Raw genomic sequence first — 72089 nt, 5'->3', positions numbered from 1 at the left:
AGACGTGATCCCGGATGAAACGCCTAGAGCGGAGTTCCGCCGGGGAGAACCTCCTTGTTGATCCCAGATGAAACGGCTAGTTGGCGGAAGTCGCAAAGGGCGCGCCTCCCGTTCCTTCGGTAGGGGTCTCTCAACCATGCGCCGGAGAGGAGGCCCACGATCCATGGCAACCTGAACAGCTCCGGCTTGGCAGGCTCCATCGCACCTGCACCTATATTTATAGCCAAACTGCGGCCCCCCGGTCGTTCCGATGCGGGTGGCTCCAATAAATGCGGGCGCATTGAATCCGGAGCCGATCCGGCTCTCGAGGCGTATCTTCCCGCGATTTCCTAAGCGTTATTCTCCTTAATCGCATTCTTTGTGCAGGACACTCCGGGTGGCCTGTACCCCTAGGTCCACATATCTCCGCTCGCGCCCAGGCCGCATCCACCTCGAAGAACGCGCGTATCGCGGCCGCTTAACTGACACTCCTCGCAAGCAGCAACTGGCGATCCGATTTCCCAGGTAACCCCTCAATTAGCATTTAATGCCCATCTGGTGTTCCCCAGGCGACGCTTGGAGAGGAGGAGAAACACGATCGCAGCTGGCCACGGAGAAATCCCGTCGGGCGGCAAGCGACAGGCGCACGACCAGCGAGCGGAATTTTCCGAGACTCGGCCCTCGGATGCCAGGCTAACCCGATGATCATCCCGGGAGCAGACTAGCCTGAAGCCCCGACCGGTCGCCTCGGCTTGCGCCAGCCTTGGCCGACCAACGAGCGGAATTTTCCCGAGGCTCGGCCCTCGGATGCCAGGCTAACCCGATGATCATCCCGGGAGCAGACTAGCCTGAAGCCCCGACCGGTCGCCTCGGCTTGCGCCAGCCTTGGCCGACCAACGAGCGGAATTTTCCGAGGCTCGGCCCTCGGATGCCAGGCTAACCCGATGATCATCCCGGGAGCAGACTAGCCTGAAGCCCCGACCGGTCGCCTCGGCTTGCGCCAGCCTTGGCCGACCAACGAGCGGAATTTTCCGAGGCTCGGCCCTCGGATGCCAGGCTAACCCGATGATCATCCCGGGAGCAGACTAGCCTGAAGCCCCGACCGGTCGCCTCGGCTTGCGCCAGCCTTGGCCGACCAACGAGCGGAATTTCCCGAGGCTCGGCCCTCGGATGCCAGGCTAACCCGATGATCATCCCGGGAGCAGACTAGCCTGAAGCCCCGACCGGTCGCCTCGGCTTGCGCCAGCCTTGGCCGACCAACGAGCGAATTTCCCGAGGCTCGGCCCTCGGATGCCAGGCTACCCGATGATCATCCCGGGAGCAGACTAGCCTGAAGCCCCGACCGGTCGCCTCGGCTTGCGCCAGCCTTGGCCGACCAACGAGCGGAATTTCCCGAGGCTCGGCCCTCGGATGCCAGGCTAACCCGATGATCATCCCGGGAGCAGACTAGCCTGAAGCCCCGACCGGTCGCCTCGGCTTGCGCCAGCCTTGGCCGACCAACGAGCGGAATTTCCCGAGGCTCGGCCCTCGGATGCCAGGCTAACCCGATGATCATCCCGGGAGCAGACTAGCCTGAAGCCCCGACCGGTCGCCTCGGCTTGCGCCAGCCTTGGCCGACCAACGAGCGGAATTTCCCGAGGCTCGGCCCTCGGATGCCAGGCTACCCGATGATCATCCCGGGAGCAGACTAGCCTGAAGCCCCGACCGGTCGCCTCGGCTTGCGCCAGCCTTGGCCGACCAACGAGCGGAATTTCCTGAGGCCTAACCCTCGGATGCCTGGCTTAGCGCCGGAAGAAGTTCCTGAGGCCTAACCCTCGGATGCCTGGCTTAGCGCCGGAAGAAGTTCCTGAGGCCTAACCCTCGGATGCCTGGCCTAGCGCCGGAAGAAGTTCCTGAGGCCTAACCCTCGGATGCCTGGCCTAGCGCCGGAAGAATTTCCTGAGGCCTAACCCTCGGATGCCTGGCCTAGCGCCGGAAGAATTTCCTGAGGCCTAACCCTCGGATGCCTGGCCTAGCGCCGGAAGAATTTCCTGAGGCCTAACCCTCGGATGCCTGGCCTAGTGCCGGAAGAATTTCCTGAGGCCTAACCCTCGGATGCCTGGCCTAGTGCCGGAAGAATTTCCTGAGGCCTAACCCTCGGATGCCTGGCCTAGTGCCGGAAGAATTTCCTGAGGCCTAACCCTCGGATGCCCGGCTTAGCGCCGGAAGAAGTTCCTGAGGCCTAACCCTCGGATGCCTGGCTTAGCGCCGGAAGAATTCCCTGAGGCCTAACCCTCAGATACCTGGCCTAGCGCCCGAAGAATTTCAAGAGTCGGGAGTCAGCGAGACGCTACCAAGAGTTAAAAAGAAGAAGGACGAAAGTGAAATGAAGAAACTCTATTTGCATTAACTTTCATTGTTTCAGGGCCGAGACCCATACAACTTGGCAAAACGCCAACACACAAAGAAAAGAACAAAAATACAGAAAGTCAGCTTGGAGGAACCCCCGGGTCGGGAACGCCGGGCACGTCCGCAGGGGGTAGGGAGACGGTTGGAGAATCAGCAGGCAATGGCGCCGGAGGGGAGTCGAGGAGGGAGATCCCACTCAGGTCAATTTCGGGGTACTTAGCCGACACCCTTACCAGGCCTTCCTCGAAGCCTAAGACAAAGGAGTCGGACCCCGCGTCCGACATGTCACGGACGAACTCGTCAGACTGACGATAGGCCTGTACCGCCTCCGACATATCACGGGTGAACTCGGCGGACTGACGATAAGCCTGTACCGCCTGACGCCCGATCTCCGCACTCTTCTCGGCCAGCGCCGCCTCTGCCCGCTCCATAATCTGAGCCTTCGCCTCCAAGACCTTCGCCACAATCCGGTCATCCGCCTCGGAGGAGACCCTCAGCAGATCAGCCTGAGCCTCCTTGTGCTTCGCCTCGGCAGCAATGCGAGCAGCCTCAGCCTCCTCCAGGCGCGAATGCAGCTCCTGGTCGCTCGCGCGGAACTTCTCCAAGGCCGACTCCAATTCGTCCAGCTTGGCTTCAAGAGACCGGGTTCGGTTGCGGGCGTTGTCGGCTGACCGCTGGGCCTTCTCCCACCTCTCCCGGTAGTCGGCAGCCTTCCGGGACTGCTTCTCGGCCCGCTCCTCCGCCTTCTTGATCTCGCCCTCGAGACCCGAGGCAACCTTGAGTTGCTCCTGAGCCTCCAACAGTTGCTTCTCAAGGGTGACGAAGCCGAGTGCCCGCTCTTCGGCCACCTGGAGCCTCGTCTCGAGGTCCCTGGTCGTCCTCCCCGCCGCAGCCTGACCTTCCTCCTCTACTGCCTTCAGTTGGCTCTCGGCCCTCGCCAGAAGCCTCGCCTGTTCCTCGTAGCACTCCTCCAGGTGGATCATGTACTGGGCGAGCTAAGAGATAAGAAAAACGAGGGCATCAGGCGGGGATCAACAGAGCCTATAAATGATGAAAGCGACCAAAAGAACACTCACCGACATGAGACAGACGCAGCTGGCAGCCCCAACGTCAGGGACCCTCATCTCCCGGACCCGCCTGCGGTCCTTCTCCAGCAGCACCATCTCGATGAGGTTTCGGGCGCCGGCGAAAGTGAAGGCCGATCCCGACTTCTCTCCGGAGTCGGACGGTGGTTCTGCAGCCTTACCCTTACCCATCGCTTGGGGAAGAGTCATGCTGACCATGCTCGGGGCGGGGACCGCCCCTGGAATTGACAGGGTCCCGCTCGGCCGGGGCCTCGGCGCGTCCCTCCTCGTATCATCTGGAGCCGACCGAGTCGAAGGCTGGGCTGGTGACCGATCACGTCCGACCCGTCCATCTCGGGCGCGCCCGGGTGATGCCTCCGGAGAAACGGTAGTCTCGGCATCGGAGGGCTGATACAGCGTCAACTGCCGGTCCGCACCCGCGGCGTCCCCCTGATCGGTGGGTCCGGACCCGTCTGTCGGCGTCGGAGTCACCTGCCGGCGGGACTTCTTCGCCGGTGGGGCCCCGCTCGGAGGAGCTCGTTTCTTCCTCCGGACTGCTTCCAGTAGGGACGTCCTACCAACAGCCGTTGCCTTGTCCGACCGCATGACGTCGTCGATCTCTGCAAAAAGGACGAGGTGGTCGGAGGTTGAGAAACTGAAGGAGAGAACGAGACGAAAGAGGAGAAAAGAGCTAAAAAAGAAATGGTGGCGGGCTCACGGTCAGCGGGGACCGAGCTCAGACCGACGTTCACCAAGGTATCCTCGGAAATAAGGCGAGCCACCGGGGGGAGCCGGCCCTCGGCAACCAACCCCTTCAAGACGGCGACGCCATCGGATTCCTCCCTCGACAACCTCGATAGGCCAATCGGGGACTTCATCGGCGTCTCCCAGGTTGCCCTGATTCCCCAAGAGGGATCTGCATCAACGAAAAAGAAGCGCCCCTTCCAGCCGTGAATGGAGGTAGGAGCCTCCTTGACGAGGCCGCACCCTCGCCGCGCCGCAAAGCACCACCACCCTTTGTCCTGGGGGTGGCCGCTCAGGCCGTAGCATTCCCAAAAGACATTCAGGGTGGCGGGAACCTCGTGCATGCGGCAGAGAACCTGAAAGGCCGTCAGGGCGCGCCATGAGTTCGGCACCAGTTGCGTCGGCGCCACTCTTAAACCCCGAAGCACCTGAACGACTAAGTCCGAGGGGGAAAAGCGGAACCCGGCCTGAAGAATGCCCTCATTGATGGCAACCTTCCCTGGAGGAGGATGGGACATCCTCTCCTCAGGCCCCGGGAGCGTAACATTGCAGGCCTCAGGAAGGTGGTATCGAGCCACGAACCTATCTAGGTCTTCGGCGACCAGCTCCGACTTAATGCGGTCTGCTCTCACTTCGCCCATCCCTAATGGCCAGTGAATCTACGGTCAGGACGGGGTCAAGAAGGGGGAAAGGACCGGAACGACTGGAGTACACTAATACAGAAGGAGAAAGTATGGAGAGCCTTAAATTGAAGAATGGGGCAACTCACCGGAAGAGAAGGAAGAACGGCTCCGAGAGCGTCAAAGGAGGAGCAAGCGAACAGTCCGACGGCAATGACGGCAGCGCAAAGGAGAAACTCGAAGATGTCTGTAAAGAGAAAGGCGGACGGAGGAGGGCCCCCGGTTAAATAGGCGGAAAGGTGGGTGACGCCTCGGTGACGCCAGAGGACGCCTGGCTGCCGAAGGGTCGCTCGCGCCCCAAAGGCGAATCGACGCCATTAAGGAAGGATGTCCGCCGAAATCCTCAGACTGCCAGGTCAGCAACAACCACCATACGCCATAAAGAAGGCGGGGAGCTCGAAGCGCGCGCGCCTCTCCGAGGGATGGCGGCAATCTCGAAGCATCACTCCCTTCACCCGTTCCCCTTCTGGTTCCGGGCTCGGAAGTGGGGGGCTACTGTTACGGGGGAACTTAGCCACCATGCCCCACGTGACCGGCACGCGCGCCCAGGAAGACTACGGCAGCCCCTTGATCCAGCAATCCGACCCCGAGTCGGACATTTTCGGCTCCGCAGCCCGACCCCGAGTCGGCAGCCCCTTGATCCAGCAATCCGACCCCGAGTCGGACATCTTCGGCTCCGCAGCCCGACCCCGAGTCGGCAGCCCCTTGATCCAGCAATCCGACCCCGAGTCGGACATCTTCGTCTCCGCAGCCCGACCCCGAGTCGGACATCTCTCGATAACGACAGGCTATTCCCCAGAGGCACGCCGCAGCCTCCTGCTCCACTACTCCCTGCAACGGTTGTATCTGGCGCTGCTCCACGATCCCCTGTAACAGCCGTACAAGGCGGAGCTCCACTACGCCCTGTCATGGCCGTACCCAGCGCTGCCCCACGACGCCCTGTAACGGCCGTGTCAGTGGCAGCTCCATCGTGCCCCACGATGACGAACCCCCCTGAAAGACCCCCCAGCCTGGTATATATGCGGCTGGGGGGAGGAGGGGGGGTAAGCAAGAACTTCCAGAGCATTCTCTTACTTGCTACTATTATCTCTCCTTCTCCTCCAATCTCCTCTGACTTGATCGTCGGAGGGCCCCCACTACCCCAGTGGTGGTGCGAGGCTTGCTTGCAGGTTTCCCGGTGGAAGGTGGAGCGCAATCAACACCAACCAAGGCAACTCAAACGGAACCCCGTTCACACCGCTGTGCCAATCGTTCTCGGTTTGGACCACCAGCAACAGTATCATTTATCACACATTCCCAAAGCTATGTTAGCAGTATGCCTGCTAAGTCATTCACCAGCTTACTTGACTGACCTCGTCAACTAATTTGGGGAACCAACCTAGTAAACTATGCGTTCTTAATTGCCGTAAACACTTACAAACAAAGCCAAGGAGGGCAAACTATGGGAGAAAAGGAGGAGTTTGCATGCAAGGAGGGAGGGAAGGAGGAGACTAAGGAGGGAGGGGGGAGAGAGAGAGTGACGCAATGGGAAAAGGAAAAAAGAGCGATTTGATCGACGAGGTTATGCTGTGAAGATAATACACAAATAGAAGAAAACTAGATTGAAGAATTCTTCACTTGGTGAAAGAAATTCTCTCAGAAAAAATTTTATTACTATCTCAAAGGTTGTCCCTTACAATGTATTACATGCGTATTTATTAGACATGATACCCTAACCCTAATCGAGCATTAAACCCGATATAGAATCATACTTGAAATAGGACTTGACAATAAGAAAATATGCTACAAGTATTCTATTACAAATATAGAAACATGACCAAAATTTAATATTGTCCCTAATGACAAATTTATAAAAAAAATCTGGCGAAAAACTCTGAATCCCATATAAGTGAGTGTGAAGAAAATCTGCCGAAAACCTCTGCATCCCATTCGCTTGCATACTCGCTTATGGGATGGAAATAAATCAAATTTTTTGCTTACTGCAGTTTTCACCCATAAATTCGTTGGCTTCTTCGACGCTTGAAATGGTCTAGTTGGTCATAGTACCTGTTGCCTACGCCTTGTGTTGCATTAGAGAGAGAGAGAGAGGAGGAGGAGGAGGAGACAAAGAAGATGAAAAATTGGTTGACAATCTTGTTCCTTTGATTTTGCAAGTGACTCTTCCAGGCTCCTAGAAGAATCTAAGATTTAAATTTTTGTATTTTACATCCGAGTCTCTTAATAATGCTCAAGCTCAATTGTGTAAAATTCAAAACTTATGGTCTTTTCTAAAACCTATGATCCCTTCACAAGTAGTTTTTCCATGCATCTTGAAATCAAGATTTGCTTATGTTTATAAAACTTTCATTCAAGCTCAAGCTTATATGTCACTTTGAAGTTCTAAACCTCAACATTATGGTTTCTGAAATTTTGGAATATATAATCAGCTCAATTTTGAAGTTTTTCTGTATATTGACTTACCTTCTTGGAAATCGAGACTTTAAGTTAGTTTTGAAATTATCTCTGATTTCCAAGAATCAGTCTTGAAATGGATTATTTTCTTTCAATTGGAGCCTTCTTGATAACCTTCCCACAATGGCATAGATTAGCTTCTATTTAATTTGAAAAAAATGTTCCAACTTGAAAATATGAGTGAAACTTGAAAAAAAATTGGATTCTATTTGGAAACTCTGAAATCAAATAAGTTATCAAAAATTGATATTTTTGAAATTCTATGTATTCGTTCTGATTTGATTCATCCTTTTTAGATCCTATTCTAATCTGTTTATTTTCATTTAGGTCTTCCAACAAATTTTCGTATGACATGTCAGTTTCTATCAAATCTGAAAATAACAGTATCATACTTGAAGTTAGATGTGGACAGCTAGCTAAGTGGAATATCAGTGGGCTCACTCAAATTATCAAAGAAGATATGAGTGGACCTCTGTTAGGTAACATAATGACCACATTATTGAGGATATAAATGACCTTACCTACTTGTAATGAGGATATAAGTGTCCAATCTAGAGTGATTAGTGAGGGATATAGTGTAGAGTGTAGACATTCTCAAAGAAAGGAGACTCAGTGTTTGAAGTTGCTTTTGGATCTAGTAATCGTTGAAGTGATCCAACAACATAGCATTCACATTTTATCTACATTTTTAGAGGGTGCGGTTTCTATGTGAAATAGGCTAGATCCAAAGTTTTGCAACCAGATTTTACTTAATTTTTTATAGTCTGTGATATCCAGCAATGTCTACTCGATCATATAGTATATTCATAATGACTCGCTACAAGCATTACTTTTTCACATCCTATTTAATTGAATATGATGGTCACACTTCAATAATAAATTATTTCAAGTCTCGGGCACAACAATTCAACAGTTAGGCATCCGCCACTGCAGGGTTTGGGAAGGGTCAGATATATACAACCTTACCACCATGTGTGCAAAGGTTGTTTCTGTATTTCGAACCCGTGCCTCGCAATGGAGCAACCTTACTATTGCAACAACCCTGCCCTATATAGATAAACCATTTCATGAAGGTAACTAAATCACAGATTTTCAATCGATTCCTTCATGGTTAATTATTCTTGTTTTCTTTTTAAATTTGGTGTCGTTATGAGGCTTGGAAATAAGGCAATATGGTCATGGATAGCAATACTATATGGTATTCTCATGCTTTCAACCAATATCTCAAACTCACTAATAATCTTCCATGTTGTTTTTAATGTCTTAACCTTGCAGAGGATCTGTGGACTTTGGATACTACCCATTTTAACTAGGAAAAGGTGCCTTAGAATATTTAAGACTAGAAGTATTTAAGCATAGATTTGGAAATTGTCTACAACTATACATGCATACATAGATACATATATACATGCGTACGTACACACACGTACATGCGTACGTACACACACATATATGTTCGTATGTATGTATGTTCGTTTATTGTTAACTAACCACTAGAACCCACTGCGAGGATCCATGTGGGCGTGTTAGTCCCACATCGGTTATTCGCCGAGGAGATTTTGAGTACTAATACAGGATCAAAGAACCCAAATAATACCTTCCAGCTAGCTATTTTGGATAAGATCCTGGGTTGTTACAAATGGTATTGTTGGGGGAAGAACCCCAGCCATACATTTACGGAGGCGCTCGGCCGAAGAGCGCCAGCCGGAAAGTTGCTCGGCCAAAGAGTGCCGAACGGAAAGTTGCTCGGCCAAAGAGTGCCGAACGGAGAGCTGCTCGGCCAAAGATCGCCGACCAGAAAGCTGCTCGGCCAAAGGATGCCGACCAGGAAGGCGCTCGACTAGAAGGCGCCGACCAGAGTGCGCGCCAAGAGGTGCCCAACCAAAATAAGCTGCTCGGTTAGAAAGTGCCGACCAAAGACAGCGCCGAGGCGCTCTGCTAGAAGGTGCTCGCCTAAAGGGCGCCGACCAGGAGTACTCAAAGCAGCCCCGCCACAGGGCGCCCCATTGGGCGATCAGCTCGGCTCGGCACCCTTGCCGAGCCGATGCCTTAACCAAATGTTCAACCTCCGCCTAAAGTCCAAGGGACTTGACAACTCCTACGGCTTGCGACCTGCCACTATCTCCAAGCCATCAAGGCATAAGATCTCCGCAGGCGTTCGGCACGACCTGCCATTAATGCATGAGACTCCCTCAAGTCTCCGATGCACTCAGGCATTTAATGAACACGGCCCAAGACGATCTCCGGATCACTGAACCATCAGAACGTATGGCTCTCCCTGACCGCCGGTTCATTCGGTACTAAATGCACTTACCATCCACGGACCCCAGGCCCACCACAGCCGGCGGTTCAACCACTCCAACAGGTCCGATCGACCGTGACAACTCCCTGATTCCGGTCTGATCCGGTCCCGTTCTCCATTACGCCATTAATGGGCCAAATCGTGCCCAATTATTACAAAACAGGACAAACCTCCTGTCACCTCCCAGGTAACAAAAATCCTCCTATAAAAGGAAACCTGGAGGGAAAAGGGAGGGAGGACCAAAAAACCAGAGAAAAAACCCGGAGCTGGAGAGAACCCTCCTAGACCGGGGGAAAAAGGAAGAAAACAGCACAGACACAATTGAACACAAGATTCTCTTTGTCTTCTCCACATACTCTCTCCCCTGCTCTCTCCACATACTTGCCCCCTCTGACTTAGGCATCGGAAGGCCGGCGCCGGGGAGCCCGGCCACCGGTTTTCTTTGCAGGACTTGCACACCCCCCCCGCAGCGGAGGACGCAGCCAGCCGGCGCACCGCCGTCCGCCCCCTGCAGCAGCGGAGCTCCTCCTTCCCCGGCTTCACGGCGGCCCCCGGGTCCAATTTCCAGCAACAGTTGGTGCTAGAGGAAGGGCCCGAGTTCGCTACCATGAAGCTAAGAAGCAAAGGGACTTCCAACGCCTCTCGACGTCCTCCACCAAGCCCAGAATGTTCCATTCGGAACTCATCACCCCCGGTTGAGCCAGCACCTCAAGTTCAACCGGAACAATTTGATGCCCTGGTGCAGCAAGTGCAGGCGTTGGCTACCGCCGTCCAAAGCTTGCAACCCAGGGGCATCCCAGCAGCACCGCCTCCCCCGGCTCCAGTTCAACCGGAGCCCCCTACAAGCGGGCTTCCTCTTCGAGGTCAGGACTCTCAAGTCCAGGCCTCCCTCTGGAGAGAGCACCCAGTCAGAGATCACGGAGGCTGGCCACAGCCTTCAGAAGCTGAGTCGGTTCCAGGGCAACCTGCACCCGGAGGAACCGCTGTAGCGATCCTCCAGAATGATGAACTCGACAAGAAGGTCGAAAAGCTGGAGCGCCAAATCCAGGCACTCCACGGGAGAAAATCGGGACGTAACGGCGACTTCGAGTTCAATACGAAGTCGCCCTTCTCCCAGGAGATTGAAGATGAACCGGTTCCCCGCCGGTTCAAGATGCCCCAGGTGGAGCCTTACAACGGCAAGGCAGATCCCTTTGACCACCTGGAGAGTTACCGGGTCTTAATGGCCCTACAAGGAGCCTCGGAAGCCATGATGTGCAAGGCTTTCCGGCGACACTCCGAGGACCAGCCCGGCTTTGGTTTACCGGGCTGAAGCCGAGTACTGTCTCTTCCTTTGAGCAGCTCGGCAGACAATTTGCTGGCAACTTTGCCGCCAGCCAGCCCCAGCGGCGGACATCTGACTCCCTCCTTGACATCAAACAAAAGGAGGGAGAATCCTTCAAGGAGTACTTGGACCGGTTCACCGCCGCAACATGGAAAGTCCGGGAGCTTGACCAGTCAATCGCCATGTCGGCGCTGAAGACTGGAGCCCGGTCCTACAGATTCCTCTTCTCGATTGAGAAGAATTTCCCAGCGGACCTTACAGAAATGTTCGCTCGAGCCCGGAAGTATGCCAAGGCTGAGGAAGCCGTGGCCGTCAGGCGGGGCGGGACCGAGCAGAACCCCAAGAAGAGGCGCCGTGAGGAACGCAGCCGACCCAGAAGCCCGTCTCCACGACGAGCTAAGAATCCGCCCCGTCCGAAGAGTCCACCCCGGTTGAGAGGACCGCCGCAGCAGAGGTCACTCCGCCCGAGGTTCCCACTGCAGGCCCGTGCACCTGAAGGGAGGTATGAAGAGTATACTCCCCTCAATGCTCCTCGGGCTGAAATCCTCATGGAGATTGAGAGTCGGGATTGCATCCGGCTCCCCCCTCCAAAGCCAGACACCAGAATCCGGCGTGATCTCCGGAAGTATTGCCGTTTTCACCGAGATCACGGCCATGATACCGAGGATTGTTATCAGCTCCGAAATGAGATCGAAGCACTCATTCGCCGAGGGGTGCTCGATCGGTTTGTACAAGGCCGGCGTGAAGGGAAGAAGCCAGCCGAAGGAGCAGCACAGCCTGAAGGTTCTAATGCCAACAGGCCCATCGCCGGCGTCATCAACACTATCCGAGGAGGGACCTCGGCTGGGGAAGCCTCAGGGGAAGGAGCCTCCTCGAAGCGCCCGCGCACCTCTGAAGCCATCTCCTTCTCAGATGACGATCTAGAGGGAGTCGAAACTCCCCATGATGATGCCATGGTCATCTCCATGATCATAAATAAATTTGATGTAAAACGAATCCTGGTTGATAATGGAAGCTCGGCGAATGTTTTGTATTTTGATGCTTATTGTAAAATGGGGATGACAAAAGAACAGCTACGGAGGATGAATGCTCCGCTAGTTGGATTCACTGGGGATTCAGTCCCAGTAGAGGGCGAGATCGACCTTCTGGTCACAGCCGGGCTCGCCCCTCGTGAAAGTACCGTGGGTATGAGCTTCCTTGTGATACGCCTGCCCTCGGTTTACAACGCCATCCTTGGAAGGCCAGGACTCAACGCCCTCCGAGCAGCGGTCTCAACTCACCACCTGCTGATGCGATTCCCCACCAGCCAGGGAGTCGGTGAAGTCCGAGGGGACCAAATGGTGGCAAGGCGATGCTACCTAGCGACCCACGAGGCAAGACAACCAGCCGAGGTGCCCGCCCCAACGACTGACCAGCCCTCAACTGAAGTTATGGAGGCACGGGTCAACCCCCAGAAAGAGCGGGTAGAGCCTGGTGAGTTGTTAATTCAAGTTCCCTTACGAGAGAACTTTCCCGAGCTAACCGTGCAGATCGGCTCTGGCCTTGGCGAAAACGAGAGGAGTCGACTTCCTACGGGACAATATGGATGTCTTCGCCTGGTCGCCTGTAGATATGCCGAGGATAGACCCGGAGGTCATGGTCCACCGGCTTCAGGTGAAGCCGACCTGCAAGCCCGTGCGGCAAAAGAAGCGAGGCGCCGCCCCTGAACGACAACGAGCAGCAGCCGAGGAGGTCGGCAAGCTCCTTGAAGCCGGCTTCATCCGGGAGATATCCTACCCGGAATGGCTCGCCAATGTGGTCCTCGTCAAAAAAGCTAGCGGAAAGTGGCGTATGTGCGTGGACTACACCGACCTGAATAAAGCCTGCCCGAAGGACAGCTTTCCACTTCCCAGCATTGACCAGCTCGTGGACTCCACCTCGGGTCACGAGCTGCTGGCATTCATGGACGCCTTTTCCGGATATAACCAGATCCGCATGGCGCCAGAAGACGAGGAAAAGACAGCCTTCATCACCGACGGGGGAACCTACTGCTACAAAGTGATGCCATTCGGTCTAAAAAATGCCGGGGCGACTTATCAAAGGCTGGTCAGCCGGATCTTCAAAGACCAAATAGGCCGAAACATAGAGGTCTACGTGGATGACATGCTGGTGAAAAGCAAGGCGGCGCAAGACCACATAGCCGACCTCAATGAAGCATTCTCCACACTCCGAAAGTACCAGATGAAGCTCAACCCAGCTAAATGTGCATTCGGGGTCACCTCCGGCAAATTCCTCGGCTTCATCATTACACAACGAGGAATCGAGGCCAATCCAGAGAAGATCCGAGCCCTCCAAAGGATGACGCCTCCCAGGACGGTCAAGGAGGTACAGCGGCTCACGGGCCGAGTGGCAGCCCTCGGGAGGTTTATCTCCCGCTCGGCCGAGCGCTGCCTTCCATTCTTTGCAGCCCTCAAGAAGCCGAAGAACTTTTTGTGGTCGGACGAGTGCCAGCAATCTTTTGAAGAGCTCAAGCACCTGCTGGCTTCCCCTCCCCTACTCACGAAGCCTCAACAAGGTGAGCTCCTCTACTTGTATTTAGCTGTCTCCCCTGTAGCAGTAAGCTCGGTCCTGGTCCGAGAGGAGGGGAAACTTCAGAAACCGGTGTATTACACCAGCCGGGTCTTAAGGGATGCTGAGACCCGATACTCCAAGCTTGAGAAGACCGCCTACGCTTTGGTCATCTCAGCTCGGAGGCTCCGACCCTACTTCCAAGCTCACACAGTGGCTGTGCTGACTGACCAGCCGATCAAGCAGATCCTGCAGAGATCAGATCGTGCGGGTCGGATCACTAAATGGGCCATTGAGCTCGGAGAATTCGACATTGAGTACCGGCCCAGACAGGCGATCAAAGCGCAAGCACTCGCAGACTTTATGGCCGAGTGCACCATACCAGATGAGGTCGAGCCTGAACCCGAGCCACCGCTGGAGCGGACCCCGAGTTTTACATGGGCTCTACATGTCGATGGCTCTTCAAACTCGGGGGGTAATGGAGCAGGATTTATTCTCACCAGCCCGGAGGGGGTGGTCGCCGAGCAGGCCCTGCGCCTCGAGTTTCCTGCTTCCAATAATATGGCGGAGTATGAAGCGCTCGTCGCCGGGCTTAAGCTAGCCAAAGAGCTAGGAGTGAAGGACTTGAAGGCCTTCAGTGATTCTCAGCTCGTCGTCAACCAAATTGTGGGCGACTTCGAAGCCAGAGACCCGACCATGCAGAAGTATCTCCAGAAGGTACGGGATCTCGCCTCGACCTTGGACTCTTTCCACATTCAACATATTGCCAGGTCGGAGAATCTCAGGGCCGACCAGCTATCAAAGCTGGCGTCCTCTCGCATGAGCGAGCTTCCCAAAGAGGCAGTCCTGGAATATCTCCAAAAACCCAGCACAGACGAGCCCGAGCAGACCCTCTGCACCGAGCTCGAGCCAAGCTGGATGGATGGACTCATCAGCTATCTGCAAGACGAAACCCTCCCTGCTGATGTACGAGAGGCTCGCCGAATCAAGCGCCTCGCCACCCGATACATACTATACGAGGAAAAGCTCTATCGGAAATCCTTCACCTCTCCCCTTCTCAGATGCCTTCGCCCAACGGAAGCTAATTATGCCCTGCGCGAAGTCCACGAAGGAATTTGTGGGAACCATCTGGGAGGACGAGCCTTGGCCCATAAAATTCTGCGCCAAGGATATTATTGGCCGACACTCCAGAAGGATGCTATGGATTTCGTCCAAAGATGCGACCGGTGCCAAAGGAACGCCAATGTTCAGCGCCGGCCCTCGGCTCCTTTGACTTCTATCAGCTCCCCTTGGCCTTTTGCCCAGTGGGGAATTGACATCCTCGGGCCATTTCCTCTGGCCACCGGGCAAAGGAAGTTCCTGGTCGTCTCCATCGACTACTTCACTAAGTGGGTGGAAGCTGAGCCCCTCGCCCGGATCACCGAGCAGAAGATGCGGGATTTCGTTTGGAAGTCCATCATTTGCAGATTTGGGCTCCCCCGCATCCTTATCTCTGACAACGGTCGCCAGTTCGACAACATCCATTTCAGAGAGTTCTGCTCCGAGCTTGGCATTGACCACCGCTTCACCTCGGTCGCGCATCCTCAGACAAACGGAGAAACCGAGGTAACAAATCGTACTATTTTGCAGGGTCTCAAAACCAGGCTCGACAAATCCAAAGGACAATGGGTCGAAGACCTATACAATGTCCTGTGGGCTTACCGGACTACGTTCCGCGTCCCCACCGGCGAGACTCCCTTCAACCTGACATATGGGACGGAGGCCGTCATTCCACTAGAGATTGGGCTCCCCTCTCCAAGAGTCGAGCACCACGATGCTAGCTCCAACTCTTCGCAGCTCAGAGGCAACCTCGACCTGATCGAGGAAACAAGGGAGGTCGCCCGAGTGCGTATGGCGAGGTACCAACAAAAGACAGCTCAGTACTACAACGCCAGGGTCAAAGTCAAATCTTTCAGACCAGGGGACCTTGTCCTAAGAAGAGCTGAAACCTCCCGACCAACTGAGCGAGGGAAGCTGGCCCCGAATTGGGAAGGACCATACCGAGTCACGCGCATTCGCCGACCCGGAGCTTATCAATTGGAGTCTCTAGATGGGACTCCCATTCCGCGGAGCTGGAGCTCTGAAAATCTCCGCGTGTACCACCAGTAGAACCCTAAGGGGTCCCTCATTATTCAACCATTAAAGTTCATTCTATGAATTTCACTCTATGAATTTCATTTCACGATAAACTGATGGTTTGCGAACTTATTCCAAGCTCACCAATTTTCTTGATTATCTCATGGCATCAGGTTTATTCTTCTTCCCTAACCACGGTTGGGATGCCCTGATACCTCGGGATGATGGAGTACCTGCGTGGACTCCCTGAAGATGTCCACGAGTTTATAGTGCGCTCTCCATCAACGAGCTCGGCTCGTTCTCCTACCCTGGCCACGGTCAGGATGCCCCGAGACGTCGGGATGCCCCGGTTACCGGGAAGCTCGAGGCGTCGAGACATGAGTAGCGGTCCTCTCTGACCGGACGAGCTCGGCTCGTGCTCCATCGACCATTGAGTAGCGGTCCTCTCTGACCGGACGAGCTCGGCTCGTGCTCCATCGACCATTGAGTAGCGGTCCTCTCTGACCGGACGAGCTCGGCTCGTGCTCCATTGACCATTGAGTAGCGGTCCTCTCTGACCGGACGAGCTCGGCTCGTGCTCCATCGACCATTGAGTAGCGGTCCTCTCTGACCGGACGAGCTCGGCTCGTGCTCCATTGACCATTGAGTAGCGGTCCTCTCTGACCGGACGAGCTCGGCTCGTGCTCCATCGATTATTGAGTAGCGGTCCTCTCTGACCGGACGAGCTCGGCTCGTGCTCCATCGACCATTGAGTAGCGGTCCTCTCTGACCGGACGAGCTCGGCTCGTGCTCCATCGATTATTGAGTAGCGGTCCTCTCTGACCGGACGAGCTCGGCTCGTGCTCCATCGATTATTGAGTAGCGGTCCTCTGACCGGACGAGCTCGGCTCGTGCTCCATCGATTATTGAGTAGCGGTCCTCTCTGACCGGACGAGCTCGGCTCGTGCTCCATCGACCATTGAGTAGCGGTCTCTCTGACCGGACGAGCTCGGCTCGTGCTCCATCGACCATTGAGTAGCGGTCCTCTCTGACCGGACGAGCTCGGCTCGTGCTCCATCGATTATTGAGTAGCGGTCCTCTGACCGGACGAGCTCGGCTCGTGCTCCATCGACTATTGAGTAGCGGTCCTCTCTGACCGGACGAGCTCGGCTCGTGCTCCATTTATTGAGTAGCGGTCCTCTCTGACCGGACGAGCTCGGCTCGTGCTCCATCGATTGTTGAATAGCGGTCCTCTGACCGGACGAGCTCGGCTCGTGCTCCTACCCCGACCTCGGCCGGGATGCCTCGAGACGTCGAGACCTCCCGGTTCATCGGGATGCCCCGATACGTTGGGATGTTGTCTTTATTGGCCAAACGAGCTCGGCTCATTCTTTACCAGCTTCAACCAACGAGCTCGGCTCGTTCCTTCATCGATGGATTTCTCTGCCGACGTCCTCGAAGAACGGAGTCCGAGCAGAGAAGCGTCTTCAGTCGCCTTGGCGCAAGGACGCATACGGTACAAGGTACCCATTTATTTAATGTTTTTACATTACCCATTATTGGATTTCTCTGCCGACGTCCTCGAAAAACGGAGTCCGAGCAGAGAAGCGTCTTCAGTCGCCTCGGCGCCAGGACGTACACGGTACAAGGTACCCATTTATTTAATGTTTTTACATTACCCATTATTGGATTTCTCTGCCGACGTCCTCGAAGAGCAGAGTCCGAGCAGAGAAGCGTCTTCAGTCGCCTCGGCGCAAGGACGTATACGGTACAAGGTACCCATTTATTTAATGTTTTTTACATTATCTATTCTGCTTCTGGATTTCTCTGCCGACGTCCTCGAAGAACGGAGTCCGAGCAGAGAAGCGTCTTCAGTCGCCTTGGCGCAAGGACGCATACGGTACAAGGTACCCATTTATTTAATGTTTTTTACATTATCTATTCTGCTTCTGGATTTCTCTGCCGACGTCCTCGAAGAACGGAGTCCGAGCAGAGAAGCGTCTTCAGTCGCCTCGGCGCAAGGACGCATACGGTACAAGGTACCCATTTATTTAATGTTTTTTACATTATCTATTCTGCTTCTGGATTTCTCTGCCGACGTCCTCGAAGAACGGAGTCCGAGCAGAGAAGCGTCTTCAGTCGCCTTGGCGCAAGGACGCATACGGTACAAGGTACCCATTTATTTAATGTTTTTACATTACCTATTATTGGATTTCTCTGCCGACGTCCTCGAAGAACGGAGTCCGAGCAGAGAAGCGTCTTCAGTCGCCTCGGCGCCAGGACGTACACGGTACAAGGTACCCATTCATTTAATGCTTCTACATTGTCTTGGATTTTTCTCCGCCGATGTCCTCGAAGAGCGGAGTCCGAGCAGAGAAGCGTCTTCAGTCGCCTTGGCGCAAGGACGCATACGGTACAAGGTACCCATTTATTTAATGTTTTTACATTACCCATTATTGGATTTCTCTGCCGACGTCCTCGAAGAACGGAGTCCGAGCAGAGAAGCGTCTTCAGTCGCCTCGGCGCCAGGACGTACACGGTACAAGGTACCCATTCATTTAATGCTTCTACATTGTCTTGGATTTTTCTCCGCCGATGTCCTCGAAGAGCGGAGTCCGAGCAGAGAAGCATCTTCAGTCGCCTCGGCGCAAGAACGCATACGGTACAAGGTACCCATTTATTTAATGTTTTTTACATTATCTATTCTGCTTCTGGATTTCTCTGCCGACGTCCTCGAAGAACGGAGTCCGAGCAGAGAAGCGTCTTCAGTCGCCTCGGCGCAAGGACGCATACGGTACAAGGTACCCATTTATTTAATGTTTTTTACATTATCTATTCTGCTTCTGGATTTCTCTGCCGACGTCCTCGAAGAACGGAGTCCGAGCAGAGAAGCGTCTTCAGTCGCCTCGGCGCAAGGACGCATACGGTACAAGGTACCCATTTATTTAATGTTTTTACATTACCCATTATTGGATTTCTCTGCCGACGTCCTCGAAGAACGGAGTCCGAGCAGAGAAGCGTCTTCAGTCGCCTCGGCGCAAGGACGCATACGGTACAAGGTACCCATTTATTTAATGTTTTTACATTACCCATTATTGGATTTCTCTGCCGACGTCCTCGAAGAACGGAGTCCGAGCAGAGAAGCGTCTTCAGTCGCCTCGGCGCAAGGACGCATACGGTACAAGGTACCCATTTATTTAATGTTTTTACATTACCCATTATTGGATTTCTCTGCCGACGTCCTCGAAGAACGGAGTCCGAGCAGAGAAGCGTCTTCAGTCGCCTCGGCGCAAGGACGCATACGGTACAAGGTACCCATTTATTTAATGTTTTTACATTACCCATTATTGGATTTCTCTGCCGATGTCCTCAAAAAGTGGACACCGAACAGAGGAGCGTCTTCGATCGCCTCGGCGAAGAAGTGCTCATGACACCGACACATTGTTGCAAGTCCGGTGAATCCCCGTCACGGGCTGACGGGTATGCAGTCCATTTGTAAGAAAAGAATCCAGTTCGCCCCGGCAACCCGAGGCTCGGATTCGAAATTCGCCGCATTAAGAAGTCCCAAGTCCTAACGACCGCCCTAGGGCTTAGTCGAATTCTGGACTAGGCTCGGAAAAACGTTCCGAGCCCAAACCCTTGGTATAAGCACAAGCGTTGCTATACCATTAGTCGAAGAACCGAGCAATGGAGCTCGGCAAGCCAAACTCTAACTCAAAACCCTGTGGCGGGAAAAGCTCAGGCCCTAGAGCCCATATCCTCGGAACCTAAAACAAATCCGAGCAGAGAAACTTAAACTACAATAGACGAGTTTCCACACAAATGAATATTCATTTCAAAAAGCCCGGAGGCCTAGTACAAGAGCTCGGACCCGGCCTTAACAAAGTATAGAGGCCGCTCCGGCTTACAAAAAAGAAAAAAGAAGATAGGAAAAAGGGGAAAACTACACCAAGGGCTCAAGCCCGGCGACTTCAGGAACAGCTGGCTCTTCTGCGGCCGAGGCCCCCACGGTGGCTTTGGGAGCTGCCTCGGTGACCTCGAGAGCGATCTCGCCTTCTTCAGCTTGACCCTCCTGGTCGGTCCCGCCAGAGGTTGGAACCTCTACCTCCGCCTCCGCTTCTGGGTTTTCGACCCCAGCGCCTGGTTGAAGCAGGCTAAGGTCGAAATCTGGGAGAAGTCGCCGCAACTGATTGCGGAAGTCCTTGAAGCCCTGGATGAGACCATTGACGCCTTCCTCTTCCATCAAGTCGCGAAACTCTTCCGATTCGCGGAAGAGCTTGACGGCATCCTGGGCCTGCTCCCGGGCCTCCTTCTCTCGAGCCTCGTGGTAGGCGGCCTTCCGCTCCAAAATCTTTATTTCTCTTTCGCGATCCGCGAGCAGAGATTGCACGTCAAGTAGACGGATCTCGAGATCTCGGACCTTTATTCGAGCCTCCCCCACCTCCTGCTCGCGTATAGCGAGCGACGATTCGGCCTCCGTCCGGCGGGCCTCCGCGTCGCGCACTTCAGACATAGTCAAAGAGTGCGCGCCCTTCTCCTCTTCAAGTTCGGCGACCAGAGTCCGAACCTCGTCTTCGGCCGCCCCTAGCTTCGCTTGAAGCACTTTCTGCTCGGCCTCAGACGCGAGGAACTTTGTTTCGGCTTCCTCGCGCCCCCTTTGATGCCTTCGGGCCCGGTCCCGATAGTCCTGGATGATGTGAATCATCGTCTCGGTCTCGTGGAGGCGCTGCAAGAGGGACATGTAAGAAACAGTTTTAAGCCGAAACACAAATTTGCACAGAGATAAAAGCTGACTTACTCGGATGGAAGAGCAAATAGCGGAGTCCATGAACTCGCCGTAGTTCATGGACCGAATTTTGGCCTGGTCGGCCGGAAGCAGCGCGACCCGAAGAACTTCGCGCGCCACTTGTGCATTATCGAGGGCCGAGTCGCCCTCGAAAACAGCCCATCCAGGAGCGTAAGGCACCCGCTCCTGAGGACCCGAAGAACCCGCCAGACCGGCCTCAGCTGGCCTGGGTGCGGCCGACCCTGTTGCTTCTTGGCTATTCCCCGGCTCAGAGCTGGGGAATTGGGGTCGAGTAGACGGCTGACCGGACCGCTGCGTGGTAGAGGTGGGGCGTGCGAGCGCCAGATCTGTTGAGGTCCTCCCTCCCTGGTCGGAATTTGGAGCTTCCCGCCGACCAGGGACTTGCGAAATCGGCACCGGACACGGAAGTGCCATCGTGGCTCCGCCAGAGCCCACGCCCTCTCCCCGACCAGCCTCAGGGCGCACGGGGCAAGAAGCGCGCGCCTCAACTGTTGTGGTCGTCGAGGTCTTCGCCGAGGTCTTTGCTTTCTTCCTCGGCTCGGTCGGTTCTCCTGAGAGTTCGGCCGCCCTCTTCTGGAAGCGGGCGTAAAGGACTTCGCTCTTGGTCACCATTTTTGCGATGTCTGCAAAGATAAGCAAAATTAGAACATTAGAACAATAAGGAAATAAGAAGTTGCTGTAACTATCCTTACCCTGAGGACGTGCCGAGCTCAAGCCCACGTTCACCAGGGCGTCCTCGCTAATGAGGCCGTTCAGCAAAATCCCGTCCCCAAGGCTGCGGATGGTATCGAAGATCTCCTGCTCACGCGGAGAAAGCTGGGGGAGCCTGTTGATGGATTTAAGTTGGGCCGGCCTCCACCTGGGGTCAAACCCCCAGGACCGTTCAGAACCCAGGAAGAAGAATTTCTCCTTCCAACCATGAATGGATGAGGGGGCACCATGAAAAAGTGGCCGACCCACCCGGAGGGCGATGTAGAGCCACTCCCCGTCTCCCGGGTTCGACTTGAAAATAAAAAGTCGCCGGAAGACGTTGACAGAGGTAGGAATCCCCTGTAGTAAACACAGTGACAGGAAACCCATCACTGTCCTCCAAGCGTTTGGAGTGAGTTGCGCCGGAACCAACTGGCATACCGCCAGCAACTCATTCACAAAGCTGTGAAGAGGAAATCGGAGGCCGGCCCAGAGTGACTCCGAGTGCACTCCGATCCGGCCTACCGGAGGATCGGTTACCCGATCCCTTCGCCTGGCGGGTTCCAAACGGAACCCGTGAAGAGGGAAAAACCACTCTTCGGTCATCTCGACCTCCAGGACACTCATGGTGGATACTACTTCGCTAGGCAAAGAACCCATTACAAGAGAGGGAAATCAAAAAGAAAGGGGACCTGGGAAAGATGCCGGAGAAAAGGGACTTCGGTCTGAGGAAGGCTGGGAGAATAGGAAGCTGGAAGCAGAAGGCAATAAAAAGAGGACAGGGGCCGGGGGAGAGTTTATATAGACCTCCCCAACGGCCCGGATCAGCGAAGAAAGCGCTGCGTCCTGGTTAGATGATAACACGTGTCGGTCTAAAAGACAGAACGACGCATTTAATTAGGGCTAGCACTTCGAACGTCGAAGCGCCCCATCGGATCGCGCGGAAAGGCGTCCGCAATCGAGGATCGTGCGGCCCCATCATGAGCCCACGACGCGAGGACGCTTCGCAAAAGGTGTCCCAATAATGAGGCTCTTCGGGAAAGAAGAGACGCCGCCTATTAAAGGCACCTCGAAGCGTTCGATAACTCAAAACGCGCAGTAAATCGAAATTTCCGGAATTTGCAATGACCCAATTAAAGCTACTTCCCGCGCTCCAGCTGATGGCCAACTGGAGCTCGGAAGTCGGGGGGTAGTGTTGGGGGAAGAACCCCAAGCCATACATTCACGGAGGCGCTCGGCCGAAGAGCGCCAGCCGGAAAGTTGCTCGGCCAAAGAGTGCCGAACGGAAAGTTGCTCGGCCAAAGAGTGCCGAACGGAGAGCTGCTCGGCCAAAGATCGCCGACCAGAAAGCTGCTCGGCCAAAGGATGCCGACCAGGAAGGCGCTCGACTAGAAGGCGCCGACCAGAGTGCGCGCCAAGAGGTGCCCAACTAAAATAAGCTGCTCGGTTAGAAAGTGCCGACCAAAGACAGCGCCGAGGCGCTCTGCTAGAAGGTGCTCGCCTAAAGGGCGCCGACCAGGAGTACTCAAAGCAGCCCCGCCACAGGGCGCCCCATTGGGCGATCAGCTCGGCTCGGCACCCTTGCCGAGCCGATGCCTTAACCAAATGTTCAACCTCCGCCTAAAGTCCAAGGGACTTGACAACTCCTACGGCTTGCGACCTGCCACTATCTCCAAGCCATCAAGGCATAAGATCTCCGCAGGCGTTCGGCACGACCTGCCATTAATGCATGAGACTCCCTCAAGTCTCTGATGCACTCAGGCATTTAATGAACATGGCCCAAGACGATCTCCGGATCACTGAACCATCAGAACGTATGGCTCTCCCTGACCGCCGGTTCATTCGGTAATAAATGCACTTACCATCCACGGACCCCAGGCCCACCACAGCCGGCGGTTCAACCACTCCAACAGGTCCGATCGACCGTGACAACTTCCTGATTCCGGTCTGATCCGGTCCCGTTCTCCATTACGCCATTAATGGGCCAAATCGTGCCCAATTATTACAAAACAGGACAAACCTCCTGTCACCTCCCAGGTAACAAAAATCCTCCTATAAAAGGAAACCTGGAGGGAAAAAGGAGGGAGGACCAAAAAACCAGAGAAAAAACCCGGAGCTGGAGAGAACCCTCCTAGACCGGGGGAAAAAGGAAGAAAACAGCACAGACACAATTGAACACAAGATTCTCTTTGTCTTCTCCACATACTCTCTCCCCTGCTCTCTCCACATACTTGCCCCCTCTGACTTAGGCATCGGAGGGCCGGCGCCGGGGAGCCCGGCCACCGGTTTTCTTTGCAGGACTTGCACACCCCCCCGCAGCGGAGGACGCAGCCAGCCGGCGCACCGCCGTCCGCCCCCTGCAGCAGCGGAGCTCCTCCTTCCCCGGCTTCACGGCGGCCCCCGGGTCCAATTTCCAGCAACAGGTATCAAAGTAAACTCGGCCCATAGCTTATGTAGGCTAGGAGGCACTGCAACATGGATTCATGGAGGCTGACCACAGGCCGATCGTGGTACTTATGATTAGATTTGAATGGATGTGAACCCTTAGCTTGATGAGGACGTTAGAGGTTGAATAGGAGGAGTATGTGAGGACCCGTGCGGGCGTGTATTTAGTCCCACATTGGTTATTTGCTGAGAAAATCTTGGGTACTTATACAGGATCAAGAAACCCACATAATACCTTTCGGCTAGCCTTTTTGGATGAGGTTTGGAGTTATTACACCCACAAGCTTAAGCTATTAGGAAAGGGGTCAACAATGTATATCAAAATTTTTAACACACACATATACATATATATGTGTATGTATATTTGTGTGTGTGTGTATATGTATGTGTGTGTGTGTATGTGTATATATATGTATGTATGTATGTATGTGTATATATATATGTATGTATGTATGTATGTATGTATGTATGTATGTGTATGTACGCATATATATATATGTATGTACGCATATATATATGTATGTACGTATATATATATGTATGTATGTATATATATATGTATGTATCTATATATATGTATGTGTGTATACATATATATGTATGTATGTATATATATATATGTATGTATGTATGTATGTATATGTATGTATGTATGTATGTATATATATATGTATGTATATATGTGTATATATGTATGCATGTATGTATATAGATGTATGTATGTATGTATGGATCTATGAATGTATGTATCTATGAATGTATGTATGTATTATGTATACACATAATTGCCTATATGTGTGTAGCTTCCTTTCATTTTCCTAAAGTGATATATAAATACATAAATGTTTGCTAGCCTTTTACATAGTTCTTGCATTTGATATACTACATCCACTAAATTTCACCAAACTTTAAAAAAAATCAATATTCAGACATTGCCCATGGACAACGCAACTCTGGCATTACATTTTATTTTTATCTAATAGGTTCCTAGGTTTCATTTTCAGTCTTTGAAGAAATTCAGTTACCTAACAAAGTAATACTAAGATATCTATGGAATTTCCCTTGATAATTATCATGCTTTAGGACTTTTCCTACAACAGCCCCCAGACTATTAATTTTAAACTTGCATTCACTTCCACAACTTTTATACATTGAATACCAGGATGCTGCTATTTGTCATCTCTCAATTTCCTCAATTTCACCAATGTTGCAATTTTGATGCTTCTACCAGAAGTTTATATTCGTACCAGCCCAAACTGGGCGATACGGGGCGTACCATACGTACTAGTTCGGTACCGGTACATAGTACAGGAGGCATACCGACACTCAGTATGCCGAAAATATCACATATCGTATCGTACCGATCAAGGTTCGTCGTATCAATACCGAACCCTATACCAGTGCCGCACTAGTATAGGCGTACCGAATGTCGGTACGGTACGGTATGTGGTTCGTCCGGTACCGATCGGTACTGACGATACAGCATACCATGGTACCAATACTGTGCTAGTATGGCACCAGTATGAGATCCAGTACTGAGACGGCGAACCTTATATCTAATTGTTTATTTCTAGGATTGACCTTTTCTTTTGTGCAGATCATAGAACAGTGATAATGCAATGCATGCAAAAATTTTGGCTCTAACCACTGCAGGTTAAAGTGAAGCTTCTAGACCCTGAAGTCTAGTCCAAAAGGATGGAAAGGCAAACTTGAAATAATAAGAGAAGCCAATGACTTAGAAATTTTGAAGAGATGAAGGAGATACCAATGAAATACTGATTGAGGATCAGTGGACGCGCAACAAGGGAGGATACAATGGATGAAAGAATCGGCTCAAAAAGCTTGCAATCACCAATTTGAGTTCCAGAGGGTTGAATGAAGCAAACATCAACATTAAAGACATAATTGGTCGACATCCATCTATTCGTGCATCAAGGAAACAAACCAAAGGCTGCTCAAACTATTCAGATTCGATTTTTGTTCTGAGCCTCTAGTGTTTATTGATTGCTTGTTTATTTAAAAAGTGTCAATATTAATGAAAAATTACTTTTCACAGCACTATATATCAAGGAATGCTGAACCAGCCCTACCAACTGGTTCAGCCCGTATCGAACCAGTACCGACGCCGACCGATCTGATTCAGCATTAACGAATAGTTCCCGCCCCATAGGGGCCGGAACCCAATATTACCGGACCAGAACTAGCACGAACTGGCCGGAACCGGACAGTTTCGTCCGGTATAGCTAGAAACCAGTGCGAATCAGTATAGCTAGAAACCGGTGCAAACTGGTCGATTCGCATCGGTTTGCCACAGCGCGGCAGGAGCGAGCTATGGGCCCATGTGGGCTCTGGGCAGAGCGTGCGGCGCGCTGTGTTATGCAAACCGGTTCGGTACCAGTCCAAGCCAGTCCGGTAAGCGACCGGTACGCCTACCGGTACCGATTCAGCATATCTTGTTATATATGCTATAATTGTGTGAACAGTAACATTTGGCTAAAGTCCTTTGTTTTTTTCCCTCATTTGTAAAGTCCTAGACTCACACGGTAAAAGGATAGGTAGCTAGATGGTTTTGTAGGTAGATCCAGATGGTTTTAGAAGTAGAGTTATTTTGGGAGTCATGTCATGTCCATAAATAAGAGAAGAAAAGATAGGCTAGCTGGCCTGCTGCTCCTCCTTTCCTGACTCTTGAACTTCTCCTCTTCATTGATTAATCTTTCTTTCTCCACTGATTCTGATTACTCTTTGCTGCTAATGATCCCTATTGTATCATCAGATTTCAGTTTCTTTTGGTAGTTGATTTTAATCACTGAAATGAGTCTGCTGGATTTGATGTGTTAGGTCATTTCTTTCAACAGGGACTCATATGTTGATTCTTCTATTATTAATCGCTGAAATTCTTCTATTATTAATGCTCCTGTCTTTGTACTTTCTGCTTGTGATATGGTATACACTGTAGTCTGGTTATAAGTTTACAATGAACCCTTTAATTAAAGCCTTAAACTTCTTAGTTTCCTGTTCCTACCATTTTACCTTGCCCCTAGTAACCCAAGGCATAATTTTTATACCAATCACTTATCCATAACTTCAACATAAGTTTTATGCTATTCCATTCTCAGATCATGGAGAACAAGTGAATAATATGATATAAACTCTCTTCATATCTAGTCTTCGGGTACCTCTGGTGCATTGCAGGGCATCCCTGAGAGGTCAAGCATCAGATTATCTATTAAGCATGAATACAGATTCATCTTATTAGTGATAATGATTGATTAAACTACACGTTCCAGTATAAGGTGTATAAAGTTACGGATAACTGGCTAAATGGCAAGGTGTAGCTTTTAGACATTCTATTTTCTTCTTACATTAGTCAAGAAAGCTAATATCATGTTAAAATATAACTCCAATTGGATAGTTGCACGCAGTTGCATGCAGGTTGAAATATTTCAATGCTTTTGAGATTCTAGTAAATTTTAGACTAAGTTCAAAAAAGATATTATGGAAATTAGATTTGCATTTGAATATTCCAGCTTCAGTTATTTCACTTTACTATCAACTTTGTAGCTATGGCATAACATATGCTAGAACTTCGAAGAAAATTTATTACTATCTCTCATTATGAAATTGGAAACAATGCTGGTGTAATCAGAGTATACGTGTTCCCTGTTCATGCATGGGTTCTTGAACATTGACTGAGTATAAGGCAATCAACTCACTTCATAGTATCTACGGAAATATGCTGCATCCCCTAAAACTCCAGGATTCGTGAAATTCACCATAGCAAAAAATTCCTCCAGATCATTCTGTAGAAATAGAATCGCTAAATTAACTAAAGCAAAATTTGTAAAATTCATCCACATTATGTGAAACTAATATACATAGACAAATATGTACATACTATCATGATGCATGTACATAATATATATATATATAGTTACCTGCATAGGGGTTCCAGACAATAAGATACGCTGTTTACAAGGAAGAGCAGCCAGTGCCTGTCAAAAGTATAATAATTTAAGCTGTAAATGTTATATTATAGAAGATAAATATATGGATATAATTTATACCTTAGTAAGAAAAACGATTCAAATGAAAGCATATATAATTTGAATTCCTAATTTAACAGTTAATTCTAAAACAGCCAGAAAGGAACTTCAAGAACCATCCATATTAATACGTTGACAAAAGAAAGAATATCAAAAGAAACATCTAGCAAACATTTTACAAACACAACAGTATCCAACCATCTATCTGAAAAGCCTATGATAGAGTTTCACATACTCGATTTGTTAATGTTTGATCATTCTTCAGCCTGTGAGCTTCATCACATATGAGAAGGTCACAGCTTCCGCTCTTTTCAAATTTTGCTGAATGCATTCGAAATGTCTCATAAGATATGATGAGCACCTGGAAGAGTATCATGCATTAATAAATGTGTCAAAAGTGGAGCTTACTGTAACAATTAAAATAGGTTGCCAGTTGATGTGCCATACAAGTGATAAGTGTCCAATTCTAATTAACTGTGAAAAAATTGAAAAATTTAAAGGTAAACCTGAAAAGGACTGCAGGGTTTTAGGAAACTTTCAATCCCAGACAGGACATCTGCCCTTGTGCTTTCACATAGAGCAAGTAGCTGAACTTTTCCACTAATCCACTTATTAATTTCAGATTCCCAGTTACTAACAAGGCTTGTAGGAGTTACAATCATAACCCTCTTAACCATTGGCTTACCATCAAAGCCCTGGCGGAGGAGGGTATACAGCACAGCAATTGACTGTAGAGTCTTACCCAATCTGCAGAATATAGGAAATAATTGACAAAAGAGGCACTCAGGAACAAATACTGAACAGATAAATGGAGCATGAACACAGTGATAGATAACAAAGGAAAAGCTGATTACCCCATATCATCTGCTAGAATGCATCCAGAAATACCATCAGAACTGGATAACCCAGAAACACAGTCAAACATAAATTGAACCCCTTCTCTGCATTAAATTGCAAAGTTAAAGAAATTTCACCTCAGAGCATAAAGGCTCAAATAACTTGATTTGTAGCAGGACAGACTGTAGCATACTAGTCGATCTGAAAGCAATTACCTTCCATTTATTTTTTGACATAGATTCAGTTCTTTCATAATTTACTAATCATATCGATAAAGGAGTCTGTCACAAGAACCATTAACAACAACCCAACATTGAGAAGTCTATATGGTCTTAAGCCACTGAGAGAGGAAGCAGGAGAGGACATGAGGTGGGGCAACCCCCTGGGTTGGGGGGGTTGCTTGGAGGTGGACAAAAAAATGTGAAGAGAACTGGTATATCTTAACAAGGAGAATGCTTCTTGAGTAGAAAAAACAGGAAAAAGAAAACTCTCCTAATTGAATATGAAGGAAAATTTAACATATTTGCAAGAGAAACAAGAACAATACCTTTGATGAGGTCGAAGATAACGAACAAGTAGTGGATCTACTTCAATCTGCACAAAATTGCTATTTCCCTCATCTGATCCTCCAGATTGCCATAAGACTAAAGGCTCAATCCCAGGTGGCAGATACTGATTCTTTTCTGAAGGATCATCATTCGTAACACTAGGGGTATGTAGAAGGTTGCTTATAGCAACCAAAGATGGCCTCAAGGAACCCCATGGAACAAACCTTTTACGTGCCCAAAGGCGGCGAGTGAGCTCTTCATTATGATCTTTATATCCCTTTGGGCATGGTGGCTTAAATGGCTTTCTAGCCACTGCTGCTCCATCAGAAACAGACAGTATTCGTGGAATAAGTGGTTGTCTTCTTACAAGAAGGTTTCCTCTGTCAGATATAGGAGGAGACTGATCATTGTTAAAGAAACTATTAAACCATTGCATACTTAACCAAAGAGGTTTGCAAAAATAAGAAGCAGAGATGGGGAATATAGAAAGAATACAATATAAATAATAACTTGTCCCTTTAAAGATCAAGACTGCTATCATGCTTCTTATATTTATAATGACAGGCGGTCATCCACCAGTTGATTGTAACCTCACATTTCTAGGAGATTGTAATCCTTTTTTTCTTGTGAAATAATAATTGCAGAAGTTTATGAAGCCCAACAGAACTTGTTTGGAGAATAATAAGAAATTCTAGAATTTGGATAATAGTAACAAGTGGCAAAAAGGCAGAGGAAAACTGACAAAATTGTGCAGAGAACACAAAAGTTTGATTATATGAGCCCCCGCTTGCTGAAATTTGCTTGAAATCTGGTCCAGGATGCTTTCATATAAACAACCAAAAAAGTAAAACCGCCACATATGCACTATTCTGTCCACCCCAACTTCATCTTTCCTCTCTACTCTCATGTGTTTTTGCCAATTTTAAGTATTACTATAGATCTTAAAACATTTCTAACGACAACAGAAAAATGACATCATTATGCTAAGCGATTATAAATTATTTAGCTAAGCGACCATATAAATCAAATATATGAGCCTTCAATAAAATGTTAACTTGAGTCTTATCTCACTCTGGAAGAAAAAACCAAGTGCTGTAAGGCTTACTAGGAGGCAACAGGAGAAAAGTTTTTTTTTCTTTTTTCTTTTCAGTACTTTGTATTTGACTAGCAAAAATCACCCAGGTTGGAGATCTAGCCTGGATTGCACATATAAACAATCTAAGTTGCCGCATAAAGAAGTAGAATAAGGAAGCATCTGCTGATGGAGAAGATAAAGTTGGGAGTTTAATGACCTTCCTTTGAAGTCTATGCAAACTACACAATAAGGTAAAGGTTTAATTCCTCAAAGTTCTTAGAAATTTGAAAGCCCAAGTGTGCCACTGCCTTGTGTAATTTAGAGTTCTGATAATATAGCATACTTAATGTATGCATACACAGCCACACATGTCATGGTATTGGTTACCGGAAGAAGATACCTAACAAACATGATCACACTCTACGCAGGAAAAAGTTTCAATATCTGTTAAATATAATAACTCAGTGTTGAACACTTTACCTAGCAAGAATTCTTTGAAGATTTGTATTTTCACCTTATGTAATATGAGTGATTTCATCAAGAATCTTAGAAACACACCACACATATTCATTTTTGAAATTTTAAGTAAATATATCAATCATAAACACATGCAAAGTTCAGAAAATATAGCTTGATTATCCTCCTCTTACGAGGATTAGCTTCCAGGCAGCCTTGAAGTTTCGACTTTACTTTATCCTTTCATTTGTTATAACAGAAAAAACTATATGAAGGGAAGAATTAGTCTCATTATTTGAACTTGATAGAAGGTAAGAAATCTTGAGAGATATCAAAAAACATTGCAATAATTTCAATTTACAGCAAAGTAAGAGTATAATTTTCTTAACCGAGGTTTTTCTGCATATTTTTTGAATTATTGTCTCAGTGTCCTCCATTCACATTATGAGTTAGACCTACACATTTCCATTCTTGAAATATAATAAATGCCCCAATTTTTTCATTTTTTTTCCCCAAACTCCAGCCTTATAATTTTCTGAATCACAAATTTCGCTCTTCCTTCCTCAACAAGAAAAATCGACATTGATCGGACCCTGTCTTAATACTTCCCAGATAAAACCCTAGATTCAGCATCAGATTCAGTCTTTAAAAAATTAAAAAAAAAAAAACAGCGATTCACGAAGGAAATCCAGAACCGTCGGATTGCTGATAATCAGAGAGGAGAATAGGAGAACATCCGGCATACCTGACGAGAGCGGCGACGTTCTGGGACTTCCGCTCTTGATCGGAAGGTGGGGATTCGGAAGAACGCTCTTCTTTCTCGCTTTCCTCATCGTCTTCGTCTCGATCGGCTTCTTCTTCTTCTCCATCGTCTTCGTTGTAGTCCTCGTTTTTCTCGTCCTTCTGATTAGACTCGGAGGAAATCTCGGCTACTTCTTCTTTTTCTTCCTCGTCCTCTTCTTCTTTCCTCGAGACCATTTCTGCTGCTGCTTTTTCCTTTGCGTGATTTCGGGGGTTCTGCGCTTCGTTCTCGCATATTTTTCGCACCCGCGGGATATAATGTTGAGGTGGCGCAAATTTTGGCGGCAGGGAGGAGGCAAAGGGGGGTTCTATTACACCCCCCCTATTGCTAAGGACACCCCCAAAAACCAAAAAAAAAAAACCCAAACTAACTTTTAGTGTAATTACCATATTGCCCTTGAAATTTTCTCAGTACACCCCCCTTCCTCCTCCTCCGTTTCGTTTTGAAAAGAAAAAAAAAACACCCCTCAAACCCCCCTTAAACCCCTCGATCCATTTACATCGTTTAGGCGATCTTTGAAGGAGATTTAAGCCCCATTCGAAGCATGGACAAGCAACTAGTGATTTGGGACGAAGAATCGGCCGCAAAGGTACGTGTTCCACCTTGTTTCGAAATTTTTTTTTTTTTTACGGTTCGTGCTCCGTTCGGCACTGGATCGCCGAACAAAAGGCTTCTGTTCGGCTGAACAGTGCCGAACAGAAGCCTTCTGTTCGGCAACCCTCAACCGAACAGAAGCCTTATGTTCGGCTGCACAGTGCCGAACAGAAGGCTTCTGTCCGGCACTGTGCAGCCGAACAGAAGGGTTCTGTCCGGCTCACTGTTCGGCTTCTGTCCGGCACTGTGCAGCCGAACAGAAGGGTTCTGTCCGGCTCTGTGTTGCCGAACAGAAGGCTTCTGTCCGGCACTGTGCAGCCGAACAGAAGGCTTCTGGTGCCAAATCGCGTGCCGTGCTGAATTTTGTGCCGAACAGATCCTCTGATTCATTAATTCTTGGTGATAAATTATTTTATATGTAGGGCTATGCTACAACCGAATCGAGTATAATTGGATCAGAATTTGTACTGGATTACACAAGCGAATTTACAACTTACGAGGTATTATAATGTATTGTGCAATTTTGTATTAGTTTAGCGAGCTATTTTTACAACTGTGTACTTACATAAATTGTTTAATGTATAGATCTTCAAGAGTAGAGAGGACTTGTGTAATTGGTGTCGTGAAGCTGGGAGGCGAAATGGTTTTGTTGTTGTAATCAAATCATCCGATGCAGATACCATTTCTAAGAAATCCAGAATTACGTTAGGTTGTGAGAGGGGTGGGACGTACCGAACCAAAAAAGAAAAGCGAATAAAGACTGCCTGTGGGACAAAGAAGTGTGGATGCCCTTTTGCATTAAGAGGAAAGAAATTGGATACTGCGGATGATTGGATATTACTGGTCGTATGTGGAGTGCACAATCATCCCGCTGCAGAGAATCTGGAGGGGCACTCATATGCAGGGAGATTATCTGAGCAGGAGACGGAATTGTTAGTGGATATGTCGAAGAGTTTGGTTCGTCCAAAGGACATATTATCCACATTGAAGGAAAGAGATGCCCTCAATGTTACGACTATCAAGACTATCTACAATATACGTCAACGGTTTAAGGTTGTAGAGAAAGCCGGGAGGTCTGAAATGCAACATCTATTAGGTAAATTATCAGAGGCTAAATATATTGAGTGGCATAGGAATTGTACTAATACGGATGTTGTGCATGACTTATTTTGGGCACACCCTGGCAGCATTGATTTGTTCCGTGCATTTCCCCGTGTGTTGATAATGGATTGCACGTACAAGACGAATAGGTATCGTCTTCCGCTCTTAGAGATTGTGGGGGTGACATCTACTGATATGACATTTTCAATTGCTTTTGTATACTTAAATTCTGAGCGGGAAGAAAGCTATACTTGGGCATTAGAGAGATTGCGCAGTGTCATAGCTGATGATGTTTTGCCTGAGTTGATTGTTACAGATAGAGACTTGGCTTTGATAAATGCAATTCATAGAGTATTTCCTACTGCTAGACATTTATTATGTAGATGGCATATTAGTAGGAATGTTTTGGCCAAGTGAAAAAAAAATTTCGAATTGAAGGAGAAATGGGATAAATTTATTATGAGTTGGAATGTACTAGTGCTGTCCTCCACGGAAGACGAGTATAATGATCGCTGGAGTGCACTGCAGAGAGAGTTCGGTACCTATCCAGATGCACTACAGTATGTGTCAGGAATCCCTAAAATGGCGGATACATCATCCAACGTGATAGTGATCTCGCCAAATGGTATATGGAAGGTGTTCGTCTCGGGCTGCCATCTCTCTATGAAGCCCGAAATCAGAATCTTATCGGTGAATCGATAAGAGCACTGTACTAACTCTATGAGGCCCGACTGCCTCAATAGTGCTTTGAACCTGGTATTTGGTTGGTTTGAAGACCACCACTTCCATTCACCAACCTTGGCAGTATGGTTCATGCACTTTAGTGGAGCCCGTTCCTGTAATATAAATGTATAATTACTACTACTTTATAAAACATCAATAAACAAAATATAATGCTATAACAAATAAACAATACCTGTTGCCTCCAGATGGAAGCTGCTATATGCGTCCTGAAACTGATCAGGACGGACTCATCCTCTGGACCTCCTGGACATGGTCCAACGGACTCATCGTCTTCGCCCCTAGCGGGCATATCATCATGCTCTGACTCAGGAGAGGGCGATGGCATATGAGCAGGCTCGGGAGAAGCAATCCTAGCACGACGTCTCCTAGCTGACGCCGTAGGTCTAACTCTGGAGGGACCGGGATCCATGTCCGAAAATATAGAAATTCAATGTTAGGCTATATCAAAGAAAATAATTCAATTGCATACATAAATGATAAATGATAAAACAAGCCAAAAAAGAAACAAGTTACTTCTTGGAATCTACATGATTGGGTTTTGTGATAAATAATTCAATGTTACTTCAATTGCATACATAAATGATAATTCAAAGGTATACGACTCGTAAACTCAAGACATAACTCAATAATAGACTTTACCTAAAACTATGCCGCAGTTCTTAGTTTTTGTTTTTAGTTTTTGTTCGTTAACTAATGTTGTGGTTTTATTATTTGATAGAGCATTTGATATGAGATAATCATTCCAAGATCAAGAATGACATCGATGAAGGTAACAAGATCATCATATTTGGATGCACCATGTTAATGCTATATGATAATGATTCTAAATTATCCCTACTTCTCAAATTACTATCTAATCTAGTAATGAAAAACTTGTCCTTGATGTTGGGTATCCAATTCACCCTAAGGACGTGATCTAGGCTAAAATTTGGGAATAAAAATAATCCTTAGTCTAGCAACAGAAAAAAAAAAATTTGGATTCGGCCCCATGGGGACCAAGATACATTGGGTCGGCCCCATGGGGCCGAACCAATGTATTTTGGTCGGCCCCATGGGGCCGACCCAATTGCAGCGGGTCGGCCCCATGGGGCCGAACCGAACGATTTGGGGAGGCGGGGGGGGGGGGGGGGGAAGCTACCTCGAGGTGGTCGTGGAGGCGCCGGCGAGGTGCTCGTTGCTCGGGAGATGGCCGGGGAGGTGGTTCCGGGAGAAGCCGGCGAGGTGGTCGGAGATCGGGAGAATGCCGGCGACGAGAGGGAGAAGGGGGAATGGGGGGTTTTGGGCGTTGGCGAGGTGCTTTGGGCGGAACAGTTCAAAGGGAGACGGAGGGGGTTTGGCCGCCGGCGAGGTGCTTGAGGTGAGGTTTTTTGGGCGGAAGGGAGAAGCCGGCGGGTGTTTTGGAGGGGAAGAGCGGGGTGGGGGGGGGTTTGGGGGGTGTAGAGAGCAATTTAGGTGAGGGGGTGGGGAGGGGGGGGTAATTTAGGAATTTTTAATTTTTTAGGGGTGTCCTTAGCAAATGGGGGGGTGTAGAGAGTATTTAATTTTTTTTTAATTTTTGGGGGGTGTCCTGAGCAATAGGGGGGGTGTATATAGAACCACCCGGAGGCAAAAGAGCATAGGTCTGGAGAGTTCCTACGATGCCCTTGTTGTTGATATAAATGACATCTCTTTCGACAAAGGCCAGGCGGTGAAATGGAAGACCCGTTCGCCCACCGGGCGGGGTCACGTCTCACCATCCGGGCAAAAGAGCGAGGTCTGATTTCGGGCTGACTCGGGCACCGCTTAGATCCTGGGCTAGCCCAAAAAATAAAAAAACTTCATCATGGGACTGACTATAAAGCTTCCATCCATGTAAGATGGTGTAGGTGTAGGATAGTTTGTGGGAGTTAGTTCCTGCTCATTAAAAATAATAATAATAATAATGCTTTTCTTTTTTCTTTTTTATTGGTCTGGCTGCTTCACGCATTTGGGTAGATACAAATGCTTCACGCATTGGGGTAGATACAAATGCTGGCATCGACTAAATAATATCTCAAAAAATATTTGGTAAATCTAAAAAAAAATTCTAGATATTGAACCACCATGACCAGTTATAGGAAGCCAACTAGTTTGTAGTTCTATTAGATTTTCTAAATACATACTTTACTATACATGAAATTGTGTTCACATTAAGTCTCCAAATATTCATCATCAAAGGATGATTAGACACTTAATGTACTACTTTTGAAGAGATCCATGAAATGGATATCCTTGAATCTCCTTCTAACATTATGTGATGCACATGATGGATGGTAATAGCATACACTAACCCTTTCCATGCCGCTCTCAATTCAGCCTGTGGCGCCATAGTCTCATAAAGAGAAAATTTGTCTGCTGCCACAAAGGTTGATCTAGCATCTCGAATGACAAAACCTGCTCCACTAATCTATCCCCAATTCTTCATACTATCATCGAAGTTGATTTTGAGAAAATTAAAAAATGGAGACTCCAAAGTGAAATAAAATAAGTGGAACACAGAATCAACTAATACCCTTGTTTTCTAAATAAAATAAGGGCATCAATAGTTATAGGATAGTTGGTGAGAATTAGTTCCTACTGATTAAAAAAAAATGAAAGAGTTGTTCACAAGCTATGTCCTGTGTCATGTTCAAAGTTCGATTCAAAACTACCTCACTTCACTGGCAAACAAGCTGAACTCGAAATGTGGTCGGAGCTGGAATGTATATAAGCCAAGTTTGAGCTAGGTCTAGCTCATTCAATTTCGATTTGAATTTAAAGTTCTGATCATAGTCAATATGATCATTAGCATATGTATGCATGTGTATGAAAACTATATAAAAATTGATGTATATTATTTGGAAAACTAATTTTAGTACACATGCTTATACACATACATTCAAAAAAAAACTATGTATAAACTGAAAAATTAATATAAAGATTATAATCAAATTAGCAAAACTTGCACCCATCCAAAGTTTGAGTTTCCATCAATTAGTTTCTCATGTATAACAATGTAGCACCAAACAATAGATTCTGGAAAAGTATTTTCACATCAAGCTTCTAGATGTTATTCTAATAGAAAAACTACAACAAGTATTTCATGGTCGTGAAATTGGATGAAATATACAAGGTGATTGATGCTAATCCTACTTGACTATGATAAAATCTTTAAAATCAAAAAAATTGAAACCATAACAAACTCAATAGTGGTTTTGATTTATTGCATACTTTAATTTATTTACTACTTCAAGCATGTCTTTGGAACACACAAAAAAGGAAAACATTCTAAAACAAACCAACTTAAATCATTCTTGGAAAACTATAATTATTGACCCTAGAATTGCTTTTGATCCTCACAAAACTTTGTGGTATAATTTCTAATGTTTATGTTGCAAGAAGAAAGATAATTTATTTTATAAGGAATATAGCAAGTTGGAAGAATACAAGAAGGCCTCAAAAGTTGTCAAGAAAAATTGAAAGAAAGCTGTACTTGATTGGTCCAAGTTTCAAGTTCAAAGGATTTAAGTTGGACAAGCAATTCAAAAATAAATCCAAAAGAATATTCGTCGAGTCGACTCTAGCACTTTGGAGTCCCATGGCACAGAGCTTGAGTTGACTCCTACTTCATTCGAGCGATTCTCTCAGCAGGACAGAAAGATAATTTTCAGGAACAGTCCTCGAGCCAACTCCAGCTCGAACCGACTCCAACTCTACTAGAGCCGACTCCAATTCTGCAGGAGCCGACTCCACTACGACTGACAGCCATAACGGCTAGTTTTCCACTCCCAACGGCTCTATTTCATCTCTATCGGCTAAAAGAAGCTTCCCACATGTTCTTAAGGCTATAAATTCATAGAAACACCATCAAACAAGAAGTTAGAGTGCTCCACAAGATCAAATCTTTCAAGAACCTTAAAAGAGAGAGCATAATGCCAAAATCCATAAAAAGGGTCAAACATATGAACAAGAAGTGAGCTATTCAAGTTAGGATCAATCAGAGCATACACTAAGAGCCTTAAGATCATATTCTCAACCTCAACAAATTGGTGAAGAGCTTCAAAGATCAACCACCTCACCAATCCAAGTTTTGCTCTTTTTCATTTGTGTTTTATATCTTGAGCTTAACTCTAGTGTGCTTTAATTTCTTCAATTCTTGCACTTGTAAAGGTTCTTCCAAACCTAAATTGGAAGTTGTTGAATTAGGGAGATTCAACAAGAAAAAATATTTTGGTTGGTGTGCCTTGGAAAAAACCAACTAGGTTATTTGTGAGCCCGGGAAAACAAATGGTGTAGAGGTTTTAGTTGGTGAGCCTTTGGAAAAAAACCAACTGGATTGTTTGTGAGCCCGAAAAACAAACGATGTAGAGATTTTAGTTGGTGAGCCTTTGAAAAAAAAAACAATTGTGTTCGTTGTGATCCCGAAAAAATAATGAGTTGGGTTGTGAACTCGTTAAACAACCGCACTGTACTCAGAAAGAATTATAGTGAAAATTTCCAAGAGATCTTGAGGAGTGGATGTAGGTGCAGGGTGGCACTGAACCACTATAAAATCTTTATGTTTGTGTGTGTGCATTGCTTACTTTGTTTATTGCATTTATATTTTAGTCATTTACTTAAGAATTGTTTAATTCCATTGTACTTAGAAGAAAAGTTTTTGAAAAGTCCAATTCATCCCCCCTCTTACACTGCATCTACTGGGCAACAATAATTATCAAAATAAAAAATCTTAATTAATCTTGGAATTAAAATATGAACATCATATTTTGATGAAATATATGATGACAATCAACATTCTAATGGATGATTATATGTAATGGGCAAAAGGGAGACATTGATTTTTTGACACCCTATTTTTGCTTGTGGACTAGTTGGGTGGAAATCAACCCAGCTGGCCGTGATCCTCACCACAAGAGAGGGCAGGGTCGTGCAACGTCGCTGGAGCCATGCCCCTCTTCTTTCCTTTCCGGTGGATTCTCCTCGTTAGTGAGCTCCAATTTTGAAAGGAAAGCACGAGGAGATCGCGGAATCCGCAGTGTCCTCCCTCTCCGTTTGCCAAGATCACCAAGCCTTCATCCTCCTTCATCTTCCTCCCTTCTCTTCTCCCTCCCTTTCTCCCTTCCCTTCTTCCTTCCTCTACTCGAACTCATCATGCCCTATCTTCATACCATCAGAATCGCAACAGCAATGCCTCCTCGAAGCAAAGTAAGGTCTTCCATCTCCTCCCCTATCTCCCCTTCCTCCGATCGACCCGACAATATCCGGAATCCAGCCGAGGGTTGCCTGGATAAGAAACAAGGAAGAAGAAGAAGAAGAAAAAGACAAGGGAAAGACCACTTACCTCTCGCCCTTCCCCCTCCTATTTCGCGATGAAGATTAGGGGAAAGTGATGAAAAAGAAAGAAAGAAAAATAAAGAAGAAAAGAAAGAGAAAAAGAGAAGGAAAAAGAAGAAAGAGAGAGAACAAAAAAAATGATAGAGAAAAATTAAATAAATAAATAAAAGAGAAAAAAAATCAAGAGAGAGGTCTCATATTTGGTGCAACCATTCTCTCTCTACCTAATTTATAGATCCTAGTCCAATTTATCTAGTCGGAACTTGAAGCTTGTTCAAGTTCATTTTGAATTGCTTAAGGGTTTTTAATTTATAATTTTAATTTTCACTAGTGAATAGCAAGTAATTTATTCTTTTTAAGTACTTTAATAGGTGCAACAGATTTGTCCAACTAAACCTAGTGATCTTTAGATGAATAGAGATAAGTGATCCTAGCACAAATCTTATTAATTTCAAATTATCGATCAATTTTAGGTATGAAATTATAAATTATATTTGACATGATGGATCTTGTATTTTCTTAAAATTTAGGATCAAGCATATGATTGTAAATATTTCATATTTTTGGCCAAATAGCATTGTAAGAACCCATATTTTTTTTTTATTTGGGCTTGGGCTAACCCTAGGCCACTGCGCTCGGGCCGGCCTAAGGGCCCCGGCTGTTTAGCCGTGAGGCAGAGGAGGAGTCTTCCTCTCCTCCTTCACCGAACTCCCCCGAATCCATCGGAAGAGGAAACAAAAAAAAAAGGGAGAGGGAGACGGGATCAAATCCTACCTAATTTGCATCAAACTCCATCTATAAAAGAATCTATTCATCTCCTCCTAGGGCATCAACCGAGAGCTTTTCCAAGAAAAAAAAAGAAAAAAAAAGGGAGATCCGTAAGAAGCTTGGGTTGTTCGCCGTCGGGCTTGTCGGAGGAGCTCATCGGAGGCGAGGTGAGGTCCCTCTCCTTCCTCTCTTTTGGCCGTGGGCCACTATTTCCTTGGGAATCCGGCCGGCAAGCCGTCGGATCGATGTGAACCAAACTCCCCTGTTTTTGGTTTGCTTTTCCTCTTTCATTCCAGCTGGCCGTCGCCGGCCGTGGCGCACTGCCGGCACCACCACAGGCCGACGACCATGGGGCGTCGCCGGCCGTGGGTCGCCTGCCGAGCACCCTCCCCCTTTCTATCAGGAAGGAAGAGAGGGAGAGAGAGAGAGTTTCTTCTTTGCTATTTTATTGACGGGCAGGAGGAAGGAAGAGAGGGAGAGAGAGAGAGTGTTGGTTATTTTATCTTCTCTCTCTAGTTGCTGTCTCTTATTAGTCTATTTTCTCTCTAGTTTAATTCAGGGAGATCATGGATTGTTGGTTAGTCTTGGGATACTAGATACTTGTAGACCCTTGAGAGGATCCATAGAGAGTTTTGGGTTGTCAGATATCTTGGGTAATTTTTAATATTGTCTTGGTTCTGTAGGAGAACAATCTATTGGACGAAAGGACGTTGAGCGAAGTTCTGCGCATCCCAGTTCCTAGATCGCCGTGAGGGCGGGTGATTAGTCTATCTAAGTTTTACAACAAGGGGTAAGAATCCTTGTACGCCAATCCAATGTCACGCCCCCGCCTCTGCGAGGCACGTGAGGCACCTAGTGCCCACGTGGGGGCCACATGAGGGGGGAACACAAGGCTCCCCTGCCAGATATTGTCCGGTTCTGGGGCTTCACGCAAGCGTCCTTCACCCCTCTCCGGTTTTGTTTTCCATGCAAAATGCGTCTGCAGGATTAGGAGACACCCGCCTCATATGCCCAGGCTCTAGAACGAGTCTTTCCGATGTGGGACTATTGGGCCTCACACCCTTTCCACCATCGGACAAGAGCCGTCCTCGGCTCTGATACCAAATGTCACGCCCCCGCCTCTGCGAGGCACGTGAGGCACCTAGTGCCCACGTGGGGGCCACATGAGGGCAGAATACGAGGCTCTCCTGTCGGATATTGTCCGGTTCTGGGGCTTCATGCAAGCGTCCTTCACCCCTCCCCGGTTTTGTTTTCCACGCAAAACGCGTCTGCAGGATTAGGAGACACCCGCCTCATATGCCCAGGCTCTAGAACGAGTCTTTCCGATGTGGGACTATTGGGCCTCACACCCTTTCCACCATCGGACAAGAGCCGTCCTCGGCTCTGATACCAAATGTCACGCCCCCGCCTCTGCGAGGCACGTGAGGCACCTAGTGCCCACATGGGGGCCACATGAGGGAGGAACACGAGGCTCCCCTGCTAGATATTGTCCGGTTCTGGGGCTTCACGCAAGCATCCTTCACCCCTCCCCGGTTTTGTTTTCCACCCAAAACGCGTCTGCAGGATTAGGAGACACCCGCCTCATATGCCCAGGCTCTAGAACGAGTCTTTCCGATGTGGAACTATTGGGCCTCACACCCGGGCCGGAAACGTGACCATGGTTAGTTTAGGCCGGAAATAAAGTGGAAAAGGGAATGGATGTGTGTTTGTGAATTGATTAAATGAACAGGGACTTTGGGCTTATCTCGTTATTATTGATTGCCCCATCACAGGCTGAAAATGTGATATTATCGATTGCCCCGTCACAGGCTGAAAATGTGATACTATCGATTGCCCCATCACAGGTCGGAAATGTGATACTATTGATTGCCCCGTCACAGGCTGGAAATGTGACACTATCGATTGCCCCATCACAGGCTGGAAATGTGATACTATTGATTGCCCTGTCACGGGCCGGAAACGTGACCGGGATGTAGCCCAAAGTCGGAAAGATAATTGATCCGGATCAAGTTAACATAGAATGGAAAGAAAAAGCATTGAAAACAGTCATAATGATTTATAAGCTATTATATATAATATCATTCTTGTGTGGATGGACTTTCATTGATGTTTGATGTACATAATTATATTGATTATTTGAGTCTTTTGGAAACTGCTTATGATTTCGATGAACATTTGAAGATATTGTAATTGAACTAATGTGTTTATTTGGGCATGTCGGATTTGTCTATTTGAATTACTAAATTAGTTGTGGATTTATTGGATTTTTGTTCATCTTAGGCCTTGCATGATCTTTAGGGCACTACTCTAGGGCTCATGCGGCCGGTCGCGTACCGGACCCTAGTGCTGGGTTCGGGGAGTGACAGAGTGGTATCAGAGCTTAAGGTTAAGGTATCCTAAGGTTCAGGTTCAGATGAGTGTGAGTGAGAAATTATGATAGAAAAACTATCAGAGCCTTGGTTTATAAGCATTTGAGATTGTAACAGAAATGATATTATAATCTAAGGTTTAAGACCACTAAGGACTGTGGCCTTAGTGGCATTAAAGTTTGACGTTTAAGATAATTGGGGATAGTGACAAATCGAAATCTGAGTATATGTTTAAGATCACTAGGTATTGTGACAGAAATATATCATAGCTTAAGGTTATGATCACTTGGAACATGACAATTAAATTCAGTGCTTAAGATGTAAGATCACTGGGCATTGTGATAAAATGTATGCATCGGATTTGGTTTTTGATGAGTGTGGAAGGAAAGTATAAATTGTCTTTGATCATGATAAGAGAGGTTTGACCTAAGATAAGTGTAGGAAGGTCAACAATGGCATATCGGTTATACCATGCTCATATATTATTTAAATGACTTGAAAGTTCAAACTTGATACAGATTTTAATGTGATTGTACTTTTGATTTTGCTGCTAATTATTAGAGTGAGATTTATACGTAGATCTTCCATAGTATTGAAGTGAGCTAAGAAGATTTCATAATATTGAAAGGAATGTTCTTCGAAGTTGAATATGTGTGTGGATTATATCTGGTATTGGCATGTTGGATATTACAAATAGGTCTATTTCCGATTGATGTATTTGATTATTTTGAGGCCATAGAGTATGCATATTGACGGGGGAATTCTAATTATTTGAATTCTCATGTTTGGATTGGGCTACTGGATTTTACTTATAATTGTAGAAGACTATTTGATGTGTTAAATTTAAAACTCAAGCCTAGGTTTAAGATTTGAGCAGGATCTTTTATCATTGTTGATAAAGCCACTAATAAATGTCATATTGAGTAGAGGCTTGGGTCATGAGATGCTTACATGAATTATCATATATAGCATTGCTGATGGATGTTAAGAATCTTGGTGAAGAAAGATCTGGAGATCGATAGAGTTAATTTATAATCATAGTGTATTGGCTCAATGACTTCTAACCCATTGAATTTGAAGTAAATCTTTTTGAAAAGAAGATCAATATAGATTGTCTAATCGAATTGCTGAGAAAATCTAAGATTAACTTATTTTAAATTAAACCTAGATATTTTGAATTCTAAAACGGTTGTGAAGATCATGTAGTGACCTTAAACTTGATTAATGGCTTAAGGGTTAGTTATGGTTAGTATACTCTACATAAATTGAGGACAAGGAGATTGGAGGTTCTGCTCAATTAATGTTTTGAAATTTGGACTTTCTTACTCTTAGTGCAAAGTGATATTTCAGTCATAAATCATTTAGAGGCTTTAGAGTATTTAATGGATTAAATCAGAGTGCGCAGCAGAAGTGTGGTGGTTTGAGTTATTTTGAAACTGGTTAAGGATATTAATATTTGATCTAAAAGGTATTATGATGGAACACTTGAGTTAGTTTCCAGTAGAGGAGAATGTTGTTGATTCTATGAATGATCTAGAGGTAGCTATGTAATTATCACCAGTGGGTTCTTCTATTATTGATAAATTTTGGAAGAATTTTGGGCATCTTAAATTTAGCATTAACAGTTGATGATTTCATGGTTGGTCTTAGACTTGGAATGTTTTAACATGGATCTCCTATTTGTTGGGATGATGTGGGCGAGAGAAAATTATTAGGCCCAGAGATAGTACAACAGACCATAGATAAGGTGCAAGTGATCAGAGAACGACTTCGTACAGCTTAGAGTCGTCAAAAGAGTTATGCTGATAATAGGAGGAAAAAAAAACTAAAATTTTAAATTGGGGATCATGTTTTTTTTTTTTTTGAGAGTGTCACCCGCTAAGGGAGTATGAGATTTAGGGTTCGTGGTAAATTGAGCTCTAAGTATGTTGGTCCGTTTGAGATTTGGACAAGGTTGGAGAGGTGGCACATCGACTGGCTTCACCACTGGCTTTATTTAGTATGCGCAATATTTTTCATGTGTCAATGTTAAAGAAATATGTCCCAGACCTAAGTCATGTGGTAGCATATGAGCCGTTACATCTTCATGAGGATTTGACCTATGAGGAGTTCCCGATACAAATTGTGGACAGAAAAGATCAGGTACTACGACATCAAACCATTCCTTTTGTGAAGGTGCAATAAAACAATCATACGGAAAGAGAGGCTACCTGAGAGCTCGAAAAAGAGATGAAGGTCAAGCACACACAACTATTTGAAACCTCAGGTATGCTAATTTCGAGGACGAAATTTTTTTTTAGGAGGGAAGAATGTAAGAACCCATATTTTTTTTTATTTGGGCTTGGGCTAACCCTAGGCCACTGTGCTCGGGCTGGCCTAAGGGCCCCGGCTGTTTAGCCGTGAGGCAGAGGAGGAGTCTTCCTCTCCTCCTTCACCGAACTCCCCCGAATCCATCGGAAGAGGAAACAAAAAAAAAAGGGAGAGGGAGACGGGATCAAATCCTACCTAATTTGCATCAAACTCCATCTATAAAAGAATCTATTCATCTCCTCCTAGGGCATCAACTGAGAGCTTTTCCAAGAAAAAAAAAGAAAAAAAAAGGGAGATCCGTAAGAAGCTTGGGTTGTTCGCCGTCGGGCTTGTCGGAGGAGCTCATCGGAGGCGAGGTGAGGTCCCTCTCCTTCCTCTCTTTTTGGCCGTGGGCCACTATTTCCTTGGAAATCCGGCTGGCAAGCCGCCGGATCGATGTGAACCAAACTCCCCAATTTTTGGTTTGCTTTTCCTCTTTCATTCCAGCTGGCCGTCGCCGGCCGTGGCGCACTGCCGGCACCACCACAGGCCGACGACCATGGGGCGTCGCCGGCCGTGGGTCGCCTGCCGAGCACCCTCCCCCTTTCTATCAGGAAGGAAGAGAGGGAGAGAGAGAGAGTTTCTTCTTTGCTATTTTATTGACGGGAAGGAGGAAGGAAGAGAGGGAGAGAGAGAGAGAGTGTTGGTTATTTATCTTCTCTCTCTAGTTGCTGTCTCTTATTAGTCTATTTTCTCTCTAGTTTAATTCAGGGAGATCATGGATTGTTGGTTAGTCTTGGGGTACTAGATACTTGTAGACCCTTGAGAGGATCCATAGAGAGTTTTGGGTTGTCAGATATCTTGGATAATTTTTAATATTGTCTTGGTTCTGTAGGAGAACAATCTATTGGACGAAAGGACGTTGAGCGAAGTTCTGCGCATCCCAGTTCCTAGATCGCCGTGAGGGCGGGTGATTAGTCTATCTAAGTTTTACAACAAGGGGTAAGAATCCTTGTACGCCAATCCTACATGATATACATATTTTTGCACTATATATGTTTGATATGCTATGATCCAGACAAAGCAAAATAGTTTTATATTTAATTATATTTTGATCGTGTTGGCTTGTGGTTGGTAGTGTGATGGATGCCTGTATGTGTATAACTTATACCTGCATAATTGAATTTATGGATGTGATGGTATGGACTAACCATGTTATAGTGATTGCCCTGTCACGGGCCGGAAACGTGACCATGGTTAGTCTAGGCCGGAAATAAAGTGGAAAAGGGAATGGATGTGTGTTTGTGAATTGATTAAATGAACAGGGGACTTTGGGCTTATCTCGTTATTATTGATTGCCCCATCACAGGCTAGAAATGTGATATTATCGATTGCCTCGTCACAGGCTGAAAATGTGATACTATCGATTGCCCCAACACAGGCCGGAAATGTGATACTATTGATTGCCCCGTCACGGGCCGGAAACGTGACTGGGATGTAGCCCAAAGTCGGAAAGATAATTGATCCGGATCAAGTTAACATAGAATGGAAAGAAAAAGCATTGAAAACAGTCATAATGATTTATAAGCTATTATATATAATATCATTCTTGTGTGGCTGGACTTTCATTGATGTTTGATGTACATAATTATATTGATTATTTGAGTCTTTTGGAAACTACTTATGATTTCAGAAAATGTGCATCGATTTGTCGTGGTTTTCAAATTCTTATTATTATTGTGTTGGTATGGATGTGTAGGGATTCTTACTGGGCTGTAAAGCTCACCCCCCTTCTTCTTTTTTTTTTTTTTAGAGTTGCAGGATGCATAGACATGGATGGGATGAGCGCAGAGTGCGAGTATGAGAGTCATTAGTTAGTTAGTTTGTTTATCCTTCTTTGATGTCGATGAACATTTGAAGATATTGTAATTGAACTAATGTGTTTATTTGGGCATGTCGGATTTGTCTATTTGAATTACTAAATTAGTTGTGGATTTATTGGATTTTTGTTCATCTTAGGCCCTTGCATGATCTTTGAGGATGATAGTGTTATTTTGATGATTAACAAGCAATTATCTAGAGTATGTTATAAGTTAAATCGATACTTCATTTATAAGTCTATTACTCTCAGTATATTTGTATAAATTGATATAGATACATTTTATTGTTTATTTGAATAAATCTAACCTTGAGATGCAGCAAAGTGTGGATTGAGTCAACCCAAAGGATGATTGGGTCGACCCCGGCACATCAAGAAAGCATTTGGCACACTTCTGCAAAAATAGCACAAATGAACAGTGAGTTGGGTCGACCCAAGGAAAGCATGAGTCGACCCAAACATCAAGATCCTCAAACAACTCAGAAAATGGTTCTCTGGATTTACTGAGAGGGTCGACCCAAGATATAGTTGAGTCGACCCAAGCTTGAGTCGACCCAAACCCTGAGTGGGTTGACCCAAAGGCAAGGCAGAACAGAAGACAGAAAAGGTTCTCTGGAAACCCTGTTAGGGTCGACCCAAGAAGAAGTTGAGTCGACCCAACTGAACCTTGAGTCGACCCAAAGAAAGGTTGGGTCGACCCAAGTGAAGGAAGGCTGAATTGCAAGTTTTCTGTGTTTCTGAGAGGGTCGACCCAAGGAATGTTTGAGTCGACCCAAGTGAAAGTTGGGTCGACCCCAAGGACAGGTTGAGCCGACCCAAACACGGGCAGAAGCATAAATGGCTAGTTCTGCAGATGTACTTTTTGTCCTTCCAAAAGTGAGTAACGGCTAGTTTTTGAATTCTAACCATTGGGGCTTGTCCAATGGATGTAGGAAACTATTAAAAGTGGCACTATTCATCAGATAGAACATCTTTTTTCCAAAGAATATCCAAGAGTACACAAGGAAAGAGAAAGTGCCCTAATCTTCTTGATCCAAGTGCTTCATTCAAGAATCAAAGAAAGAGGTTGAGCAGATTCAAAGAGTCATCAAGATCTCCATCCTCCCTTGAAGAAGTGAAGCATCCTTGACAAAGAAGAGAGAAGTCACTACAAGCGATAAATACTTTCTAAACTCTTCTTTGTAGATTATATTGTTTTATTTGCTCATCTAGGAGTTTAAATCTTCTTCCTTTATTTTGTTAAACTACTTGTAAAGGTTGGTTTGGTTAGCCGCAAAACCAACGGAATAGGTTGATTGGTGAACCCGGAAAACCAATTGTAAATGTTCGTTGGTGAGCCCGTAAAACCAATATAAGGTTCGTTGGTGAGCCCGTAAAACCAACATAGGTTTTTGGTGAACCCGAAAAATCAAGGTGTAAAGGTTTTTGGATTGTGAGCCCCGGAAAACAATCCAACTGTTAATCCGCGAAATTATAGTGAATTCCCAAGGGGTCGCTTGGGAGTGGACGTAGATGCTAAGGAGAACACCGAACCACTATACTTCTTGTTGTTTGTATTGTGATTTGTTTAAGTTTACTAACTCTTCATTTAACACAAGTAAGATAGTTTAAAATTAAAAGAAACCAATTCACCCCCCCCTTCTTGGCTTGTCACCTTGGGCAACAAGTGGTATCAGAGCAAGGTGCTCCAATAGTACTCATTGATCTCACAATCAAGAGTTAAAGATCATGACAACCCAAGTGAGATGTTCTATGAGTGAGGGGCAATCCACAAATAGACCACCTCTATTTAATGGCACAAACTACACATATTGGAAAGCTAGGATGAGGATATTCATTCAAGCTTCAGATTATGAATTATGGTACATCATTACTAGAGACCTCACACACCCACACTTAATATAGAGGGCACTATCATACCCAAACCAGAAATGGATTGGAATGAAAGTGATAGAAGATTGGCACAGTTAAATGCTAAAGCTATAAATGTACTTTATTGCTCATTAGATGTAAGTGAATTTAATAGAATATCTACTTACATCTCTGCTAAAGAAATTGGGACAAACTTGAGGTCACTCATGAAGGGACTAATCAAGTTAAGGAGTCAAAAATAAACATATTAGTACACAAGTATGAATTGTTAAAATGGAATCTACTGAGTCCATAACTGATATGTTTACTCGTTTTACTGAAATTATAAATGGGCTTAAGAGTTTGGGAAAGTCTTACACTAACTCTGAATTGGTGCGAAAAAATTCTCAGGTCTCTACCAAGAATTTGGGAGGACAAGGTTACCGCAATTCAGGAAGCTAAGGACCTCAACACACTGCAATTAGAGGAGCTTCTAGGATCACTCATGACCCATGAGTTGACAATGAGGGCAAAATTCAAAAGATGAGGTTAAGAGAAGAAAGCCCATTGCCCTAAAGACTACCACCCCTAAACAACAAACTGAATCGGAAGATTCAGATGATGATGATGAATTTGATGAAGAAGGATGGCTATGCTTGGAAGAAAATTCAGAAAATTTATGAGAGGTAAGGAATAGATTTTATAGAAGAAAACCCTTCCTCAAGGTAGCTCAAGCAAAGAAAAGGGTAAGGACAAAGAAAAGGAAAAAGAAACTGCCTATTTGCTTATGAGTGTAACAAACTCGGCAATTATAAGATAGATTGCCCAAATTTGAAATGGATTGCAAGAAAACTGAAAAAGAAGAACTTCATGGCTGAATAGAGTGAAAGTGAGGAGTCAGTTCTGAAGAGGAAGATCATCAAGAGACGGCCCAAATGTGTCATATGGCCAATGACGATGAGGTAGATTCTGAACTTGACTGTGATTTTACTGTTCATTGAATTACATGATGCATTTTTAGAACTCATAGAAGAACATAAAAAACTAATCAATAAAATAAAGTTCTAAAAGAAGAAAATCAATCTCTTATCAAAGATAAGTTAAAACTGTCTCATAACTACGAAACATTAAGTAGGAAACTTACAAATGAAACCAAGAATCTAATTGCTGAAAATATCAAGTTAAAAGAAGATGCTGAAAAATATAAATTCTTGGTAGATAAATTTACACTTAGTTCTACCAAATTAAATATGATTCTGATAGTCAAAAAGCTGTATATGATAAGGCTGGATTAGGATATAAAACAAATAGGAAACAAAAATTCTTAAAGAACATTTTTGTAAAAGCTAAAAGTGAAAATATTACTTGTCATTGCTGCAATAAATTAGGACATAGAGCATATGAATGTAACTATAGAAAGTCCAGTCAAAATAAATTAAGAAATAATCAAAAGATTAAATTCAAGAAAGTTTGGGTTCCAAAAGGAACATCAAGTACTAACCCTAAAGGACCCAACATAGTTTTGGGTACCTAAAGCTCTTTCTTGATCTTTATTGCAGGGGTGTCTTGCAGCTGATAAAGTGGAAAAACGATAGTATCTAGATAGCGGCTGTTCAAGACACATGACCAGGTGACGTAGATCAATTTGTCACTTTGGAATCAAAGAAGGGTGGAGTAGTAACCTATGGAGACAATGGTAAAGGGCATATCATTGGAAAGGGTAAAATTTTCATTACTCCATCTATTTTTATAGAAAATATCTTATTTGTTAAGGGATTGAAACATAATCTGCTTAGCATAAGTCAATTTGTGATAAAGGGTTTAAAGTCACATTTGAAGCATCTGTATGCATAATCACAAATCCTAAAGATAATAGCATTGTACTTGTAGGACAAAGGCAAAGAAATATTTACTTGGTAGATCTTCATGATTTAGGCAAGAAAAATGGATTATGCTTAATTACTAATGAAGAAAAAAAAATGAAACAAGTTGGCTTTGGCATCGTAGACTAGGACATGCTAGTATGGAATTAATCTCAAAACTAGTCAAGAAGGAATTGATAAAGGATGTGCCAAAATTGATTTTTGAAAAGGACAAAATCTGTGGACCATGTTTATTGGGAAAACAAACTAAATCATCTTTCAAATCAAAGAATATAGTATCAACAACTAGGCCTTTTTGAACTTATACACATGGATTATTTGGACCCACTAGAACTGCGAGTCTAGGAGGGAAGAAGTATGGACTAGTTATTGTTGATGATTTTTCAGATATACATGGGTTTCATTTTTGGAACTATATAATAATATCATAAATGAAAAGAAACTCACCTTAGTAGCAATTCGAAGTGATCATGGTACTGATTTGAAAATCAACACTTTGAAGAATTTTGTACTAAAATGGTATTTCACATCAATTTTCAGCACCAAAGAACGCCTCAACAAAATGGGATTGTGAAAGGAAAAATAGGACATTGGCAGAAATGGCACGCACGATGTTGTGTGAGTCAAATCTTCAAAGTACTTTTGGGCTGAAGCTATAAGCACTGCTTTGCCATATTCTAAATCGAGTTTTTAATACGGACCAATAACCAAGAAAACATCCTTATGAACTTTGGAAGAATAAGAAACCAACTGCTAATATCTTAAAGTATTTGGATGTAGATGTTTCATCTTAAACAATGGCAAGAAGGATCTAAGTAAATTTGATTCCAAGTCAGATGAAGGTATCTTCTTAGGATACTCCACATCTAGCAGGGCATACAGAGTATTTCAATAAAAGAACTCTAGTAGTGGAAGAGTCAGTCAATATTATATTTGATGGAGTCTGATAGTGAGTCTGCTAGGAAAGAAAATATTGTTGATGATGATACAGGAATTATCGACTTTGAAAAGTTGAATATTGATGACGTGCCAATTCAAGATAAGGGAGATGATTGCGTGCCACCACAATCCAAACTTGCCAAAGGAATGGAGGTATGCATATGGACACCCTAAAGACTTAATCATTGGTGATCCATCTCAAGGGGTAAGAACTCGATCATCTCTTAGAAATTTAAATGATTATCTTGCTTTTGTTTCACAATTAGAACCTAAGACTTATGAAGAAGCTGAAAAAGATACTAATTGGATAAATGCCATGCAAGAAGAATTAAATCAATTAAAAGAAGTAATGTATGGACATTAACTGAAAGACCAAAGCATAACTCAGTAATTGGAACAAAATGGATATTTAGAAATAAATTAGATGAAAATGGATTAGTTATAAGAAATAAGGCTAGACTTGTAGCTAAGGGATACAATCAAGAAGAAGGAATAGATTTTGATGAAACATTTGCTCCTGTAGCTAGATTAGAGGCTATTAGATTACTTCTAGCATTTGCATGTTTCATGGATTTCAAATTGTATCAAATGGATGTGAAGAGTGCATTCTTAAATGGTTTTATTGAGGAGGAAGTATATGTAGAACAACCTCCTGGTTTTGAGAATCATGAATTGCCAAATCATGTGTTTAAACTACATAAGGCATTATATGGATTAAAGCAAGCACCTAGGGCTTGGTATGATCGATTAAGCAAATTTCTGCTTAATAATGACTTTAGTAGAGGAAATGTAGATAAAACACTATTTCTCAAAAGAAAGGACAAAAATCTATTAGTGGTACAAATATATGTAGATGACATAATCTTTGGTGCCACAAATGATACTCTTTGCAAAGAATTTGCTGATTTAATGCATGGAGAATTCGAAATGAGTTTGATGGGAGAACTAAGTTTCTTTCTAGGATTACAAATCAAACAAACTAAGGAAGGCATTTTCATTCATCAAACTAAGTATACAAAGGAAATACTAAAGAAGTTTGGGAATGAAAATCATAAGGGAGTAGGCACTCCAATGAATCCTACTAGTAAGCTAGACAAAGATGAAAAAGGGAAGAGTATTGATATTAAGCTTTATAGAGGACTAATTGGATCCTTGCTCTACCTTACTGCTAGTAGACCGACATCGTATTTAGTGTAGGAATATGTGCTAGATACCAATCGGATCCTAAGGAGTCACATTTAAGTGCTGTTAAAAGAATCCTTAGATATTTAAGAGGAACTACCAATATAGGATTATGGTACTCAAGAGACTCCTGTCTAGATTTGCTTGCATATTCAGATGCTGATTTTGCCGGATGCAAATTAGATAGGAAGAGCACAAGTGGCACATGTCAATTCTTAGGAAATAACTTAGTATCATGGTTTAGCAAAAAGCAGAATTCAGTGGCACTGTCACAGCTGAAGCTGAATATATAGCTGCTGGTAGTTGTTGTGCTCAAGTACTATGGCTTAAGCAACAACTAGAGGACTATGGAGTTAAGCTAGATAATATTCCTATTAAGTGTGATAATACTAGTGCCATCAATCTTACTAAAAATCCAGTTCAGCATTCTAAAGCCAAACACATAGAAATAAGGTATCATTTTATTAGGGATCATGTGCAAAATGGAAACATATGTATTGACATATATGCACTGAAAACAATTAGCCGACATATTTACAAAACCTTGAGTGAAGATAGATTCTGCACGCTAAGGAGGGAATTAGGCATATGTGATCCTTTTTATTGAAGAAATATAAAAGGGAGCAAGTAGTCTCATGATACATTCCTCCAATTTCTAAAAACCCATGAAACATGAGTCAAACTTGTTATCTATAGATTCCTTACTCATGTATCATTGTCCCAGAAAGAATTTATAAGGATTGGAAGCAAGAAAATTTTTAGAAGCAAAAAGGAAGAGAAAAGAAAAATTCTGCACTTGGGTCGACCCAACCCAGAATAGGGTCGACCCAACGTTGAGTCGACCCAAGAAATTTCTTGAGTCGACCCAACGTCGGGACCCCACTGTTAAAAGGGGGACCCGGAGAGCACTATTAGGGCACTGTTTGCCCTTGTCCTCTTCTGAATACTCTAATCCCCACTCTCCAAACTCCTCCAAACTCCTCCAAACAGTAGATTACCTTAAGATCTTGGAGAAATGGGACCCAAAAGAGCCGTAGCCAAGAGATCCGGAAGAGTCTCACGGATCCAAACGTGAGGAAAGGCAACCTACGGAGCCATCTACAGTGTCTCCACAACGTGAGGCACGTGCGGAGCCACCTCCTCCTCTCCCCCTCAGTTATACTTGCAAGATTTGCGGGGAGACCGGTTACAACGGGGAGAAGGATCCATTCCGAGTTCTTTGATCAAGAAGGGTTTAGGTTGAGGGAATGGATCCAAAGGCAAGGTTGGGAGTATCTTTGCTCCCTAGATGTGATGATCTACCCCGGATTAGTTCGGGAGTTCTATGCCTTCCTTAAAACTGGAATGGGAGGGCTTGTTTCGGAAGTTCGAGGAGTAGGGTTCGAGTTTCCGAGGAGAGTTTGAGTGAGCTACTTCATCTTCCCTGCGAAGGAGCCACTCCGGAAAAGCCAGAAAACAAGAATGAGAGCTCTGCAGTTGATTATGGAAAATGAGGACTTTGACTTCTCAGAAAAGGTAATAGCAAGCTCTTTATCTGCTGAAATGAGATTATTGCTCAGTATCATAAATAGAATTTTATTTCCAAAGAGCGGGAGATTCGATCTCATCACAGAGCGAGATCTAGTAGTGATGGAGTATATTATTCAGGGTATTCCCCTGAATCTCCCGGCCATGATACTGAAGCAGATGAGGAAAGTGATCTGCAACTCCAGAGTATCACTACCTTATGGTATGATACTCACTTTGATTTTTCGACAGCACGGTATATCTGTCGAGGGGGAGGCATCCAGGAGTCTGCTTCATACTGACACATACACTGCACGGACACTTATACGCATGGGATATGAGAAAGTGAACGGGCAGTGGATTAATACTGGAGCAGGGATTCAGGGTGAGGCACCAGAGGTGATGCACCAGATATGGAGACCCTATCCCTGAGGATGAGGAGCATATGGATCATCCTACTGCACCTTCGAGGCTGGACCATCGTCATCTGTTCCTCCGAGAGATACAGATGAGTTCTGGAGTAGGATGACTGAGATCATGTCAGCTCAGGCGAGGACTATCACTGACGGGCTGACGAGCAGATTAGATAGTATGTCAGCTCAGGCGAGGACTATTACTGATGGGCTGACGAGCCGACTGGACATCATGTCTGCTGAGATCAGTGATCTGAGGCAGCAGATAGGAGCACTCCGGAGAGAGAGAGACCCATGGACCATCTGTGCCACAGGCTGCTGAGTCAGAGATATCGGCACAGAGTCATCCAGCTCGTCGTGCTCCACGCCAGACACAGTCTCACCAGGCTCGACCTCCCCTCGCCACGTACACTAGGAGGATGAGGACTAGATCCCAGCCATTAGATACTCCCTAGGCTGATATTAGCATTTCTGTTTAGAGCCTAGGCTAGATATCTAGTTCTCATATGTATTTTGCTTTTATCATGTATCTTTAAACTTTGATTAAGGAACATTGTATTTGTTTTTGTTTTTGGGCATGAATGTACTAAAATGTTCCTATTTTGATCAATGAAGTTTGAATGTTTGTTATTTATTGTGTCTTTTCCCATGCATCTATTTGATGATAACAAAAAGGGGGAGAAGTAAAGAAAGAGTAATAGGGGAGAAGTAAAGATAGAGTGATAAGAGGAGAAGTAAAGAAAGAAGGAGAAATAACGAAATAACTTGTAAAACAAATTGAAAATCATATAGGAAAGCATATACATCCAAGGGGAGCAATTTGCAACAATGAAAATGATCAAGTCAAAAATTTCTATCAAATTTCAGAATTTGGCACATAGAATTTCAGAATTTGGCACGCACCTTTCACACCTCGATACATAACCTGAAACTCATGTTTTATCTCAAATTTTTGGAGTTTCATCTTTAATGAATTATAAATGAAAGGGGGAGCAATTCAAAAAGTCAAATTGGCAACATTTGAATGATATAGGGGGAGACTTCACTCTTATATATGAAAAGCTGAAATTCAGCAAGTTAAGCCCTTTCAAAAACTGATTTTAAGATAAGTATCAATAGGCTCATACTCTTTATTTTGTAATCATCAAAAAGGGGGAGATTGAGGATGATAGTGTTATTTTGATGATTAACAAGCAATTATCTAGAGTATGTTATAAGTTAAATCGATACTTCATTTATAAGTCTATTACTCTCAGTATATTTGTATAAATTGATATAGATACATTTCATTGTTTTTGAATGAATCTAACCTTGAGATGCAGCAAAGTGTGGATTGAGTCGACCCAAAGGATGATTGGGTCGACCCCGGCACATCAAGAAAAGCATTTGGCACACTTCTGCCAAAAATGGCACAAATGAACAGTGAGTTGGGTCGACCCAAGGAAAGCATGAGTCGACCCAAACATCAAAGATCCTCAAACAACTCAGAAAATGGTTCTCTGGGATTACTGAGAGGGTCGGACCCAAGATATAGTTGAGTCGACCCAAGCTTGAGTCGACCCAAACCCTGAGTGGGTCGATCCAAAGGCAAGAATAGAACAGAGACAGAAAAGATTCTCTGAAAATCCTGTTAGGGTCGACCCAAGAAGAAGTTGAGTCGACCCAACTGAACTTGAGTCGACCCAAAGAAAGGTTGGGTCGACCCAAGTGAAGGAAGGCTGAATTGCAAGTTTCTGTGTTTCTGAGAGGGTCGACCCAAGAAATGTTTGAGTCGACCCAAGTGAAAGTGGGTCGACCCAAGGACAGTTGGAGCCGACCCAAACACGGCAGAAAGCATAACGGCTAGTTCTGCAGATGTACTTTTTGTCCTCCAACAGTGAGTAACGGCTAGTTTTTGAATTCTAACCATTGGGGCTTGTCCAATGGATGTAGGAAACTATTTAAAGTGGCACTATTCATCAGATAGAACATTTTCCAAAGAATATCAAAGAGTACACAAGAAAGAGAAAGTGCCCTAATCTTCTTCATCCAAGTGCTTCATTCAAGAATCAAAGAAAGGGGTTGAGCAGATTCAAAGAGTCATCAAGAGCTCCATCCTCCCTTGAAGAGTGAAGCATCCTTGACAAAGAAGAGAGAAGTCACTACAAGCGATAAATACTTTCTAAACTCTTCTTTGTAGATTATTATTTTATTTGCTCATCTAGGAGTTTAAATCTTCTTCTTTATTTGTTAAACTACTTGTAAAGGTTGGTTGGTTAGCCCGCAAAACCAACGGAATAGGTTGATTGGTGAACCCGGAAAACCAATTGTAAAGGTTCGTTGGTGAGCCCGTAAAACCAACATAGGTTCGTTGGTGAGCCCGTAAAACCAACATAGGTTTTTGGTGAACCCGGAAAACCAAAGTGTAAAGGTTTTTGGATTGTGAGCCCGGAAAACAATCCAACTGTAATCCGCGGGATTATAGTGAATTCCCAAGGGGTCGCTTGGGGAGTGGACGTAGGTGCTAAGGAGAGCACCGAACCACTATACTTCTTGTTGTTTGTATTGTGATTTGTTTAAGTTTACTAACTCATCATTTAACACAAGTAAGATAGTTAAAATTAAAAGAAACCAATTCACCCCCCTCTTGGCTTGTCACCTTGGGCAACAATCTTTAGGGCACTGCTCTAGGGCTCATGCGGCCGGTCGCGTACCGGACCCGGGTGCTGGGTTCGGGGCGTGACAGAGTGGTATCAGAGCGGACCCGGCCCATAATCTGTGGACTAGGGGACACTGCAGCATAGATCCATTGGGCTAACCATGAGCAGATCGTGGTGTTTGTGATTAGATTTGAATGGATTTGAACCCTTAGCCTGACGAGGACGTCAGGGCTTGAACGGAGGGAGTACGTGAGGATCCGTGCGGGCGTGTGTTTAGTCCCACATCGGTTATTCGCTGGGTAGATCTTGGGTATTTATACAGGATCAAGAAACCCAAATAGTAACTTCCGGCTAGCTATTTTGGGTGAGGTCCTGAGTTGTTACAAGCATCCTCACTGAATACTTTATTGTAAATAAATTACATATGAATTAATATTATGAAAAATTACATACAAATGATATATGTAGCATGATTATGCATTTTAAATTTTTGCAATGCCATTTAGCATTTCCAAGCTATTTATAAAAGAATGATTTATAAAAATATGAAATATTTTACGAGCTCTTAGATAGCTATGATCGCCTTCAGAAATGGAGGCCAATCGACACCTGAAGCTAGGGGTGCAAATGGGTCGGATCGGGTCGGGTCCTGAGTGACCCCGGTCTGATCTGGTTTTTTGTCCGGATCCTAATTTTGGACCCAGACCCAACCCGGTTGAAGATTAGGTCGGATCGGGTCGGGTCTGAGTCAGGTCCGGATCGGGTCCGGATCCAAGTCGGGTCGGGTTCAGATCCAAATTGGGTCCATTTTTTTTGGACTTTTGGGAAAGAATTTAGGCAAATCTAATTTGGTCATATCATAATTATGAGGTGCTGGGTGACCCATGACTTGAAAGACTGACCTCCAGTCAGAATAGATGACCCGTGACTTACTAACTAAGCCGGTCTACGAGCCAAATTTCATATCACACCATTTTTATCTATATGACTGATTGGACGGAACTTGGTGTCTCCTAGCTCCCCTCTCGCGAGGGCAAAAAAATCCCAGACCTTCTTCCAAAATCCAATTCCATTGCAGAAAACTGGCCGTTCCCTTATTTTCTCGCCTCAAAAGTTAAAAGAAACAAAAACCAAAAAACAGAAGCAAAAAAAAACAAGCCAGCTACCAAGACACCAGAGGTATCAGCAGTGTAATAAATCGAGAGAGAATGCTGACGGGCCAAGGTTCCTTTGGCTTCTGTGAACCTATGCTTGTTGCTATCCTTCCACACTTGAATCCTACTCCGCTTAGAGCTTCTCTCTCTCTCTCTCTCTCTCTCTCTCTCTCTCTCTCTCTCTCTCTCTCTCCGGGTCCATTCTGGTCAGGTCAGGTCCGTTCGGTAAATCCAGACCCGACTCAAAAAATGATTCGGATGCAATTTTCGGACCCAACTCGGACCCGCGGGTCCTAAAATTCGGGTCGGGTCGGGTCTACGCAGGTCGGGTTGGGTCGGGTCCCAGGTCGACCAACCCCATTTGCAGCCTTACCTGAAGCTAGCATCCATCGAAAAATAGTCCTTTGCCAACAGGCTAAAGTTGGTAATGAATATGAATTATAATATATTGTCGATTACGAAGATGACCCTATCACAGATTATAGTGACCGTAGCGTAAAAAATCTATGAGCACTACTTTAAACAAAAGTATGGATAATGACGAATATTTGATGATCATGAATATTTTAAATTGTATTTTCAGCTTTATGAACATGCATGATTTGTGCATACATAATTGGGTTTGCTATGACACAATTTGTTATCTTGTTTATGAAATATTTTATTTTACAATATAATTTTACTTTCTAAATGATGTATTGAATATGTAAAAATTTATGCTTTATTCGGTAAGGTTGTACATGGTTACTTACTGAGCTGCAAAGTTCATTTATCTCTTTATGCTTTTTTTAGATAATTAAGGTTGCTAGAAGAGAAGAAGAATAAATAAATGAAAAATGAAAAAATAAAGCTTGAAGTATAGTTGCAAGCTATCAATAAGTGTAGTTATGTCTATAAAGTTTGGGGCTATATGGTTAAGAATATTTAAATGTTGGATTTAGATGCTCTATACCTACTTCTCTTTATTTACCAAATAAAATTGGACTAATTTTATCATGCTTTATGAATTGTTATTGTGGGCTTTGTGTTATTATGGGCAATACCCTACAGTAGCACCACCACATCATGGTCTAGATCTGAGGCGTGATAGATTTTATCACCCAAAATCTATCTAGGCTTAGAGTTTTCTATCTTTTCATGATAGAAACTTTTGAGGGAGCAAGAAGAAAAAAAAGATAGATTTAGCATGAGCATGTTATGATATAATTGAATACGAATATACGATAAGGCAATATATGGGAATTCTAATTGCTCATCTTCATATGCTATAGCAATTATACAGACTAATTTTAACATCTCAATAGTATTAGACCCAGCAGAAGAAGTACAAAATCTAGTTCATTTATCTAGTAATCAGGCAATTAAAATCCTTAGAGCTCTCTTAAATCTTCAAATATTCAACCCTTTAATCAAATCTCTTTCTCACTCTCATGTTTTTGTTTATACAAACCAGAGTTTTCATCCCACCTGAGATCTCGATTTGTAGCTATCAGAATGAGACCCCTATCACTGTAACATATTATAGATCTTGACCTTAAATATCTTTGCCAATACAAATTTATGAATCAAGGGATCCTAGCAACTAAAGAGAATATTAATATATTGATTGATATTTTTCAATCATTTTTTTACTTAATAAATTTTATAATTGAAAGTTTATTCTTTTGTTAATTTTGGATTCATCATATTAGAAAGATTTTGATATCTTAGCCTAAAGATCTAGTCGAGATCTCGGTTAAAGAAGAGGGAACCTAGACCTTGCTTTCAGCATTTTTCTATTCTCTAAAAGTTTTTTGAGATATTTGAGTTGAGTTGTTTGAAGGAATTCCTTCATTTTCTACGGTTGGATCAATTTGGTATTGAAACTTTGATCCTCTAAAGCTTTGGGAGATTTAGTGATATGGTCTAGACTAACGAGCAGTATATGTAGATGGGAGAGCCATTATCAATGTTTAAAATTCAAGAGGCTACCAATGTCATTTGGCTTGTGCAATTCCTCTGCCACCTCCATGAAATTGATGGATGAGGTGCTGTGAACTTTCATTGAAGACTTTATGATCATATATTTAAATGTTATCCTAATCTACAGCAACACATGTTAAGGTCACGTCAAATACAACAAAAAGGTCTTGAAGGTGTTGCAAGAAAACCAACTAAAGCTGAATAGTAAGAAGTGCCATAAAGAAACCTTTGGTATAATATGCTTTGTGTTTGGTGAGGCGAGTTGAAAATTGGCCTAGAAAAGGTGAAGATCATCAATAGCTTAGATCCAAGATAGTGACAGAGGTGCAAAATTTCATGGGACTATGCCAGTATGTTAGTAAATTCATCAAGCACTTCTTGGGGATTGCAGTACCCTTGGTTTTATAAAAGCAAATTAGAAATTTGAATGGTCTAAAAAGCATGAGATACTTTTTGTTGGGAAACCGTGCATGCTGCAGAAAATAAAATCGCAGCGAAAGATGCATATGAAAGGAACCCTTGCGGGCTGCATGCATTTATTTTCAAAAATTACAGCGAAAGCATTTAAAAATTAAAACTATTTAATTTTCATGTATGCTAGAGATCAGATCTCTTCAACAAAATTAAGAACCATGATTTAAATGTTTATGTAAAGCATGAAACAATGATTATATGTCTAACATACAATTCTGAAATTTCAGCAACCAGCAACCCTGAAATTTTAACAACCATATTTAAGATCTAATCTTAACTTTAATGAGATCAAATCTCATACCTGATTTCTTGGAGGTCTTGGATGACTCCTTGATCATGCTTTGCAGCCGCACACGTATCCGACCTTTATAGATTGTTCATGCGAAGCCCTAGGTAGATCGTTTTCCGCGGAAGTGCTAGCTTGCGCACGAACACTGTAGTGGCTGAAGCTTTCCCCTTCAAAACACTCAGCCTTTGATTGTTTTTCAAGGAGATGGAGGATGGACGTGAGGAAGAAGGAAAAGAAGGGATGGAGGCCCTCAGAAAATTTTTTCAAAATTTTTTGAAACCTCTAAATATTGTATATCTTGAACCCTAGGCATGGGGGTCTTTTATAGCCAAAAGACCCCCCCCACGCCTCACACCTAATTTGGCTAATTAATTTGGCTGATAAAATCTCCAAAAAATTCTAGTGATTTGTAAGCTAAGAGGAGATAAACATATCCTAAAAGATAGGAATTCATGCATCCAAAATTCAGCCGCAGACCATCCTATTTCATGCGCCATGCAATCCCTACAAATTAGGAAATTCAAATAAATATTTTTAGGAAGATTTGAGGCACCATTTTTATAGAAAATATAGGCCCACGCCTCCTCTCTTCTCATGCCAATTTTTGGCCAAAAATAAATAGGATAAGTGTGGAAAATCTTGGGGATAAATTAAGGTGTCATTCTTTTCCAAGAAGGATAAGGATGGGTTCCTAAAATTTAGGGATTCTTCTCCTTATCCAATTCTGATTATTTGGGCTCATAATCCTCACTAAATAAGGTCTTCTAATTGATTTGGATCAAGCCCAATCCAATTGGGTCATGTCCCATCAACTAGGTCAAGCTCAATCTACTTGGGTTGAACCCAATCCAATTAGGTCAAATCCTGGTGCAGCCCAAATTGAATCCTATTCAATTTGGCTCAACCTAAGCCCAATTACTCAATCAAATTGAGTTCATTAGCAATCTAATTGCTAATTAATCATCCAATAATTCAATAATTATTTTAATACAACTTTTGCTTAGGATAATTTGTCAATCGAATTGACCAAATTATCCCTGAATGGTTCTTAATCATCAATCAGCCATTTGATCAACCTAGAAACTTCTATGCGTGTGACCCCATAGGTTCGAACCTAAGCCGGTAGTATCAGAACAACTTTTTGTACTAATCGAAATGACCATCTAGCAATGGAATGCGATGTCCGGATAGGCCAAATGATTGCAAAGCAATATTCAAGAATCCTTGAACTATGGTTATCGTATAATTCATCTCTATGACTCCAAATGCTTAGGATGACTTCAGAGTTCACTGTCAACTCTGTAATAAGTACATCCTCTATGTGATTAACTTTAGAAATCCTATAACTCCTCACAAGGATTACTCTTGCCAAGGTTTTGCTAAATTAAACACAAAGCATTATATCATGTTTCCAAAAGGGGTCAATTCCATCTTGACTCACACATCGACTTTGCAAGTACTTGACTGCCCTCAGTAACCTCCCGTCACTGAATTAGAAACTCAGATAGTCCGGTATCAAAGTACAGTGAGTTGCTTGCTGGTCACCGTGGTGATCTCAGGTCGGAGGGACACATTACCCATATCTATTCAGAATATCTCTCGATAACAGAGCATTCTGGAATTGGTCACGTTCAGTGAAATATAGTCCTACACTTCACCAGTGTGACATATCAGTTTCTCCATACTTCTTAGTTAAGAGGACAACCAATGTATATGTCACACAACGACCTAAACTCGATAATGCTGTCGTCCTAGTAACAGTATATCATTTGGTCGCGAACAGGTTTAAGGACTTGAAGATAAATCCTCTTTTATCATATAATAAGACTTAAGGACTTCATCATATAAGAGTTCATTTGAAGATGTACAATGAAATGATAAATAATGCCAAATAATACTTTATTAATTTACCAATTTATTTACAAAATTCAATCATCAACATACTGACGATTGACTCTTAGGATACAATTCCCAACAGCATGCACGGTCGTTCATCTTATGAACAAAATAAAAATCATTCGTAGATGGATTAAGATTAAATCATTAGAGGAAAGATCGTATCTTCACCTTGTGCGGGTAGATCTTCACCATAATCTAATGATCGTGGTTATCTTAAAAGGGTTCGTTTGAAGCCGCATACGTGTCCGACCTCTACATCTATCCACACGAGAAAGAAGATCGATCCAAGCGCCTAGATCTCGTCGGGGTGCTAGCTTCTTACAGAGATCACCTTTGATGGTTGAAGCCCTCTCTCTTTCAATCAACTCTTTGATTGTTTTGAGAGGAAGAAGAAGGATGAAGGGAGGAAGACGAGGCCATGCCCAAAAAAAGCGAAGGGAGGCCGCACACACCCTTTTTATTTTTTTCTTTCTTTTTCTCGCGGTCCAGATTTGCACCCAAATCTCCCTAGGGCTTCCTCATGCATGCCCCAGAAAAATCCAAAAATTAATAAAATAATGAGGGGCGCACACCCCTCCTTTTATTTTGTGCATGAATCCTTCTCCAAGGAGGATTTTGATTAGGTAGCCTAATCCAATCATAACTCAATCATGGGCTCTAGGACCCTTAATTCTTATATAATAAAGAGTCCTATTACAATTAGGATTCTTCATCCTTATCTAATAAGGAGTCCTATTGCAATTAGGATTCTTCAATTAAGATTCTCAGTCCTAATCTAATTGGGACTCTAGGAGTCCTACTCTAAGTAGGACTCTTATAATTTACAGTCCTAATCTAATTAGGACTCTAGGAGTCCTACTCCAAGTAGGACTCATAAACCTTATCTAATAAGGTCAAGCCCAATTTAATTAAGTCCAATTGATTCAATCAAATTGCAATCCAATTGTAATTATTCCTTCTTCAAGTCACAAACTCTTAGTAGGTTAAACCAATTATCAATCCAATTGATAATCATGATCTATTGTGATTCCAAATCACAATCCAACCATCGGATCGATCAAAACCTCTTATGTGTGTGACCCCATAGGTTCTATTCTGTCTGGTAGTGAGATGTATTGTCACCCCTATCATAATATTATTGAAACTTCTTTTAATGGGTTGGAACAATTTCAACTCATTTCACCAGAGATCATTGGCCATCAAAATAATCCCTGTAAGTCTCACCATCCACCAGTGACACCTAGCAGCATATAGTGGCAATCTAGCAGAATGGAATGAATGAACCCATAGATGCAGTTATCGTATGATACAGTCCTTCTATATATCGTGGATTCTTACAAGACGGAGATCATGGATAACTAGTCAAATCCTATTGTCTGTCATACGTCAAGATTTGTTTGACTTTAGTTCGAGAGCAAAAAACTCCTTTCTACTGTACATACTGCTCCGGCCGAAGTCTTTCGAACTCATCTCATAAATCACATAGGACCACTTCTTATCTACCAAGATCGATAGATTCCTTATAGGTGCACACCCTACTCCTACAGTGAATTTACTGCAGCCAATCTACACCACAAGGACCCATATGGCTAAAGACCATGTATACATGCAATCAAACTAAAACAACCAAACTGTGAATAGCCAAGGCATTGTAGGTCAAAGGACCAGTCATACCATTGCAGCATCAAGTAAGTCACTGATGAGTGTATAGACATTCAAGTGACTTCTTTCATTGGTTACGTTCGGTACCCTTGTTTTCTAACAAACACTTGCACTATCATGCCAGTATCCCTACGCTGTGGACTTGAGACTCGTCCATCCAAATGAAAAGCGATCTGTGCACTAATCTCATCGGGTCAATCACCGTCCCCGTGATGATCCATCGATCAAGAGCATTTAGGAATTAATCACCAATGACACATGGTTCAAATTCTCAACTCTTGACAATATGTATCATCATTTTATTAATTCTTTGGACAATTCATGGACATATACACAACATGAATAGAAAAAGATGTTCAATATTATTAAATAATAACAAAGTCAAGTAAAAAACTATGTTCCAGAATAAATAATGTGTCAGCCAGTTGGCTTCTAGGGCATACATCTAACACTTTCATCTTTTGAAGAAGAAGATCTATAAAGCATCACTCCTAGCATTGCCCAATTTTCAAAGACTTTTTAAGGTTGAGGATGATGTATTGGGATATGCACTAGGAGTAATCCTTATGAAATGTGGAAGAATAGTAGCATTTCACTCGAAGATGTTATGGGAGTCATAGCTGAATTTTCCAATACATAATAAAGAGTTGTATGCCCTACATTAGGTTGTAAAGCATAAGTGATCATTCTTGTGGCCAAAGAGACTATTGTCAAGCTGCTTCAATTCCTCCATACACAACTTAAGTTGCATCAGGCTTGACATATGAGGTGGATGTCCTATCTGTAGCAATTCAAACAAGTGATCAAGTATAAAAAGGGAGCTACAAACAAATTAGTTGATTTATTATCCTGATCTCTGTCCATGGTAGTCTACAATATATTACTTGTGATGCAGATTCAACCACTTTGCCACAAGGAGTACAAGAATCTATAAGAGATCCAACTTTTAAGAATATATCCCCAAAGCTGCTAATAGGATATATTGGATTTGAAAGGCTCATACTTCAAAGTTACATGACACTTTGGTGTGGAGAAGACCCTATTGAAGTTGAAGAATTGTCTATTGGCCCAAGATATAGCAAGACTGTTGAGTTATGCCCTATGCGATGTGATGATCGCAGCAGAAATACGCACGGGGCATTGTTCATCTCATGAACATGCCACGGATCGTTGAATTCAAATTTTTTTCTGGATTTGATAATCCAAAAGATCTCTTTGAATCAATAAGGGAGAGGAGATTAAGATTAAAAACTTGATTACAAAAACCAAAAACAAAAATCAGGATCTCATCTTCACCTTTGTGCGGGTACAAGCTCGCCGTAATCTGATGATCGTTGGTAAAAGGTTCTTCTTGTAGCTGCACACGTGTCCGACCTCTACAAGTATCCACACTAGGATCTAAAAATTAGAGATAATGATCTCACTGGGGTCCTAGCTCCTTGCAGAGATCTCTCCTGATTGTCGTAGAAGGAAGAAGAAAAGCTACCAATCCTTGCTCCTTGAAGAAGAAACTTTTTCTTCTTCTTCTTCTTCTGCCTTGCTTGCTTGCGTTGGAAGAGAAGAAGAAAAGGGATTTTCCCTGCTGCCATGGAAGAGGAAGAAGGAACCCTCTTGCTACCATGGGAGAAGAGAATGAGAGGGAGAGGGAGGAGGCGTGGAGAAGGAGAGACTTCAATGATCTCCCATATGCCTCCCCTCCCTCCTTCTTATACTTGGTGGCTTAGGCTTATTTAATCAAGAGATAAACCTTTCCTTGCCGCCCACCCTTGGATCAATGCTAAGTGTCCATGGCGCCTTGATCAAGAGGATTAGAATCCACTTATGTGGCGCCTCAAATCAATGCATCACATGTGTCCTTGGATCAAGAGATTAGAGCCTAATCACATTGGACTTAGATCTCTTTCATGGCGCCTTGGATGGGTCCTAATCACATTAGGACTTGTCTTTTAATTAGGCTAACTCCTAATCATATTAGGAGAAGTAGATGGGGCGCTATGCATCCTATAATGCCATGCGGACTTTAGAGTCCGCATGGTGTGAATACGACTTAATGCGTGTTCATCCTACAATGCCATGTGGACTTTAAAGTCCGCATGGTGTGAACATGACTTAAGGCATATTCCAAGAATATACCCTGATCTAATCAGGGTTGATCCAATCATGAGCCCAACTCAATTTAGGTTAAACCCAATTTGATTTGGTTCATCAAATCAGCCCAATTGCAATCCAATTGCAATCAATTTCACTTAATTCTTCTTCTTTTAACTCACTAACTCTTAGTGGATTAATTCAATCATCAATCATATTGATAATTGACACCAATTGTGATTCTAAATCATAATTACGACAATCTGACTAATCAAATCCTCTATATGTATGACATCGTAGGTTTTATTCTGATTGTTAGTGAGATATATTGAGATCCCCATCCCAATATCACCGAAATACTTTTTAGTGGACTGAAATAATTTCAGTTCTACTCATCAGAATTTACCGATCATCAGATAAATATCCGTGAGTCTCACAATCTACCAGTGACACCTAGCGGTATGTAGTGGCAACACAGTAGAACGGAATGTATGAACCCTAAGTGCAGTTAACGTATGATACAGTCCCTCCATCATTGATCCTGATAGGACGAAGATTATGGATAACTCGTCAAACTCCATCGTCTATCATATGCAAGATTTATTTAACTCTAGTTCGAGATTTGAAAAACTTTTTTTCCAGAATATCTGGCCAGAAATTTAATCGAATTTAGTCTCATAAATCACATAGGATCACTCCTAATCTATCAAGGTTGATATATCCCTTCTAGATGCACTCCTATTCCTACAGTGAATCTACTGCAGCCAATCTGTCGATAAGGATCCGAATGGGTAGGACCTATGTTTATGTACTCGTTAAACTACAACAATCTCACAGTAGCCAAGGCACCGTAGGTCAAAGGACCAGTCATACAACTGCAAAATAAGTATGTCACTGATGAGTGGATAGACATCCATGTGACTACTTGCTTTGATCATGCTCAGTACCCTTGTTCTCTAACAACCACTTGTACAATCACTTCAGTGTCCCCACACCGTGGACTCAAGACTCATCCATCTGACTAAGTGATCTGTGCACTGATCTCGGTGGATCGATCATCGTCCTCGTGATGATCTATCGATCAGAAGCATTTAGGAATTAATCACTAATGACACATGCCTCAAATTCTCAACTCATGAGAATATGTGTCATCTTATTAATTCTTTAGACGATTCATGGACTCATACAAATATGAATGAAAATAATGCCCAATCTAATTAATGAATAATAAGGGTCAAGTACAAATTTATGTCCTAGATTATAAATATGCGTCAGCGACATTGGCTTCTAGGGCATATTTCTAACAATCTCCTACTTGCACTAAAGCCAATCAGACATGTATCTAAGCTCCATCTTCTCAAGATGGGCTTTAGTCTTCTGTTGACTCAGCTGCTTAGTGAATGGATCCACCATGTTGTCTGTGGAGTCTATCTCTGCACCTCTACACACTTCTTTTCGAGGTAGTCGCGTATTAGATGAAATCGCCGCTCTATGTGCTTAGACTTCTAGTGAGATCTCGGCTCCTTAGCTAGTGCTATGGCGCCATTGTTATCGCAGTAAAGTGTTATGGCATCTGATGACATGATACCTGGCTCCTCGACAAACTTTTTGTACCAGAATGCTTTCTTTGCAGCTTCCGATATGGCAATGTACTCGGCTTCCATGGTAGAATCTACAATAATCGGTTGTTTGGAACTCTTTCAATTTACCGATCCTCCATTGCATAAGAATACATATCCTAATGTAGACTTTCTATAATCAGGGTCAGTCATAAAATCTGAATCAATTTATCCTTCTACCTTTAACTTAGATCTTCTTCCAAAGACCAAAAACATATCCTTAGTCCTTCTCAAGTACTTAAGGATATTTTTCATAGCTATCCAATGCTCCTCATCTGGATTCGATTGATATTTGCTCGTGACACTTACAGCATGTGCTATATCAGGTCGGGTACACAGCATGGCATACATGAGGCTCCCTATGGCCGAAGTATAAGGGATCTTGCTCATGCGCTGAATCTCTTAAAGTTGTGTTGGGGCACATCTTCTTGGAGAGATTTATCCCATGCCTAAAGAGTAACAATTTTCTCTTAGAGTTTTCCATACCGAACCTCTTCAGCACTTTCCATATGTACAATTGCTGTGATAGTCCGAGCATCTTCTTAGATCTATCTCTATAGACCTTAATCCCCAAAATATAGGATGCTTCTCCTAGGTCTTTCATGGAGAACTCCTTAGACAACCATAACTTGACCGATGTGAGCATGGGAATATCATTTCCAATCAGGAGTATATCATCTACGTACAATACCAGGAATACTATAGCCCTCCCACTGACCTTCTTGTATACATATAGTTCCTCTTCTTTTTTGATGAAATCAAACGATTTGATTACATCGTTGAAACGAGTATTCCAACTCCAAGATGCTTGCTTTAGTCCATAGATAGATCTTTGGAGCTTGCAGACCTTGTGATCATTATCAGTGGAAGTAAAACCGAGAGGCCCGAACTTATAGGTTGCTTTTTAGGTAAGGTTCTAAATCGTTACAAATGGTATTAATGGACCGAACTTATGGCCCGTCTAGAATAGGGGACATAGCAGCATGTGTTTTTTTAGGGCTGATCACGAGTCGATCATAGTATTTGTAATTGAATTTAATTACATTTGGACCTTTAGCGTAGTAAGAATGTTAGGACTTAAACAAAGTATATGTTAGAGCCTGTATTGGCGTAGATTTAGTCCCACATAGCTTATATGTTAGGAGATCTTCTGGTACCTATGTAGCACAAAGAAACTAAAATAATATCTTCTGATTAGCTTTTTTGTTAGCGCTTCCTTCCCCGCCTACCGCCCTGGATGAGGTCCCGAGCTATTGCAGTTGTTTGCAAAAGATGCATCCTAGTTAGATTGAGAATAGGGTGTGAATGGCACCATAGTGTTGAAGCCTCTGTGTATGAGCTATGGAGAGAGGTGCCAACCAGTTGAGTTATGCTCTACTGCATTTCCTGTTTAGAATGATATCAAAGCATGGTTAGTTATGCTCCTTAGTAAGAATAAACAGCATCAAGCTTGAATTGGGGGTTACTTCAGTGGTCATACCTCTTTGCCTAACAAGAGGAGGTTCTTGTTCGAGCTCTGAGCAGTGCATCTTTTAGATTTCAGACTCAAGTAATTACAATACATGTGAAACTCCTTCCCCTTTTTTAAAGGGATGGTAAAAGAGAAAATCATTGCTTGTTACGCCTCAACTATTTAACAAGAGGAAACATTCGATATCTTTGATTTTATCAACTGGTCAAATGTTTTGGATTAAGTTACTGCCGCCAACAAATTGTTTTATGCAACAAATTTAGGACATATTGTGGACATGATTGATTTTAGAGGGTAAAAAAGGCATGTCATGGTAATGTTTGGGGTAATATGTGTTGACATTATATCCTCTTTGCTTCTTTGATTGACAAGTGCTTCAAACCTTTTTGTAGAGAGAGAGAAAGAGAGAGAGAGATGGGAGTTGTTCATCAATTCATTTCATCAGAAAAATGAAACGAAGAACAGTAGCAAGTTTTTTTACCTTTTTTCACGTGTTTCCTCCCCCCCCCCCCCCCCCCCCCCCCCCCTCTTTTTTTTGCAGCCCTCTACTGAAACCATGCAGCTGTTTCATCTTTATCACTGTTTCATTTAATATTGTAAAGATGTTGCTGCTGATGATGATAGTAATAGCCGAAACAACAACCATATCAAGTAAAACAAATTCAAGTAGATTAGTAGTGCATGCAGACTGCCATCCAACAGACTGCACCAGCATAGATTATATATCATACAAGTGCAATAAACAAAATAACACGTAACTTAAAGCTTACAAGCCCTTCCAAAATATTCTTCATATCTAGAAGATACCATCACCACAGTAACACTTATTTTCTTCTACCACTTGTTCCTTGTGCTTAGAGTTAGTAGGCCACAATCTTCAAACCCAAGCTCTTCTGGGCGAATTCCACCAAGTTGTCAATCTCCCCATCATCAAGGAGCCCATCGCCATCGGTGTCGGCATGCCGGATCCCACGGTTGCTCTTCCAGCCACTGAACCGCCCGCGGACACTGCGGATGGCCCTCCGCAACTCATCCCGGCTTATCCTCCCGTCCTTGTTGGTGTCAAACCTCTTCAGCCACTCCTTGAACTCTTCCACAGTCATGTCCCCGTCCAAAGACCGGGTGGTGGTGGTCACGTTGTTCCTGATGGCCATCACCGTTGTATTTGCGGTGAATTCCTCAAATCTGCAATGGTCTTGGAAGCCTCTCTCTCTCTTTTTATAAACCAAACACTTATTGATCACTTTATTCCGTCTCGTTAAAGTAATGCGCGGAAAGCTCCCTATGCCTTCGTAGATAATTGTTAGGAATGGATTCCCAAGATAAGATGCTTGGCTAAATTTAACTTTATGGATATAGAAGTCACAGTAATGGGTAAGCTATCGAATCGGAAACAAGTGGCCTGGAAAGTTTGGTCATAGTGTCAGGCCTAACAACTGCGAAATATCTATATCGGCTTCTCAAAGAAGATATTGGTTTATCTCAGTCAAGATAGGAGGCTGAAGAATTTTATAATAAGCATGTTATTTTGGTATATCATAGGAGATTTTTTTTTTTTGGAAATAAAGGTTGATTTCTAAACTAGCTAATTCTTTGTTCTTGATTTTAGAAAGAGGTAACATAGAAAATGTCATAAGATAGTAAACAATATATATATATATATATAATAGTAAGAGAGAGTAAAAAAGAAATCTCTTATCAGTAGAACGTATAGGCAGATGTATTGGCATAGTTCAGGTAACATAGAAAATGTCATAAGATAGTAAACAATATATATATATATATATATATATATATATATATATATATATATATATATATATATATATATATATATATATATATATATATATATAATAGTAAGAGAGAGTAAAAAAGAAATCTCTTATCAGTAGAACGTATAGGCAGATGTATTGGCATAGTTCAGATTTTATTGGCCATGATAATAAGCACTAATATTTTATGCGTTAGATGGGAATGCTGAATGCTAAGACAAACCAATATCCAATTGCCAACATGAAAATGCTGTCGTAAGAAGAGAATCGTATAAAGCAAAGAGAAAACCTACCACAAAGTGTGGGATTCCAAAGCATGGCAGCTAATATTGAAGAACCGGAAAGAATAAGATGCTGAAATGAATTTGAGTCAAGGACATCTCCGCATATGAAACATATGGTTGAGGTCATCTTGAATGATATGTTCCAACTGTTATGATATTTGTAATTTGTAGGGGTCATCTTGAAAATTCTGGATGCCTCTCCATTGCCACCCTTTTCGAAATCAAAGATACATTTAATAATATTATCACATTGGACAAGATAGAGTATCCAGAAGCATGGACACAATTTACCTGATTCCAGTGATAGTGCGGGAATCAAACTGAAAGTGTTAGGTCACTTTCTGAAGTGGAAGATAATGGTACAAGTATAAAGGAGTTTATGATTGCTTAAGGCCAAATGTTAGGTTTTGGTTAAACTTCAATTGACGAAAAAATTAGCAACGCTTAGGCAGCTGCATGTCTGCTTGTAGAACGAATTATCATAGCACAAAGATCAAATTTTGAAGGCAGATTTTCTAACGGGAAATGCATTATGGATTCTAATGGGCGGGTGATGGTTTCCAGCAGACAAGTCATTGGTGAATGATCTTATTACTTGGTTGCAGCTTATCACTGGAGCACTCCTATGATATAAAGAATTGTGATCTC

The 72089-nt window shown here is 44.1% G+C and overlaps 2 protein-coding genes across 2 annotated transcripts; both read right to left on the bottom strand.

Annotated features, from left to right (window-relative positions):
• Positions 1-24230: 24230 nt before the first annotated feature.
• On the bottom strand, positions 24231-31557 carry LOC120107608 (DNA repair and recombination protein RAD54-like). The gene is made up of 7 exons (XM_039120940.1): positions 31220-31557; positions 28943-29323; positions 28413-28499; positions 28065-28305; positions 27794-27919; positions 27451-27507; positions 24231-27315 (listed from the first exon to the last, which is right to left on the bottom strand). The coding sequence occupies exons 1-7, from the start codon at positions 31450-31452 to the stop codon at positions 27220-27222; spliced, it is 1221 nt and encodes a 406-aa protein (XP_038976868.1). The 5' UTR covers positions 31453-31557; the 3' UTR covers positions 24231-27219.
• Positions 31558-70029: 38472 nt separating this feature from the next.
• Positions 70030-70590, bottom strand: LOC103697256 (polcalcin Phl p 7-like). The gene has a single exon (XM_008779080.4). The coding sequence runs from the start codon at positions 70534-70536 to the stop codon at positions 70243-70245; it is 294 nt and encodes a 97-aa protein (XP_008777302.1). The 5' UTR covers positions 70537-70590; the 3' UTR covers positions 70030-70242.
• Between the last annotated feature and the right edge of the window lie 1499 nt (positions 70591-72089).

Source organism: Phoenix dactylifera, unplaced genomic scaffold, assembly GCF_009389715.1.
Source record: "Phoenix dactylifera cultivar Barhee BC4 unplaced genomic scaffold, palm_55x_up_171113_PBpolish2nd_filt_p 000922F, whole genome shotgun sequence".
Taxonomy (NCBI): domain Eukaryota; kingdom Viridiplantae; phylum Streptophyta; class Magnoliopsida; order Arecales; family Arecaceae; genus Phoenix; species Phoenix dactylifera.
Note: the sequence above shows the minus strand (reverse complement) of the source record. Positions and strands in the feature narration are given on the sequence as shown.

Excerpts from the sequence above, each read along its gene's own strand:
- LOC103697256 (XM_008779080.4), bottom strand. The coding sequence starts at position 70,536 with ATGGCCATCAGGAACAACGTGACCACCACCACCCGGTCTTTGGACGGG.
- LOC120107608 (XM_039120940.1), bottom strand. The coding sequence starts at position 31,452 with ATGGTCTCGAGGAAAGAAGAAGAGGACGAGGAAGAAAAAGAAGAAGTA. Across the intron at positions 28,500-28,942 it reads TATCTTCGACCTCATCAAAG|AGAAGGGGTTCAATTTATGT; the intron begins GTATTGTTCTTG and ends AATTTAATGCAG. Across the intron at positions 28,306-28,412 it reads ATTCTAGCAGATGATATGGG|ATTGGGTAAGACTCTACAGT; the intron begins GTAATCAGCTTT and ends TATATTCTGCAG.